Source organism: Acipenser ruthenus, chromosome 47 (genome assembly GCF_902713425.1).
Source record: "Acipenser ruthenus chromosome 47, fAciRut3.2 maternal haplotype, whole genome shotgun sequence".
In the NCBI taxonomy this organism is placed as follows: Eukaryota; Metazoa; Chordata; class Actinopteri; order Acipenseriformes; family Acipenseridae; genus Acipenser; species Acipenser ruthenus.
Genome location: NC_081235.1, coordinates 1,640,670 through 1,712,758, shown reverse-complemented (window position 1 = coordinate 1,712,758; position 72,089 = coordinate 1,640,670). Strand labels below are relative to the sequence as shown.

At 40.5% G+C, this 72,089-nt stretch overlaps 2 protein-coding genes across 5 annotated transcripts in view; both read right to left on the bottom strand.

Moving 5' to 3' along the window:
• Nucleotides 1-19,314, bottom strand: part of LOC117966371 (ELAV-like protein 1) — a 22,776-nt gene extending 3,462 nt beyond the window's left edge. Inside the window, exons 1-5 of one of the 3 annotated variants that reach the window (XM_034912323.2) lie at nucleotides 19,143-19,314; nucleotides 16,436-16,495; nucleotides 2,637-2,856; nucleotides 902-1,005; nucleotides 547-700 (exon numbers count right to left, since the gene is read on the bottom strand). In XM_034912323.2, coding sequence (XP_034768214.1) covers nucleotides 547-700; nucleotides 902-1,005; nucleotides 2,637-2,856; nucleotides 16,436-16,471 — 514 coding nt within the window. In that variant the 5' untranslated portion in view covers nucleotides 16,472-16,495; nucleotides 19,143-19,314. The remainder of the gene's footprint in view (nucleotides 1-546; nucleotides 701-901; nucleotides 1,006-2,636; nucleotides 2,857-16,435; nucleotides 16,496-19,142) is intronic. The other 2 variants (XM_034912324.2, XM_034912325.2) reach the window with 2 other exon arrangements.
• Nucleotides 19,315-39,181: 19,867 nt separating this feature from the next.
• LOC117966323 (tetraspanin-3-like) lies at nucleotides 39,182-60,042 on the bottom strand. Of its 2 annotated transcripts, XR_009319834.1 has the most exons (8): nucleotides 59,443-60,042; nucleotides 57,084-57,275; nucleotides 52,748-52,822; nucleotides 50,060-50,158; nucleotides 46,358-46,510; nucleotides 45,466-45,549; nucleotides 43,334-43,447; nucleotides 39,182-42,425 (listed from the first exon to the last, which is right to left on the bottom strand). XR_009319834.1 is itself a non-coding variant. In XM_059014161.1 (7 exons), exons 1-7 carry the CDS (start codon nucleotides 59,503-59,505, stop codon nucleotides 42,339-42,341), a joined length of 753 nt encoding a protein of 250 aa, XP_058870144.1. In that variant the 5' UTR covers nucleotides 59,506-60,034; the 3' UTR covers nucleotides 39,182-42,338. The 2 variants fall into 2 exon arrangements, 1 of the variants encoding a protein (XP_058870144.1); XM_059014161.1 differs by lacking the exon at nucleotides 43,334-43,447 and having other exon boundaries at nucleotides 59,443-60,034.
• Between the last annotated feature and the right edge of the window lie 12,047 nt (nucleotides 60,043-72,089).

Genomic DNA, 72,089 nt, shown 5'->3' with positions numbered 1-72,089 from the left:
TAATGACTTGGATCGCATTATTGAGGCGTTTGATGATAAAACGAGTGATCAGGAGATGATTGATCGGTATGTGCGACTATTATTATTATTATTTATTTCTTAGCATATGTGAAAGCTATAGCGAACGAAAGGGTGGGGCGGGGCTGGAGATGCCTAGTGAGTGCTTTGTTGATATGTAGGGCCTTTTAAACCCATTTGACTGTGGAGAAAAATACTTTTAAACAGCGCGTCTAAAATTAACTGCGCGTGTGAAAATAAATTGGACCTGACGCGCCTGACACGCACTTAAATGGACTGCAAAGGGTTAACTAAGAAACTGCATGGATTAATTGGAAATCAGAGTTATGGTGCACTTTAAATATACTGTTATGTGTAAGTAAAGGACAGGGTCTGGCATTTAAATATCTACGTGTTTTCAAATAAACACTTTGTCTAGCTGTAACAGTATGTTTATAACCAGTTTATACTTAACAATAAAATAAACAAATGTCCACAAAAATCATGTAGTAAAATTGTATTTTAGCCAATTCTTGTTGAAGAGCATACCTGAGGCCTGATCGACAAGGACACGAGAGTTGATTATGCGTCCATATCTCGTGAACATATCTTCCACATCTTTCTGCGTCATTGTCTTCGGCAGCCCGCTAATATAGAGATTTGCATCCTTAATGGTATCGGAGCTTGGCCGAGCATAAGAAACCTACATTTAAAAAAAAAAGGAATAAAATAGTGGGTTTCAAGTTTGTGAATATCGCACTACCTATGGGACTGCCCTGTGTTACTGACTTCAAAAGAAGTACATTCATAAAAATAAAAAAGGTGACCAGTTCCCACTGCTGTAAATTTACACACACACAGATGTGACCAGTGCGCAGTATCAACTTATATTAGATCTACTTACCTTGATAGTTTTAGACTGTAGTCTCAGCCCATTGAGTGTACTGATTGCCCTTTCTGCATCACTAGGGTTTACATAGTTTACAAAACCATACCCTAAACTGTGGCCTACAAAAAGAAAAGAATGCTGGTTACTGGTTCATATTTCTGGAAATGTGCAGTTAGTAAACTTCATAAAGCATGCTTCTATTTAAGCAGACAAAGTAAATGCATACAAGGTTTTGCTCACAACATGGGACTAACTCCACAGCAGTAAACAATGAAGTCACTCCAAGAATAGAACACAACAATACTGTACAGACACAGAAGTTCAGTACCCATTACAATAACCTCATTTATAATTGCATCCTTCAAGGACTTGGATTTACAAAAAAAACCACAACTTTCAAACCCATATCTAATGACTTTCTGATTCTGGATTAGAAACATTTGCAAGTAACTGGTTTAGTGATTTCTCTGAAATTATTTCAGAAGTACATGGCATTCAATCCAATACCCACCTATCTCAATATTTACTAAAACCTGCTTATAATGACCGACTATACATGGCGCTTAGACAAAGTACTGAACATATGGAAATACACACATAGGGGATTTAGAGAGGTCACTATAAACAGGCTTTCAAAATAATGAAATCACCACTGAGTGCTTCATGGTTTTATCACCTCCCCCCCAAAAAAACAAAACACAGCACAATTCAAAAACACTCTTGTGAAGTCACTGCCTGTACTGAAGGAAATGCACAATAGATTAAGTCATGCTTTTGATTGAAAGCGATCAGATCACAAGCAACATTTCTGTATTCACACATCATAATAAATAAACTAGGGAGTTATTTTTTTAACTCGGGAACGTGTGCCAGGAGAACAATTTTTTCTTCTAAACATCAGTGTATCCCGCTCCTGCTCCTTGCTGCAATACTGGTGCGCTGACTGAAATGAGTGGCGTGTTGTGGGAACAGAAAACCAGCATCACTGCAGGAGGGAGCGTGATCTGGATACACTGCAATCTCTACAAAACAAACATTCTCCTGGAGAAAACTCCAGAGTAAATGTGCACAAATGTACTGCCTAGTTTTATTTATGATCTATGATGTGTGATTGAAAATGTAAAAAGTCAGCAACATGTTTAAAAATATAGCATATAAAACATAAGAGCAAAGAAAGCAATGCATTTCTTGTAAAATCTTGATCATAACTCATGCTACTACCCATCCCACTAAATAGTCCACCATCACCAACTCAAGTATCATGGACTTCTTTATTGCCAATTAACATGCATTAAGGCTATAAAGATTTAAATGGTTAAATGAAAATCTAAATCTTAACATCACAGCACTTCAATAGTGTTTAACTGAAAATGTCTGGTACATGGCATTTTCCATGGATTCACTTTTTTCAAAAAGTTTCAAAAAATCATTGTAATTCAACACACCTTGTCAAATCAATGTAACGTTTTAAATATACGATTAACTATCAAGAGGATTATAAATACCAAATCATTGATTCAAAACGTAGATTGATCATTGGAAAGGATAGAGTACAAAACATAGCAATTATACAGGATTTAGCCTCAGATTTACATAATAGCCTCATAATTAAACTCAGAGTACAATTTATCCAAGATACATTGGTTAGTTCCAGTGTTACTACAAGTTCAGATGAAAAAGTACATTCATTACATTCCTCACTACAATGTTTTCATAATAATAAGAAGTCTTAAAAATGTTTTGGACTCACTGTTGTCTCCCTGATAAGGGCCTTGTGTAGAAAGCGCTTTACCTGCCACTTTGTCGCGGATGAGTTTGGCAGACTCCACCTCCCCAATGCTGCTAAAGAGGCTGCGCAGCTCATCCTGGGTCATGTTCTGGGGGAGGTAGTTCACGATCAGGTTTGTTTTGGCATCCTTTGCCTCATCAGCCATGTGGTCTTCGTAACCGTTAGACATGTCATAAACTTCCTGAAAACATATGGAAGAGAGAGGGTACGGTCAGTGATTTAACGTCACTATAACCAGCAGACCACCAGTGTCTATTCTCCCACTCTCTCAATATCGTGTGCTAAAGTATGTCAAACTACTTCCACAATGTAGATGTAAACTGAATTAAGATTGATATTTTGATATCCTAACTGCATTTGCAGTGCTCTAGTTATATGTAACGAGAAAAACAGCCTCAATATTGACTGTTGAAGTCCTGATTTTTATTTATGTATTTTTTTTAATCAAGCTTTTTCATTTGAATGCAAGTTGCGCCTTGCTGTTTCACTACTATGCACAGCAGTTTTAGTTATTGGGGGATCTTCTGATAAGTCCTAATGTTTGTTTTTGATTTTGAAAAATAAAATGTTAATGCATTGACTGTTGTTGATAAATGCACATGTAATAAATCAATTAACCAGCCAGCTGCTTATCCCGCGATTTCCACTTGGAGCGCAATCGATTCCAATTGTGTCACTCCCGTGAGAGTAGCGTTACATGGGGTTACGTGCGCATCTGAAAAGCTTCACGTCGTTTCAACGTGCTGCACTAAATCAAGAGGCATAATATATTCTACTATCGTCTGCAGTTTTGTTTCTTGCTGGCAGCAGTCCCTAAGAAATTCATGGACAGACCGGCCCATCCATAGAAAAGCAGATAAAAATGGATGGCCACATTGGCAGAGTAATAAATGGATGCCTGCTTGTTGATGTTACAAGGGGTTGTAAGGAAACCTTGTCAGGATTGGTACTGGTCAAAACAGATTTATTCTGCTGAGGAAGTACACTTCACAGATAATACAGCGATACACACCCATATCCAAAACTGTGGAAGACAGAAAGTAAGTTTACCACATCAATGATATGGCGTGTGATATGGTAAACCTACCTTTCCAATTACCCTGTATATGACGCGATTGAAAAGTTTTCTGATGTACGTTTGTGATATGACTGCACAATGACTTTTTGCCACACTTAAGAATACTGCAAAGTAAAAAATGTTGTTACTTATACCTATATAATGCTGCCATTGGGAAAAAAATGGTTATGTTGCGATTTATATTGTTATAATATTACAATGGTAAACAAATTTTTTATACAAGTTCTATTGAAATAACATTTCTGTTTTTCACAATGACAATAAGTGTTTTTTTACACAAAACTGTGGGAGTCTGGAACCAGTAATGTTGAAGCCGACACCCTGGGATCCTTCAAGAAGCTGCTTGTTGAGATTCTGGGATAAATAAGCTCCTTACATTCAAATGAATTTCTTGAGATTTATGCAGAAACAAATGTTGGCAGAATTTATATATTACTATATCAAAAACATGAAACACTAAAAACTAATGATGCAATGGTTATTTTCCCCAAACAAACAAAATTCTATACCGAACGAGACCGACAACAGGGTTCGAAATTAACACCTGCCAAACGCGGGTTAAATTTTGTCTGTGGTGGGTAAATTTCACACTTATATGCTACAGTGGCGGGTATGTTTTTGTACACTTAACATCACTCGACTGTCGCTGAAGAGCACGGTGACTGGCGATCATCGCTGTCGTGTCGATCTGCAGTTTATACTTTCTACTGGCAATCGCCCGGCTCAAACTGCAGTCGCGGACAGTTCAAATCAGTGTTTATCCCTGCGCATATGCAGTCAAGAGCGGATTATAAAGATCAGATGTAAAAGGAGAATGCATGGGATCAATTGCTCACAATGTATAACTGGTGAAGTTTTAATTTTAATACAGTGACTGCGGTTATAAACACATTGGATATTACGAAGTGCCCCTGGTCCAACGCGTTAATTAACCCTTTGCGGTCCATTGGTCGGACTGGGTCCGACATTGCAATTATTCCTCACAGGTCCTTTGTCGGACTGGGTCCGACATCATTATAGCAACGCAATAAACGGGTGTTTAGTCGTTTTTTCTCCGGAAAAAGCCGAGAAAACCATTCAATTGCCGAGTGGGAGCGACAGGAGCCGAGACAAGTCGGGAAAAAAAAAAAAAAAAGGCGTATTTCATGAATAGTCATACATGGTATCAGGTATCAGATAATGGGCGTGCATAGTAAACAAGCTGGCTAAGTGCGTCAGCGCACTGAGACTATCATGGACATTTGCAGAGCTTTTTTCAGATGTTATAGTAATAAAATAATGACTTGGATCGCATTATTGAGGAGTTTGGTGATAAAACGAGTGATCTGGAGATGATCGATCGGTATGTACGACTATTATTATTATTATTATTTATTTCTTACATAGCTGAACGCTATAGCAAACGAAAGGGTGGGGCGGGGCTGGAGATGCCTAGTGTGTGCTTTGTTGATATGCAGGGCCATTTAAACCTGTTTGACTGTGAAAAAAAATACTTTTAAACAGCGCGTATAAAATTAACTGCGCGTGTGAAAATTAATTAGACCTGGCGTGCCTGACGCGCGATTAATAAATGGACCGCAAAGGGTTAATATTACTGTGTGTTCAAGTTTTTGTTATTTTTTTCAATATTAGTATAGTACATCGAATATTTTCTGTTATTTTGCATGCTACAAACTCTGAAAAAGGGATTCAAATGATTACTAGTAAACTAATCCAACCATGTTAAAGTAAACTCTTACTTGGTATTTAAGATTAATTTGAACAAAAGTGTGAAATCTTGGAAATGGATGGTAAACACACATTCGGTTAGGCACTGCCTTTACTTCCTTCAAAATGCAGTATGTCATGCACTGAAAATACAAATGTGCGAGTATCTGTAAATTGTTTGGTTGTGTATGCACACAGCATTTACATGTGGCTATGTAGGTCAGCGAATGAGATTTGTATTTTGTAGTTCAGTGAGCATGTCAATTAACAGATCGCATGTTACTGTTAACTCTTGTGATCTTCACACATACAGCGCTTGTTAATTTATTTTTTGAAAACAAAAAAGTGGGCTTGCATCTTCAAAAACTAATGAAATGTCTTGAAACTTTTTTCATACAATGTAGCTAGTGTACCCAAGTAGTCTGTTGAAAATAAACACTCACTTTTCTCTAAAACTAAACTGCTAAATACTTTAGATAGCTGTTGAACATATATTTATTTCCTGCAAATTGTAGACAAAATGAGGGGTTTATCTGTTTCTGGTCTTTTTTCTGATCTTTGTGATGCCCCGTTTCATGGACATGGTGCTGCTTATATGATTTGACCTTAAGGTTTTTTTTTTTTATATAAAATGTTTAAAAGGGACAGCGAGTGCTCGTTAGGCTACTCAGAAACCAATTTAAACGTTGTCTTGTTATTGAAGAAAAATATATACCGTTTAATTTTGAACACTAATAAAATGTCGTCCCAGGGGACTTTGACATGAAAAATAGAAACAAGGACCAGGGGTCACAAATGGAGATTAGATAAAGGGGCATTCAGAACAAAAAAATAGGAGGCACTTTTTTACACAGGGAATTGTGAGGGTCTGGAACCAACTCCTCAGTAATGTTGTTGAAGCTGACACCCTGGGATCCTTCAAGAAGCTGCTTGATGAGATTCTGGGATCAATAAGCTACTAACAACCAAACAAACGAGCAAGATGGGCTGAATGGCCTCCTCTCGTTTGTAAACGTTATGTTCTAAATGTAATACTAGATGCGCAAAACAATTACATCCCAAAAGTAGACAAATCTAAATCTAAAACAAAATGGCCAAAATGGTTTAATAGATCAATTAAAAAAAATATTCAGCGAAAAAAGGCACTTTACAGAGCATTTAAAAGGGACCAAAAACAAAGTACACAGAAAGAGTACTTAGAACTGCAAACACAAGTCAAAAACGAAGTTAGAAAGGCCAAGAGAGAGATAGATAGAAATCTAGTGGTTAGGGCTCTGGACTCCTGACCGGAGGGTCGTGAGTTCAATCCCCGGTGAGGGACACTGCTGTTGTACCCTTGAGCAAGGTACTTTACCTAGATTGCTCCAGTAAAAACCCAACTGTTTAAATGGGTAATTGTATATAAAAATAATGTGATATCTTGTAACAATTGTAAGTCCCCCTGGATAAGGGTGTCTGCTAAGAAATAAATAATAATATTGCTAAGGGGGCTAAAACCAATTCCAAAATGTTTTTCCAATACTATAACAGCAAGAGAACATTCAAAAAGAGGAGGTTAAATGTCTAAGAGACACAAATGGCAAAATCATAGGTGAAGAAAAAAAAAAAAGCAAATATATTAAATGATTACTTTTCACAGGTTTTTACAAAGGAAGACACGGACAACATGCCCCACATGTCGACCTGTTCCTATCCAATTTTAAATAACTTTAGCATAACAGAGGCAGAAGTGTTAAAGGGACTAGGAGCTCTTAAAATAAACAAATCCCCTGGGCCAGATGAGATCCTCCCAATAGTACTCAAAGAAATGAAAGAAGTTATTTACAAACCGCTAACCAAGATCATGCAACAGTCTCTTGACACAAGGGCTGTACCGACAGACTGGAAAACAGCAAACGTAATACCGATCCACAAAAAAGGGAGGCAAAACAGAACCAGGTAACTACAGACCAATAAGCCTGACTTCTATTATATGTAAACTTATGGAACCTATAATAAGATCCAAAATGGAAAATTACCTATATGGTAACAATATCCTGTGAGACAGTCAGCATGGTTTTAGGAAAGGGAGATCGTGTCTAACTAACCTACTTGACTTTTTTGAGGATGCAACATTGAAAATGGATAATTGCAAAGCATACAACATGGTTTATTTAGATTTCCAGAAAGCTTTTGACAAAGTCCCGCATAAAAGATTAATTCTCAAACTGAACGCAGTAGGGATTCAAGGAAATGCATGCACATGGATTAGGGAGTGGTTAACATGTAGAAAACAGAAAGTACCGATTAGAGGAGAAACCTCAAAATGGAGCGAGGTAACCAGTGGTGTACCACAGGGATCAGTATTAGGTCTTCTGTTATTCCTAATCTACATTAATGATTTAGATTATGGTATAGAAGCAAACGTGTTAAATTTGCAGACGACACAAAAATAGGAGGAGTGGCAAACACTGTTGCAGCAGCAAAGGTCATTCAAAATGATCTAGACAGCATTCAGAACTGGGCAGACACATGGCAAATGACATTTAATAGAGAAAAGTGTAAAGTATTGCATGCAGGCAATAAAAATGTGCATTATAAATATCATATGGGAGATACTGAAATTGAAGAAGGGAACTATGAAAAAGACCTAGGAGTTTATGTTGACTCAAAAATGTCTTCATCTGGACAATGTGGGGAAGCTATAAAAAAGGCCAACAAGATGCTCGGATATATTGTGAAGTGTTGAATTTAAATCAAGGGAAGTAATGTTAAAACAATGCATTAGTAAGACCTCACCTAGAATACTGTGTTCAGTTCTGGTCACCTCGTTACAAAAAGGATATTGCTGCTCTAGAAAGAGTGCAAAGAAGACCAACCAGAATTATCCCGGGTTTAAAAGGGATGTCGTATGCAGACAGGCTAAAAGAATTGAATCTATTCAGTCTTGAACAAAGAAGACTACGCGGTGATCTGATTCAAACATTCAAAATCCTAAAAGGTATAGACAATGTCGACCCAGGGGACTTTTTTGACCTGAAAAAAGAAACAAGGACCAGGGGTCACAAATGGAGATTAGATAAAGGGGCATTCAGAACAGAAAATAGGAGGAACTTTTTTTTACACAGAGAATTGTGAGGGTCTGGAACCAACTCCCCAGTAATGTTGTTGAAGCTGACACCCTGGGATCCTTCAAGAAGCTGCTTGATGAGATTCTGGGATCAATAAGCTACTAACAACCAAACGAGCAAGGTGGGCTGAATGGCCTCCTCTCGTTTGTAAACTGTTCTAAAAACATTTTCACATGCTGATTTTGTATATATATGTACATTTTACACCGGATGCGCACAGAGAAATAGGAACACAGTTTATTTCAGTCTGTTTCACTACATGGTGTGAAAGGACCTTCAAATGTTGTACTCTAAAGTAACGGTTAACTTGCCAGCAGTAAAAAGCAAGAATCTTTATATTATTGGTTTGTGTACTTTTTAAAAGCTATTGTGTATGTTGATGTTGCTAAACCTACATTTGGTGAAATGTACTAAAAATCACCGTGACAAAATCGTATCCTTAACGATGAATTTTGGTTTATTTACTGGAATCAATTGTATCTTGAACTGAAATGTTTAAAGCTTGAAAAAAAACCATAGTAAGTTAATGCTTAGCAGATCCCCAGTCAGAAAGTGTGACAATAGAAAATAACTTATAAATAAAGGATTGATTAACAGAACGGGCTAAATCTAGGCAGTACTTACAGGAATGACAAACAATGTTATATATGCACTACACTGAGGTAGAAAGAAGGCATCTGCAAGAAAAAAATAAAAGGTGCAGAGTTCCTGTCAGTGATGTCAGATGGTTCAACCAATAGCACTGTCATAGAGGAGCTAGTAGTTGTTTATTTAGCAGACACCTTTATCCAAGGCGACTTACAGAGACTAGGGTGTGTGAACTATGAATCAGCTGCAGAGTCACTTACAATTACGTCTCACCTGAAAGACGAAGCACAAGGAGGTTAAGTGACTTGCTCAGGGTCACACAATGAAGGGGACCTTCTGGTTACAAGCCCTTTTCTTTAACCACTGGACCACACAGCCTCCTCCATAGTATATGTATGATTCTGCCAGAAAGGGCTGGTGACTGTGCAGTTTGTGGGCATGCAGTCTGTGGAGAGGGCAGATGCCCAACACATCTCAGAAGCTATATCTGCACTCATAAGGCAGATTGTTTCAGACTCTGTTGAGACTGCTCATAAATGTTGCTTGTTTTTGCATTTTCTTTTGTCGTCGCCCACCGGAACAATGTTGGCCAGTAAAATGCCTGTGCAGCCGGTGGATTTTTCCATCCACTAGCCATGGTGGCTAGTGCATGGAAAAGTTCATTTCAAGCCCTGCGACAAGAGACAGCCGAACTGACATGCTGCTACAATGAAATCGCATTGGCAGTCTCAGCACAAAGCTGGCAGCCGCTCATCGCGCACTTCATATTAAACATCCCTTCATTTTAACATTACAGTAACATTAAAAAAAAAAAAAAAGTTACAAGACTTACCCGATTGCCTCCGACTGCTCTCCGTAGGGATAACTGCGGCTTCATGCTTAGTGTGGTGTTCAGAAAGGGGTCAATTTTAAGGGTCATCCATTTGTCCAGGACAGTCAAATTTAGATGGACAAGTACTTCATGATAAATATATTTTAACGTCTTGTATAATGAAAGCTGACGCTTCCTGTAGGTGTGTGCCGGCATCTATGAAGTGGTACAGCAGGTAAAGATCATAGTGATGCTGGAAACCAGCAAAACCCACTTCTGCAATGTTACATACTGTAGCAACATACAGTGCCGTGAAAAAGTATTTGCCCCCGGTCTGATTTTCTGCATATTTGACACTGAATGTTATCAGATCGTCAACCAAAACCTAATATTAGATAAAAGGGACCGAGTGAACAAATAACACAAATTTGATACATATTTCATTTATTTATTGAAGAAAGTTATGCAACACCCAATGCCCCCGTGTGAAAGTAAATCGCCCCCTTAGACGCAATAACTGGTTACGCCACCTTTAGCAGCAATAACTGCAACCAAACGCTTCCTGTAGTTATTGATTAGTCTCTCACAGCACCGTGGAGGAATTTTGGCCCACTCCTCCATGCAGAACTGCTTCAACTCAAGGTGACATTTGTGGGTTTTCAAGCACGAACTGCTTGTTTCAGGTCATGCCACAACATCTCAATGGGGTTTAGGTCTGGACTTTGACTAGGCCATTCCAAAACTTTAAATTTCTTGTTCAACCATTCTGATGTAGACTTGCTTGTGTGTTTCAGATCATTGTCTTGCTGCATGACCCAGCTGCGCTTCAGCTTCAGCTCACAGACGAATGGCCTGACATTCTCCAGGAGAATTCTCTGATAGAGCAGAATTCATGGTTCCTTCAATGATGGCAAGGCGTCCAGGTCCTGATGCAGCAAAGTATCCCCAAACCATGACACTACAACCACCATGCTTGACTGTTGGTATCGGGTTCTTACTGTGGAATGCAGTGTTTGGTTTTCGCCAGACATAACAGGGCCCATGTCGGCCAAAAAGTTCCACTTTTGACTTATCTGTCCATAGAACATTGTTCCAGAACTCTTGAGGATCATCCAGGTGCTTTATGGCAAACTTGAGACGACCATTCATGTTCTTCTTAGTGAGCAATGGTTTTCGCCTTGCTACTCTGCCATGAATCCCATTTTTGCCCAGTGTCTTTCTGATGGTGGAGTCATGAACACTGACCTTAGCCAAGGCAAGAGAGGCCTGCAGATCCCTGGATGTTGTTCTAGGGTCCTTTGTGACTTCCTGGACGATTTTACGCCTTGCTCTTGGAGAGATTTTGGCAGGACGACCACTCCTGGGAAGATTCACTACTGTCCCAAACTTTCTCCATTTGGACAATATTGCTCTGACTGTGGTTCGGTGGAGCCCCAGAGCCTTAGAAATGGCTTTGTAACCCTTTCCAGACCGATAGGCATCAACAACTTTTTTCCAGAGGTCTTCAGGAATTTCTTTTGTTCGTGGCATGATGTGCCTCTAGAACCTGTGTGCTGACAACTTCACTCTGATAGTAAGGGCCAAAGTTAGTCAAGATTTATATTGGGCAGGGCTGGCCCAAATCAGGCCTGGTTGTTAACCAAAGTACTCAAACAGCTGACCCTAATTATCCTTTTAATTGGGTTGAGTTAACTAGGGGAGGCAATAACTTTCACACCTGAATATTGCATGATAACCTTGCACACCAAAAAAAAATTAAAGCAGCACCAAATATTGGTGTTATTTTTTCTCTCAGACTCCCTCTATATACTACTACAATCCACAAAAAAAATCAGACCAAATTCAATGTGAAAAATGTGCAAAAACGCAGAAAATCAGACAGGGGGCAAACACTTTCACGGCACTGTACCTCGAGTCTTACCAAATCAACTTGCAGTTTGTCAGCCGACAAAAATACAGGTTATCACTCAACCTCAAAACGTCATTATGAAACATATCACAATTTTTCATCGGAATATCATCCTGGATCAGAGCTAGCCTCTTTAGAAACACGCCTCAGCAGTCAGCAGATGCTCCTTTCTGTGTTCAGTAAGAAGCTGATGGAACGATTCGAATGAGTTTTGGATGGCATGGAATATTGCCAAACGTCCTTCACATGAATGAATTTTTATAAAATTGGAGTGTTGGCGCCAACTAGAGAATGCATGTTTAACCCTTTGCGGTCCATTTATTACTTGCGCGTCAGGCACGCCAGGTCTAATTAATTTTCACACGTGCAGTTAATTTTAGACGCGCTGTTTAAAAGTATTTTTTTTCACAGTCAAACGGGTTTAAATGGCCCTGCATTTCAACAAAGCACTCACTAGGCATCTCCAGCCCCGCCCCACCCTTTCGTTTGCTATAGTGGTCACCTATGTAAGAAATAAATATTAATAATAATAATAATAATAATAATAATAATAATAATAATAATAATTAGTCGTACATACCGATCGATCATCTCCTGATCACTCGTTTTATCACCAAACTCCTCAATAATGCAATCCAAGTCATTATTTTATTACTATAACATCTCAAAAAAGCTCTGCAAATGTCCGTGTTTTCTGTGCGCTGATTCAGTCAGCCAACTTGTTTACTTCCGACCGCCCCGTTATCTGATACCTGATACCATGTATGACTATTCATGAGATACGCCTTTCTTTTTTTTCCCCCCCCCGACTTGTCTCGGCTCCTGTCGCTACCACTCGGCAACTGAATGGTTTTCTCGGCTTTTTCCGGAGAAAAAACGACTAGACACCCGTTTATTGCGTTGCTATAATGTCGGACCCAGTCCGACAAAGGACTGGTGAGGAATAATTGCAATGTCGGAACCAGTCCGACAATGGACCGCAAAGGGTTAAATGTTATATTGCAGGTCTAAAATGTATATTTACATATATTACATTTTGTCATGAGCAGGTACTGTAATACCTTTCAAAATATAAAGTGGATTTGTCATCCACAAAGCTCTCAAATATTTAATAAAAATACAGCAGTCTTTTTTTTTTTTTTTAAACCAAGCATTCGGGGACCGGAGCAAGTACCTTGCAAATAAATTGGGTTTCATAAAACTTTTGCAGGGCTGCGGCATTGCCGATTATCACCAGAAACCTGCGACTGCCAGACAGCAACCACAAGTAGCAACTTTCATCGCAGATCCTATTTTAGGACGTACCATGGCGCTCCTACTACTAGCTCCCTGTGGAACTGTACACTTTATTAAATAGATTTCTCAGGTTAAACATTCTGATGACAATATGAACTTGTCTCTGTATCTTAACCACCCCCCACATTTTTTTTATATAATATATATATATATATATATATATATATATATATATATATATATATATATATATAGGTACAACCAGTATACAAAAATGCTTTATACAAAATGCTTAAATAACTACAAAACAATTTATTTAAATGATGTGTAAACCAAAGTTCTGCGGGTGATAAACTGTAACTGAGTCAAGGTCAAGTTGTAAAAACAAACATGTTTTATTTATGATTTAAACAATCATATACAAAAAGTACCGCTGTATTCAGTATAATAGCATTATCGGGCAGATTGCTTTGCTTGAAACTGGACAATGCCGTGCAGCAACTGTGGATAATATTTATTATTAATTCCAAACAATGAAATGTGTAAAATACATTAAATAACACACAAATGTGATACAAATAAATAAAATGGACCACTCAAGTGACAAAAATAATGACACGCGCCTCTGTCACTTCTAGATAAAAACTGAAAGAAACCTGCCAGACCCCCAAATCATGGAAACAAAAAACACTTTCCCCAATTCGTCTCAGCTACAGTTCAGCACAGCAATAACAAAGCTGTGTGCAGCAGCCACCGCCATGTTATTACCTGCCCCACAAGTTTAAATAATGACACTAAACACAGCTTGATCATCAGGCATGCCCCCTAATAAAGACCAATAGAAGTGCCAAGGTAGCGAGTGTCTTAACTTTTTCAGCTGTGTAGAAAGAAAAGTAAACACAGATCAGTAAACATTTCTTTAAATACGTTTACTGCACAGCATTGACCTTCTTTCTGCACAGCTGAAGGGCTTTCCTTATGTATGTATATGTCTAGAACTTCAAGGTACAGCCTGTCAAGTCTATGCAACTCAATCTCCATCGACAGGGAGGTATTTTGGTTTTCCTCAATAAACTTTTTCATCTCCCTTTTTCCTTTTAATTTCATTCTGCTCACTAGATCTATCCTTTCAGCTACTATTCTTTGCTCCTTCACAACATTGTTTACTGCATCAGTAATTATCTGCAACTTTTTTCTTCATGATTAAAACTTCAATAATTGTATCATTTCAAAAAAAAAAAAAAAAAAGCTTTCCTTTGCAACACTGCTACTGTGTACTTACCTAATCGGTCGCTGTGCCTTAAAATTGATTACGATTGTGATTTCACTCACCGCAGATCGCAAAAAAGAGTGAGCACAAGCGACGGCTTTATGAAACGCACGCAGCGCTGAACTCTGCGTCCTCGCAACCTCATCGCAAACAGCAGAACTTGTGAAACGGGCCCCAGAGCTCAAGGGAAGAGCGTGTCAAAGACTCCTTACAAAAACGTGTCAATGTGCTGTTTTTGGTGAAATCAGGGCACTTATCGTATTTTGCTTCCTAATAACTGAATATTTTATTTAAAGTGCATAATACATACAGTATAAACAAACTGCAGAAAAAGTGTAATACACTGTAGATCTACAGTACAATAAAAATTGCACAGAAACTGTAGACTCTACAATTAAATGCTAGCACTTAAAATGCTATGCTCACAAACATTTCATGTTTTATTGTGTGTCTTGAGGCTCTCGGCCATATGAAAATGTCAGTATGAGGCTCGTAGGGTCAGGAAGTTTGGCAACCCCTGGTATAATACATTGATAGGAACCTATTTTTTTCTTTTTAAATTACATGTGCATAATAACTATGTCCCGTTCCATTGGATGCACAAATTCAGTTTTCAGTATATATATATATATATATATATATATATATATATATATATATATATATATATATATATATATATATAAATAAATAAACGCTCATAACCAACTTGCATCCCTACTATAAACCCAATGTTGATACTTTAGAATAGCAAGTATGTGGTTTCAACAGATGTTATTTGATTAGTGTGGATAGGGTTCAGAGCGTCACTAAGAATAAATATATTACAGTGAAAATCGAATTTACGGCTTCTCAATGGCAAGCTGTACATGTACATATAAATAGTTTTAGAACAGCTTTGTTCTTATTTTACATACTCAATCAACGCTGCAAACAGATTGAAAATATTGTGCCCTAGCAAGTGTAATGTTGGATGGATGACAGTTGGTTGCTAGTAGCAATCCAAAAACAGGTTTATTTATCTCTCATTTTTTAAATATATATTTCTTTGAATTCGATGGGAGTCAGTTTATTGCACATGAATTACAGTTTAAACAGTAAATAACTCTGCTAAATGTTCCATCACTATGATGAACAACTGTTGTGTTAATTAATGGAAACAGGAAATGAAAATTATTCAGCTGTGTTGGTAGCACCCCAAACTTGACTATTTTAATAGGTTTTACCTTCAACCAGAGATACAACTACAACGCTAGCCCGTTCTAACGCGACCCGTTACAGTGCGGAACCGGTTACAACACAGCAAGGTCATGGCTCCCATTTCCCCCATAATGCAATTTGACTCACAAACGTTGGGTGAACGTTCCAGATACTTTAAGTGATGAATTATGCTTGGATAAATTGTAATAGAAACAAAAAAGAAAACCAACACTGATTTGGTTTTATTGTTTTTACATTATCATATTTAAACGCATTGCTTACGCAGTTTGTTTTTTTCTAAAAGTAAAAACAAACTGTCAGTTAATGTTACAAAACAATACAGCTGTGTAGAAACATCATTGGATTCTGTGTTACAGTTTACAACATTTACTATAAAAAATATCAAATTTAAATAAGAGTGGTGTAAACTTTAAACTCATGAGGTGAAACACAAATAACACTGTCTCCTAATTATGGACCCCGACAACTGCATTATAACAGGGTAGCACTGTACATTCATTATTACCACAGGCACGCAAAAATACTGTAGTAACTTCGACCTTGAGATTGAACAACAAAATCAAAACTATACATGAGAATAAATTAAATTACTTCTGGCAAATGTTTTACTTTTTGTTCCATTCATTATTTAATATTTTGGTATTGTTAGATGACTAAATATCAATTACTCTCAAGTCCCCAACTTCTTAAACACAAACAAATCTACCTTGAGTTGACAAATCTTGCATCTTTCTAGTAAATCAATCTCATCTTGAGACGCGTTTGGACAAACTGGAAGGACAATTTGTCCTGAAAAACAATGATATTAAACATACAAATCTGCTACTCACTTTCAAGTATCTAATGTGGCCCCTTCTGACTGCCATGTAGACACTTCACAGTTCCCGAATCTGAAGGTATTAAAAACAAAATAAGGTAATAAAAATACACGCTGAAAAAAAAAAGGGGGTAGGGAGAGAAGGTAAAAATAATTTGAAAAAAATAAATAAAATAAATAAAATTAAAAAAAAAAAAAAAAAAAAAAAAAAAAAAAAAAAAGGATGCTCTGCTTCTTCGGGAAATACCTGTGGAGAGAACATAAGAAACCATCAGCCTCAAGGACTGTTCCCTTTTCAGCGTGTATTTTTAACACCTCACTTTGGTTCTGCTTGCATTCAAATCTACTATACAGAATGCTCTGCCTGAGTCTATGAACCTTGCTAAGGTGTCAGAAAATCTTTCGCAGTCCCCTCACAGCCAGACTGACTTTACATTTCATCAGCGTATTCAAAGCAGTCTAGGAATGAGGGGAGTAATATTAAATTTCTCTGGTTTGCGACATCAAAATACAGCAGTTTATTGGAAACGCAACACATTACAAATACATATTTTTAACAAACTGCTTTATTGAGTATCAAAGTAATCCTAAATAAAGCAACTATTGTAAGTGCTAGAGACTACAGTGCTCCCTCCATTTCACTGTGACTTTCACATCAAAAACCTGAATGAAAACAGTGAATTAGTAGATTACACTGGACTGTAACCAAACTGAATGAACAGTATTTATGAGTTATTGAAAGGAGGGAGCACTGTTCTACAATTACGTACAAAGTGTCACATAGGAGATTAGTTATATTTACTACAATGTACCTGAAGCCAGTCTACAACCTTCGTGACTAGTTGTAACACATTAAGTGAAAACTCAATAGTGAAAGTTTTCCTTTTTAATTGAGGACCACAAAACTCTAGCTTAGGGATAGCCTCTACAGTTAAGTATCCATGTTAAAATTCTATTGTCTCTTTGACAAAAGTCGGTAGCAGACCCCATGCTGTCTTGTCATTGTTAAGGTTTGAAATACACCTTCCTTTTAATTTGACTACTTAATGACAAGCGCTGGGTCACAAAACGCATCTGATAAGACTCAATAAATACAAAATAAATGTACATATTGAAAAGGGAGGGACACAACTTGAAGTCGCATGTAGATCTGTTAAGGTATAAAGACATAGTTCAGTTACACAAGTCTTAAGCTTTAAAAAAAAAAAAAAAAAAAATAATAATAATAATAATAATAATAATAATAATTAAGGACAGTTTTAATGGAACATGAAAAATTAGAATTAAACACTGTAGGGAAAGTTTTAACCGGCAATTCACTGGAGAACTCATCGTCGTGTAAAGGGTTAACAAGGATACTGATTTAAACAAAAAACACTTCAATATAGAACATGGTCTGAGTAACAAAGACCAGGAAGAATCAATGATTAACACTTGTGTAGATAGCAGAATAGCTTCACAAGCCCACTAAAGCAGTAAATGCATGAGCCTTAAACAAATGTATATTTTTGTAAGGCTGGAAAGTTTAAAAAAGATAGCTTTAAAAAAAAAACCCTTAAGGCCTCTTGCAGCAATGTCCGAAAGCAAAGTACACTACAAGCCATGTTGCCTGACTTTGAGGACAGTTTCTGTAGTAGAGCTGCTACAACAATGCCGTCGTCCCGCTCCACAGTCACCGAAGTGCTCTGTGAAATAGCCAGATAGCTTCCTTTGGCAGTTACAACTTTAGTAATAAGAGTTGTAAACACGATTCTCTAGAAACGCACGCCATTGGACACCGAATGATCGTTAATCGATAGTCCCAGCGAGTTCGGGCAGTAAACATCCACACAAACTTTCCATCACTTCTTCCAAGAGATCACTATTATATTTTCCACGCATAATATCGAGTATATTAAGCACTGCACTGAGGATTCAGGCTCAATTTAATCAATCTAAAAACAAAACAAAAAAAACAACACTTATTCCCGGTAAAAGCCACAATGCTTTAATGCCAGTGACTGCGTTTAAAAAACCCGCCCATCTGGGCCGCCTAACAAAATAAAGCGAAACCCCTCAATATGTTAAGCATTTAAATAACAAAGGTTAGTAAAATTATAGGCATACCCCAAGAAACTCACACCTTCTTATTAAAACTGTGCAAGTATCTTATTAAGTAAATAATGTTTTTATTCTTCAGTCACCCAATGTGACACAGTTGATCACATGCAAATTAGATTTTTAACCAGAAAATATTATACGATGCAAGGGGTTTTGCTTTCTTAACACTGTTCTCGTAATAAATAAATAAATAAAAACACTGCATACTGAAACGCATTCACTAACAAAAACAACAAGATAATCGTCACACGGGGATATTCTCTATTAATAGATATTATGTTGCATAGCACTTGTTAACGATTTTTTATTTTACCCTCCACAATGGAATAAGGTAAAATAAATAAATACATAATTACAACATGTAAACTATACAACAATTACAAATTACAATAGAAAACAGTTTTCGCCCCCAACGGGCCATAAAGCCCCGTTGTATATTTTGCTCCGAGTCGGACCTGTGTTGTTCTCCTTCTCGGCCTGCCCACCCCGCGAACTCGGCGGCCCACTTACCGAGGCCTACTGAGGCCTCTCCTCTCGTTTCCACCGCATGGCGGTCGCCACGTCGCTTTCCTGGAATCTGTCTAAGAAAAGTCCGTTCTGTGGGACCGATTGCTCCATACCTGTATCTCCGTAATTCCGGTGCTCTTTTGGGTCGAATGGTGTAACCCTTTCCCCACACTCGAGTATCGATGTTGTTATTTCTGACCTGCGGCTCTACAGACACAATGAACAGGACCAAGATCCACTGATACTGCCGGCGCGATAGAGGACTGGCAAAAGGCCCGCCTGCGCCGATCGCTTATTAGATAGTTTCGCTGTCAGGTAGGCAGTTTGATACATGTAATTGGTTCTTGTTTTTTCTACCGCCCACATGGAATCATTACACTCCCGCCTCCTCTACAAGACGATTGGACAAGTTATGTGTTTGTCAAAAATTCTAACATCTCATTGCATGGCAGGCAATCAATCACTTTAGAGAGAGTTCTTTTTTTTTCTTGACACGTTCTTTATTTTCAACCATAGCAGTTCCACAGCAACGCGGCCATGCTAGGTGGGTGTGCGTGAGCAAGTGCATATTTAATACTACATTTTTATTTATCGTCGGTAAGAAAAAACGAAAAATGTCGATACAACCATACGAGCGTTTAATACACCGTAGACCCAATAATATCACCAATGAAACAAGAAAATACTGAGTGAGATATCTCTGTAAGAATAATGTAATACTTTCCAGTATTTTAATTAATAATATAAATTACTCGGCGTGCACGTTTTCACAGTAATGTCAACACTTCAGTCAAATGGCTGCTTTAAGACAGTGTCTAAAAATAAATATTAGTTATTCTACTTCATGTATTCATTAGAGTGTTTTTTTCAATTGAATAAAACATCAATTAAACTCTAAAATGAATTTATTAAAAGACATTTAAATGACTAAAAATAAAGCGCAAATACAGTTATATAAAACAATGGCAACGTGTTTGGATTTATTGGAACAACTGGCAGAGTAACTGTACTTGTGTACTATGGCATGTTTTTATGCTACTGATAGTTACTTAGGGGCTGTATTTTTTTCATAGTAAAAAATAGCTTATTTCGCGGGTATTTCAAAATATTTCACAATCAAAACATAGTATTTATTAAAGTAGAAAAAATGTCACATTCAATTTTTTTTATTTTCTCTAGTTATTATATAACACATGTTCCTAAATATTTAAATGCTTACCTGAAAAGCAGTAAATACTACATTGTAGAATATTTCGTTTTTATGTCCACCTTTTAAAGACATTCTGTTCATAACGTGTAAAAATAACACCTGGTGTCCCTTTCTTGTACTGGACCAAGCAATCTTTAGCAGAAATATTTCTGATCTGTGCAGCAGTGTGGAGTAGTGGTTAGGGCTCTGGACTAATCACACTACTCAGCACACTAACCACACTCCTAATAGGGCAGCAGTGTGGAGTAGTCGTGGGTTTAATCCCAGGTGGGGGACACTGCTGCTGTACCCTTGAGCAAGGTACTTTATCTAGATTGCTCCAGTAAAAACCCAACTCTATAAAGAGTAATTGTATGTAAAAAAATAATGTGATATAATTGTAAGTTGTCCTGGATAAGGGTGTCTAAGAAATTATTAATAATAATGCAACTGGTATCTTTTTTGTTAAAGACATTTTAAACAAATCGTGGAAGCAAACTAAACTAAACTGGCTGCCAGGTTCATGATGCAGTGTTACAAGTAGTCCGTCAATAAAGCAAACCTTCATTTACCTTTAAGTGATAAAAATAGAGCCTTACTGATAGTTAGCCTTGCAAGTAAACATGTTAAACAAATAAGAAACAACATCATCACAAACCCCTTAATTAAAAACAAGTTGTTTATGTCAGTTTGGTCACTGATTGGCTGTGTTTTTCCTATAGAAATGTGGAAGAGCTTTGAGAATGCAGGCTAGCTGTTTGTTGATGGGTAATAATGAAACTCAAAGCCCAGTGTCAGATGGCAACATGCCACAGCAATGGGATTATCCCTTAATTACATGGGAAGTCTTTCACTTTCACTTTCATTGAGAGTCCATGGCTAATTATTCATTTTAAAGTGTTGTCTTAGAAGTGCCACCAGCCAAGTTAGTCCCTATTGTGTTTTGATTAACAACCCTTTATAACCGATTTAATAAGAATACAATAATATACCTGGCTTTTTGTACATTTAACGTGTTTTGGATTGATGACAATAGAAAGCAAACAATGAATTGTTGTGATGTGCAATAAATACATCTACTATACAGTTATTTGAACTACTTTAGAGTTGCTACAACATCAATGAATTGAAGAAAACAAAGTCCAGTTTTTTTTACTCTGGAAATCTGGTAACCCTAATCAGGAGTAGTCCTAACCTTTCCCAAGCATTTCCCTTATCGACGATGTCTCGTTAAATTTCCTTACAGCAGCAACAGATGAACATTTCCACCCAAACAACTTATCTATGTTCTGTTACTTCGTTTCTTAATACGTGAAGTTCATCAAAGGAAAATGTTGGTTTACATTGTTTCTCCGTTCTGACATTATTCTGGTTTGATGTCAGTTCTACTTTTTTTTTGAACATGCTGTTACACAACAGATTTGTGCTACGGCTCTTGAGAGGTGTGACCTCTGGATGGCTAGTTGATTTGCTCTTGAGAGATGTGACCTCTGGATGGCTAGTTGATTTGCTCTTGAGAGATGTGACCTCTGGATGACTAGTTGCTTTGCTCTTGAGAGGTGTGACCTCTGGATGGCTAGTTGATTTGCTCTTGAGAGATGTGACCTCTGGATGGCTAGTTGATTTGCTCTTGAGAGATGTGACCTCTGGATGACTAGTTGCTTTGCTCTTGAGAGGTGTGACCTCTGGATGGCTAGTTGCTTTGCTCTTGAGAGGTGTGACCTCTGGATGGCTAGTTGCTTTGCTCTTGAGAGGTGTGACCTCTGGATGGCTAGTTGCTTTGCTCTTGAGAGATGTGACCTCTGGATGGCTAGTTGCTTTGCTCTTGAGAGGTGTGACCTCTGGATGACTAGTTGCTTTGCTCTTGAGAGGTGTGACCTCTGGATGACTAGTTGATTTGCTCTTGAGAGATGTGACCTCTGGATGGCTAGTTGCTTTGCTTTTGAGAGGTGTGACCTCTGGATGGCTAGTTGATTTGCTCTTGAGAGATGTGGCCTGTGGATGGCTAGTTGCTTTGCTCTTGAGAGGTGTGACCTCTGGATGGCTAGTTGATTTGCTCTTGAGAGATGTGGCCTGTGGATGGCTAGTTGCTTTGCTCTTGAGAGGTGTGACCTCTGGATGACTAGTTGCTTTGCTCTTGAGAGGTGTGACCTCTGGATGGCTAGTTGCTTTGCTCTTGAGAGGTGTGACCTCTGGATGACTAGTTGCTTTGCTCTTGAGAGGTGTGACCTCTGGATGACTAGTTGATTTGCTCTTGAGAGATGTAACCTCTGGATGACTAGTTGCTTTGCTCTTGAGAGATGTGACCTCTGGATGGCTAGTTGCTTTGCTTTTGAGAGGTGTGACCTCTGGATGGCTAGTTGATTTGCTCTTGAGAGATGTGGCCTGTGGATGGCTAGTTGCTTTGCTCTTGAGAGGTGTGACCTCTGGATGGCTAGTTGATTTGCTCTTGAGAGATGTGGCCTGTGGATGGCTAGTTGCTTTGCTCTTGAGAGGTGTGACCTCTGGATGGCTAGTTGCTTTGCTCTTGAGAGGTGTGACCTCTGGATGGCTAGTTGATTTGCTCTTGAGAGATGTGACCTCTGGATGGCTAGTTGCTTTGCTCTTGAGAGATGTGACCTCTGGATGGCTAGTTGCTTTGCTCTTGAGAGATGTGGCCTCTGGATGGCTAGTTGATTTGCTCTTGAGAGATGTAACCTCTGGATGGCTAGTTGCTTTGCTCTTGAGAGGTGTGACCTCTGGATGGCTAGTTGATTTGCTCTTGAGAGGTGTGACCTCTGGATGACTAGTTGATTTGCTCTTGAGAGATGTGGCCTCTGGATGGCTAGTTGCTTTGCTCTTGAGAGATGTGGCCTGTGGATGGCTAGTTGCTTTGCTCTTGAGAGATGTGGCCTGTGGATGGCTAGTTGCTTTGCTCTTGAGAGGTGTGACCTCTGGATGGCTAGTTGCTTTGCTCTTGAGAGGTGTGACCTCTGGATGGCTAGTTGATTTGCTCTTGAGAGGTGTGACCTCTGGATGGCTAATTGCTTTGCTCTTGAGAGATGTGACCTCTGGATGGCTAGTTGCTTTGCTCTTGAGAGATGTGACCTCTGGATGGCTAGTTGCTTTGCTCTTGAGAGGTGTGACCTCTGGATGGCTAGTTGATTTGCTCTTGAGAGATGTGACCTCTGGATGGCTAGTTGATTTGCTCTTGAGAGATGTGGCCTGTGGATGGCTAGTTGCTTTGCTCTTGAGAGATGTGACCTCTGGATGGCTAGTTGCTTTGCTTTTGAGAGATGTGACCTCTGGATGGCTAGTTGCTTTGCTCTTGAGAGATGTGACCTCTGGATGGCTAGTTGCTTTGCTCTTGAGAGATGTGACCTCTGGATAGCTAATTGCTTTGCTCTTGAGAGATGTGACCTCTGGATGACTAGTTGATTTGCTCTTGAGAGGTGTAACCTCTGGATGGCTAGTTGCTTTGCTCTTGAGAGATGTGACCTCTGGATGGCTAGTTGCTTTGCTCTTGAGAGGTGTGACCTCTGGATGGCTAGTTGCTTTGCTCTTGAGAGATGTGGCCTGTGGATGGCTAGTTGCTTTGCTCTTGAGAGGTGTAACCTCTGGATGGCTAGTTGCTTTGCTCTTGAGAGATGTGACCTCTGGATGGCTAGTTGATTTGCTCTTGAGAGGTGTAACCTCTGGATGGCTAGTTGCTTTGCTCTTGAGAGATGTGACCTCTGGATGGCTAGTTGCTTTGCTCTTGAGAGATGTGACCTCTGGATGGCTAGTTGCTTTGCTCTTGAGAGATGTGGCCTGTGGATGGCTAGTTGCTTTGCTCTTGAGAGGTGTAACCTCTGGATGGCTAGTTGCTTTGCTCTTGAGAGATGTGACCTCTGGATGACTAGTTGATTTGCTCTTGAGAGGTGTAACCTCTGGATGGCTAGTTGCTTTGCTCTTGAGAGATGTGACCTCTGGATGGCTAGTTGCTTTGCTCTTGAGAGATGTGACCTCTGGATGGCTAGTTGCTTTGCTCTTGAGAGATGTGACCTCTGGATGACTAGTTGCTTTGCTCTTGAGAGATGTGACCTCTGGATGGCTAGTTGCTTCATAACATCATAAAAAGTGGATGGGGAGTACCATATGCCTGCTGGTTCAAATATGGTATTCATTTGGGAGGGGCCAAATAACTGCTAAATAAGTTGCAGCTGCATAGCTGATGCATAAGCACCTTGATGATCTCTAGGAACACCAACTGTGCTAAATCAGCCACGCTAAATAAATAGCCTTACTCAAAAAAAATCTTTATGACTATGTCCCATAGTGTCTAAACTGGACAGTAAATTACTCAATGATCCAAAACCTTATCTGGAGCGCTGGTTAAGAACCTAAGAACATTTACAAACACGAGGGGGCCATTCGGTTCCTATTAGCTGATTGATCTGAAAACTTTGTCAAGTTGGGTCTAGCAGATCTGTGATTCTGCCTCAACATGACTAGGTAACTGTCAGGATGTGTGTGGTAAAGTGCAGAAAGGGAATGTCCACACCAAGTTCAGACAAAAAAAAGTGCTTTATTATTTTAAAAAGCCGTCGGTCAAAATAATAGTCACCCCTGCTACCAACAATGATATCAAGGGGAAAGAAAGTCAAACAAAAATACAACAATTAATCTGGCACAGTGGTGCCACCTGGATCCCTCAGTGCATGAAAAGCTGTGCTCTCAGCACCAGCTTATGGTGTGGTGCTGTGCTGTGCAGTGGATAGTCCTGGGTCATTTTGCTGGCTGTATAGCTGCAGCTCCCCTGTCAATCCTCTGCAATGACATCAGTCAGCAACGTAAGGGTCATGCTCACGCAGCTGCACCACTTTTGTGCTGTCAAACTCCACCCCGTAATCAACCCAGTGCCCCGCCTTATCCAATCGCTGCGCGGCCCCCAGCTGATCAGAATGGATTTGTTTAAACTTCCGGTTTCGCCGCAACACAGTGTTCAGCCATCTCGGAGACGGCGTAACACTAACCTTCCCAAACGTCCTTCTTGGTCGGGAGACATACTTACAGCTCGGATTCCTTCTCTCTCCATCACAGTAACCCAGTAACTTACTACTGTGTGAATACTGTCTCCTTCCCTCAGTTGGACAAATGCCTGTGATAAAGTATGTCCAGATCATATTTCATCATAATTGAACAGGCACTTCTATAGATATTATATAAAAACTTAGTGTTTCCATGTAGCCACAGATTAGTTTAAACTCAGTAGCTTGTGCTACAGAATGTCCTTAGATAGTTTTATTAGAATTTGATTCTCTATAATGAAAAATGTAAGTGCGACATTCATTTCACAGACAGACAACCTCAATAATTTAAACTAAAGAAGTTTCCTAGGAAGTTTCATCAAAATTGGTAAAGAGGTTCTCTATATTCAGATTTCTAATGTGATTTACAAAAAGATGGACAGAGAGTCAAACAGCCTTCACATACCCACTTTGATGCATTATACAACTTGTGCTATAGAAAATCCTTAGCAAGTTTTGTGACAATAGCTAAAACTGTCTGACATACATACTGTGACAGACACCCCCCCCCCCTTGTGCAAAGCACACCTGGCCCCAATGGCCACCTCCGCCCTAAAGTTCCAAAAGTCTCGATGGTCCTCTGGGACCAGAGGCAGAGGCAGAGGCAACTGTGTCAGCGACAATGCGGCCAGTGGAAGTGGTCTGCAGCCAGCAGCTCCCTCTTCCTGGGCTCTGGCCACAATTTCCAGCAGCGAAACTGCTGCTGGTGAACACCACAAACACCTCTGCTAATGAAGTCTTCATTCCTCTCAAGCCGTGCTTTTAGTGCTGCTTGTTATAAATTAAACGTATATTTACAGCCCTAATTATAGTTATAATGTTAATGGTATGATCTACATTGCAATAACATATTGAACTGTTTAAAAAATAAACCACCCGCAGCAAAGCTGGAATTGCTTTGCTTCGGTTAGCTGATGGAGATAGATCGGTATGTAAAATATTTGTTAGGGTTTCAATTGACTGTCTATTAAAACGGTATCTGCTTCTCCATTCAGTCTTAGGGTAGAATTGCTTAGGGCAATTATCTGGATGATCATCAAATAAATCATATACTATCACCCGTCAAGCCATGGCAGAAAAAAAAAAGTTGTTTCAATGGCAGATCTGGACTTAAGCCTCCTTCAGGGAAGTCTTAAAGTTAAGACCTTACTTAAGACTCGTTTGTGAATAAGACAAGTCCAAATTGACGACTTATGACCAGTCTTAGACTTAAGTGGCCCCTGGCCTGAGTATTCCAGAGGCATTGTGATCCATCTTCTGACACTCAGTGTGACAGGATAGTGGCAGGAAAGAGGCACAGAAGCTGCAGTTTAAGCACTAACACGCACTTTAATAAACAAAAATAACATCAAACAAAAGGGCACAAGGGCCAAAACAAAAGGATTAAACAGAATACACAAATCTACACAAAAACTGCTGTCAGGCTGGGCATTGTCAGCGTGCAGGAGTGCCTTCTCCTGGTCACCACACTGGGCTTGTCAGCGTGCTGAGTGCCTTCTCCTGGTCACCACACTGGGCTTGTCAGCGTGCGGGAGAGCCTTCTCCTGGTCACCACACTGGGCTTCTCAGCGTGCGGGAGAGCCTTCTCCTGGTCACCACACTGGGCTTGTCAGCGTGCGGGAGAGCCTTCTCCTGGTCACCACACTGGGCTTGTCAGCGTGCGGGAGAGCCTTCTCCTGGTCACCACACTGGGCTTGTCAGCGTGCTGAGTGCCTTCTCCTGGTCACCACACTGGGCTTGTCAGCGTGCAGGAGTGCCTTCTCCTGGTCACCACACTGGGCTTGTCAGCGTGCTGAGTGCCTTCTCCTGGTCACCACACTGGGCTTGTCAGCGTGCGGGAGAGCCTTCTCCTGGTCACCACACTGGGCTTGTCAGCATGCAGGAGAGCCTTCTCCTGGTCACCACACTGGGCTTGTCAGCATGCAGGAGAGCCTTCTCCTGGTCACCACACTGGGCTTGTCAGCGTGCAGGAGAGCCTTCTCCTGGTCACCACACTGGGCTTGTCAGCGTGCTGAGTGCCTTCTCCTGGTCACCACACTGGGCTTGTCAGCGTGCTGAGTGCCTTCTCCTGGTCACCACACTGGGCTTGTCAGCGTGCGGGAGAGCCTTCTCCTGGTCACCACACTGGGCTTGTCAGCATGCAGGAGAGCCTTCTCCTGGTCACCACACTGGGCTTGTCAGCATGCAGGAGAGCCTTCTCCTGGTCACCACACTGGGCTTGTCAGCGTGCAGGAGAGCCTTCTCCTGGTCACCACACTGGGCTTGTCAGCGTGCTGAGTGCCTTCTCCTGGTCACCACACTGGGCTTGTCAGCGTGCGGGAGAGCCTTCTCCTGGTCACCACACTGGGCTTGTCAGCATGCAGGAGAGCCTTCTCCTGGTCACCACACTGGGCTTCTCAGCGTGCGGGAGAGCCTTCTCCTGGTCACCACACTGGGCTTGTCAGCGTGCGGGAGAGCCTTCTCCTGGTCACCACACTGGGCTTGTCAGCGTGCAGGAGAGCCTTCTCCTGGTCACCACACTGGGCTTGTCAGCATGCAGGAGAGCCTTCTCCTGGTCACCACACTGGGCTTCTCAGCGTGCGGGAGAGCCTTCTCCTGGTCACCACACTGGGCTTGTCAGCGTGCGGGAGAGCCTTCTCCTGGTCACCACACTGGGCTTGTCAGCGTGCAGGAGAGCCTTCTCCTGGTCACCACACTGGGCTTGTCAGCGTGCTGAGTGCCTTCTCCTGGTCACCACACTGGGCTTGTCAGCGTGCAGGAGTGCCTTCTCCTTGTCACCACACTGGGCTTGTCAGCGTGCTGAGTGCCTTCTCCTGGTCACCACACTGGGCTTGTCAGCGTGCTGAGTGCCTTCTCCTGGTCACCACACTGGGCTTGTCAGCGTGCTGAGTGCCTTCTCCTGGTCACCACACTGGGCTTGTCAGCGTGCTGAGTGCCTTCTCCTGGTCACCACACTGGGCTTGTCAGCGTGCTGAGTGCCTTCTCCTGGTCACCACACTGGGCTTGTCAGCGTGCAGGAGAGCCTTCTCCTGGTCATCACACTGGGCTTGTCAGTGTGCGGGAGTGCCTTCTCCTGGTCACCACACTGGGCTTGTCAGCGTGCGGGAGAGCCTTCTCCTGGTCACCACACTGGGCTTGTCAGCGTGCTGAGTGCCGTCTCCTGGTCACCACACTGGGCTTGTCAGCGTGCTGAGTGTCTTCTCCTGGTCACCACACTGGGCTTGTCAGCGTGCAGGAGTGCCTTGTCCTGGTCACCACACTGGGCTTGTCAGCGTGCGGGAGTGCCTTCTCCTGGTCACCACACTGGGCTTGTCAGCGTGCTGAGTGTCTTCTCCTGGTCACCACACTGGGCTTGTCAGAGTGCGGGAGAGCCTTCTCCTGGTCACCACACTGGGCTTGTCAGCGTGCGGGAGAGTCTTCTCCTGGTCACCACACTGGGCTTGTCAGCGTGCGGGAGTGCCTTCTCCTGGTCACCACACTGGGCTTGTCAGCGTGCGGGAGAGCCTTCTCCTGGTCACCACACTGGGCTTGTCAGCGTGCTGAGTGCCTTCTCCTGGTCACCACACTGGGCTTGTCAGCGTGCGGGAGTGCCTTCTCCTGGTCACCACACTGGGCTTGTCAGCGTGCGGGAGTGCCTTCTCCTGGTCACCACACTGGGCTTGTCAGCGTGCTGAGTGCCTTCTCCTGGTCACCACACTGGGCATTGTCAGCATGCAGGAGAGCCTTCTCCTGGTCATCACACTGGGCTTGTCAGCGTGCGGGAGAGCCTTCTCCTGGTCACCACACTGGGCTTGTCAGCGTGCAGGAGAGCCTTCTCCTGGTCACCACACTGGGCTTGTCAGCGTGCTGAGTGCCTTCTCCTGGTCACCACACTGGGCTTGTCAGCGTGCAGGAGTGCCTTCTCCTTGTCACCACACTGGGCTTGTCAGCGTGCTGAGTGCCTTCTCCTGGTCACCACACTGGGCTTGTCAGCGTGCTGAGTGCCTTCTCCTGGTCACCACACTGGGCTTGTCAGTGTGCTGAGTGCCTTCTCCTGGTCACCACACTGGGCTTGTCAGCGTGCTGAGTGCCTTCTCCTGGTCACCACACTGGGCTTGTCAGCGTGCTGAGTGCCTTCTCCTGGTCACCACACTGGGCTTGTCAGCGTGCAGGAGAGCCTTCTCCTGGTCATCACACTGGGCTTGTCAGTGTGCGGGAGTGCCTTCTCCTGGTCACCACACTGGGCTTGTCAGCGTGCGGGAGAGCCTTCTCCTGGTCACCACACTGGGCTTGTCAGCGTGCTGAGTGCCGTCTCCTGGTCACCACACTGGGCTTGTCAGCGTGCTGAGTGTCTTCTCCTGGTCACCACACTGGGCTTGTCAGCGTGCAGGAGTGCCTTGTCCTGGTCACCACACTGGGCTTGTCAGCGTGCGGGAGTGCCTTCTCCTGGTCACCACACTGGGCTTGTCAGCGTGCTGAGTGTCTTCTCCTGGTCACCACACTGGGCTTGTCAGAGTGCGGGAGAGCCTTCTCCTGGTCACCACACTGGGCTTGTCAGCGTGCGGGAGAGTCTTCTCCTGGTCACCACACTGGGCTTGTCAGCGTGCGGGAGTGCCTTCTCCTGGTCACCACACTGGGCTTGTCAGCGTGCGGGAGAGCCTTCTCCTGGTCACCACACTGGGCTTGTCAGCGTGCTGAGTGCCTTCTCCTGGTCACCACACTGGGCTTGTCAGCGTGCGGGAGTGCCTTCTCCTGGTCACCACACTGGGCTTGTCAGCGTGCGGGAGTGCCTTCTCCTGGTCACCACACTGGGCTTGTCAGCGTGCTGAGTGCCTTCTCCTGGTCACCACACTGGGCATTGTCAGCATGCAGGAGAGCCTTCTCCTGGTCATCACACTGGGCTTGTCAGCGTGCGGGAGAGCCTTCTCCTGGTCACCACACTGGGCTTGTCAGCGTGCGGGAGTGATCACGGCCACTGATTGGCTAAAGGTATTTCACATTCTTGCAATATTAAGGAAATGTGGGTTATAAAAGAGGCAGCCTGCGCGATGGGGGGATTCCAGTGAGTGGTGAATCATGTTGCAGATCTTTATGAGTACCTGCTGCCCAATAAAGGAACCTGCTGGCTTCAGCTGCAAATCCTTCTTAGCTAAACCGTTTTTTTCAAGTTTCACTCAAGTCAGTTCTGCTGGGAATGTTTCCTACCTGTGCTATTCAAAGTGAACACTAGGGGTGCCCTATTTGAATCTATGGTTTTGTATACACAGTGTATATATATATATATATACACACACACACACACACAGTTGTAGTCAAAAGTTTACATACCCCAATGAAAATGTATAATTTATAAAACTCCTTGAAAACAAAGAATTTTAAGAAAAATCTTTTCCAGCAAACATTTTGCTTTTGTGGATGAGGAAAAAAAAAAAGTTACAAGAAATAGATGTCTACAATTATTTATTTCAGCATTTTTTTTTGTAAAACTACAAAAATGCTAATTTTGCAGGTATAACCCATAAAGAAAATAAGACACAAAGGCGTGCCGTCAGTACATTTTTAACAGGAAAGCATTTTTCATAAAGGCAGTGAGGGTGCTCACGCTAGCAAAGTGAGCCATACTTGCTAACTCAGGGTCTCAGGGCTCTGTTAATGCTCTCCAGGAGGGTTCCAATCAGTGTTGCCAACTATTTAGATCAGAAAGTTGCTATTTTAAAGCAAAAGTTGCCAAACAATCATAGTACATAGACACACCAACAACTACACACAGTAAGCAATGGTGTGGTCCTGAATCTGGAAGTACCGGAACGCGAGGGGGGGGGGGGGGGGGGGTGAAGAGAGCGATCGTGCCGGTGTCACGTGAAATTTGTTCCCCCTGGAAAATGCCTCCCTCCCGGACTAAATTTCATAGATCAGTCTATAAAAAGCGCATAAGCGATATTGTATTGATTTTCACAAATGAGTTAAAGGAAAGGTTAACCACTCAGCTTCAAATTTAAAGTTGGTTTGAAACATCTAGGTGATATGGTTGCGAATATCAAATGAATATCGAACTTCAAACCTACTTTACCACTGGCGACGCCATGTTGCTGGTTTATTTAGAACCAGGTTTGTGGTTGTTAAGCCCGTTGCTAAGCAAATTACGCATTGATTTTCCTTTTATATTCAAATGAGGCAGGGCATTAGTGCATCTAAGTTTAATTACCCTGACAATGATACTAAAAGGTTGTTTCTAATACAGAATAATCAAAACGTTTTGCCGAGTTTATATCTCTGAAATTCTCCGATGACTGTCCTGAAAATCGCTAGATTTGTTGCTGGTTCCAATTTAACTACAGTCCCTCCCTGCTAGCCCTGTCATTGGCTGCTGGTTTTTAATTTAACTACAGACCCTCCCTGCTAGCCCTGTCATTGGCTGCTGGTTTTTAATTTAACTACAGTCCCTCCCTGCTAGCCCTGTCATTGGCTGCTGGTTTTTAATTTAACTACAGTCCCTCCCTGCTAGCCCTGTCATTGGCTGCTGGTTTTTAATTTAACTACAGTCCCTCCCTGCTAGCCCTGTCATTGGCTGCTGGTTTTTAATTTAACTACAGTCCCTCCCTGCTACCGCTGGCTGCTTCAAGGTTTTATTACAAAATGGACAGTGATGTGCAGGGCTTTTCCTCTGCCATGCCACAGGGGCGAACTACCACTTTTTACTAAACAAACTTTGCAGACCCAGATCAGCACCAGACAGTGCCGCGCCTGTGGAATAAAGATGGAGACAACAAAAAAAACTTTTAATGTTTTTAATTTAGATGATGACAACTTGGTAAATGAACATTTTCCAAATAAACCATATTGAGAGCTCCACTGGTCTACTGAGCCTCCCTTTAAAACACTGTTTTGATTGTCTAGATAATAAGTCAGGTGAAATGAAAGTAGCTCAATGAAATTAGATACATATAAAGAAGCCATAATGAGATCTCATTTAGATTTAGAGATATACAAAATCCCTGTATTTGTATTTATTTTTGCAAGGCTTGCTGCTGTGGCATTTTGAATTGCACTGAACTCCCTCACGCACACACAAGCACTGCTTTGTTTGACAAACTTGTTGCACTTGCAGGAAAGCCGTGCAGAGCCCCAGAATCAGCTGCTGCTGCTGTGCAAAGAGAAAGATTGTTTTCTTTGGGTACTTCATCAAAAGTTAGGAATGAACTACCGGTCAACTGAAATTCATTCCAACTGTTTATATCGATTTACTCAAAGACCGAAGAAGCTGTCTCTTCTTTTGTGTTTCATTCTCTGATTCTATTTCTGTATAATTTGCTCAAACACCAAAATAACCTTTAATTTCGTTCTTTGATTGTCAAAGCTCAATCGCAAAATTGTTATTTATGTTGGTCACTGACCAAATCCTGACTATGAGTGTAATATATATATATATATATATATATATATATATATACTGTATATAAATATACAGCCGCAACCACTACAGTGTTATTTTGGGCAGCCGTTTATATCGGACAAATTATTGCTTATTCTACAAAGATATTCTAAAATGGCCTGGACACATTTGTTGGTACCCCTTAGAAAAGATAATAAATAATTGGATTATAGTGATATTTCAAACTAATTAGTTTCTTTAATTAGTATCACACATGTCTCCAATCTTGTAATCAGTCATTCAGCCTATTTAAATGGAGAAAAGTAGTCACTGTGCTGTTTGGTATCATTGTGTGCACCACACTGAACATGGACCAGAGAAAGCAAAGGAGAGTTGTCTGAGGAGATCAGAAAGAAAATAATAGACAAGCATGGTAAAGGTAAAGGCTACAAGACCATCTCCAAGCAGCTTGATGTTCCTGTGACAACAGTTGCAAATATTATTAAGAAGTTTAAGGTCCATGGAACTGTAGCCAACCTCCCTGGGCGCGGCCGCAAGAGGAAAATCGACCCCAGACTGAACAGAAGGATAGTGCGAATGGTAGAAAAAGAACCAAGGATAACTGCCAAAGAGATACAAGCTGAACTCCAAGGTGAAGGTACGGCAGTTTCTGATCGCACCATCCGTTGCTTTTTGAGCGAAAGTGGGCTCCATGGAAGAAGACCCAGGAGGACTCCACTTTTGAAAGAAAAACATAAAAAAGCCAGACTGGAATTTGCTAAAATGCATATTGACAAGCCACAATCCTTCTAGGAGAATGTCCTTTGGACAGATGAGTCAAAACTGGAGCTTTTTGGCAAGTCACATCAGCTCTATGTTCACAGACGAAAAAATGAAGCTTTCAAAGAAAAGAACACCATACCTACAGTGAAACATGGAGGAGGCTTGGTTATGTTTTGGGGCTGCTTTGCTGCACCTGGCACAGGGTGCCTTGAATCTGTGCAGGGCACAATGAAATCGAAGACTATCAAGGCATTCTGGAGCGAAACGTACTGCCCAGTGTCAGAAAGCTCTGTCTCAGTCGCAGGTCATGGGTCCTCCAACAGGATAATGACCTAAAACACACAGCTAAAAGCACCCAAGAATGGATAAGAACAAAACATTGGACTATTCTGAAGTGGCCTTCTATGAGTCCTGATCTGAATCCTATCGAACATCTATGGAAAGAGCTGAAACTTGCAGTCTAGAGAAGGCACCCATCAAACCTGAGACAGCTGGAGCAGTTTGCTCAGGAAGAGTGGGCCAAACTACCTGTTAACAGGTGCAGAAGTCTCACTGAGAGCTACAGAAAACGTTTGATTGCAGTGATTGCCTCTAAAGGTTGTGCAACAAAATATTAGGTTAGCGGTCCCATCATTTTTGTCCATGCCATTTTCATTTGTTTTATTATTTACAATATTATGTTGAATAAAAATCAAAAGCAAAGTCTGATTTCTATTAAATATGGAATAAACAATGGTGGATGCCAATTACTTTAGTCAGTTTCAAGTTATTTCAGAGAAAATTGTGCATTCTTCGTTTTTTGTGGAGGGGTACCAACAAATTTGAGCACGTCTGTATACCGTATTAAACACGTAGTATATTTCAGGCAAACTCAGCTGTTTGGATTTGGATAAACAGGTTTTAATGGACAGACAAGGTTAATTTCACAAGGTCTCAAAATGCCTCTTATGTTTTGTCCATAAAAACCTATTTAATTATCATCTGTTAATGAAACATGTATAATGCAATATTCATTAACATTAAAAAAAAATACACACACAATAAACCAATTTTAATCTGGAATTGTTATAAATTCACTGGATGTCACAGAGCGCTAGCATTCAAGCAGGCTATAAATTCAGTTAAAAACTGTCACATCACATCAAATACATTTTATCTGTGAACATAATGAAATTGGAAATACCAACCCCATATTATCAGTAAGAGCTTCTCGATGAGCAATCCCAAGCGAAATAACGGCAATCCAGTATTCATTTAATATATATATATATTTTAATTAGGACATACCTGGTATGTTAGGCAGCACTGAGCGAGTGTTTTTGAGAACGTACCAGGTACGTCCAATAGCAAGGGGTTAAATGTTTCACTAAGTAATTTATTGCTGCCCTAACATTAAGTGGCACTCCGCCACTTAATGTATTAAACAATTGGCCCCCATCAGTTTTACAGTATGAAACAAAAACACATTGGAAATAAATGTGAAAAAATGCCAAGTTTCAAGAAACCATTGGGACAACCTTGCCCAGCATAAAGCAAATAGGAACAACTGTAAAACCGGTGGGGGTCAAGGTTGCCCCAATTGTTTCTACTAACTTGGCTTGTGTTTTTCAGGCGTTTGATCCACGTTTATTGTGCCTGAATAACACAAGCCAAGTTGGTAGAAACAATTGGGGCAACCTTGTCCCCCATCGGTTTTACAGTTGTGCCTATTTGCTTTGTGTTGGGCAAGGTTGCCCCAATGGTTTCTTGAAACTTGTCTTGTGTTTTTGATATCTCTACTTTAAATGGCTGGGCACTTTTGATTACTTGGTGTTTTTTCACATTTCCAGTGTGTTTTTGTTTCAGATTGTAGCAGGGCGATTGCCCTGCACATGTGGAAATTAGTGTTGGTGTAATTTATATGGGGAAATTGGTTTATTGTGTGTGTATTTTGGAGTTTACTTGTTTGATTAATTGATTGTTTACAGACGGGAGCTCGTTTGAGACTTTGCTGCCTGCTGGGTTTGGTTGAGAGGAGGGGCAGTGGATGATTGGCTGTGCCAGTCCTCAATCAGCAGATGGACGGGTCTTGACCGAGTGTCCGTCGGTTTAAAAACATCGGGTGGAGATGGTTCTGGGCGACTGCAACGCCATGCTACAGAAGGGAAGCTGCATATACTGAGGAGAGAGTCAGCGCTGCAGGAACGACAGCTACGCAACACTGAAACTTCAAGCAGTGCTTGTGAAGGCAATGCCCAGCCAAGGCTGTCTCATAAGTAGGTTAGTTTCGGGGATAGTTATCCCAAGTAATGTATAGCAAGGGTTACGTAGTGTAGCCAGCTCCCAGAGCGTCACGCCTTATTTATAACAGGCTAGCGCTAGCCCTGTGTGGCTCCTTTTATTTGTAGTTTTTGTACTGTGTTTTATTTTGCCTTTTTGTACAGCTTGCTGTATGTGTCCTCTGTGCATTACCATGGCTGGTAACGTCACATGACCCCTTTATTTATTTACTTTGTTTTGTATTAATAAATCCTGTCTGTGCCGGAGTTTCAACTCCACCTGCATGTCTCTCTGTATTGCCCAAGGAGCGGTTACCCACACATGTGACACAAGCACCCTGTCACACAGATATATATGCTGTTGTATCATTTCTAGAAATTTCTCTAAAACAAATAATTATTGGAAAAATCTTTTTATCAAAAGTTTTGCTTTTGTGGATGAGGAAAATAAGTTACAAGAAATAGAGATGCAGAACCAAGGCTGCAAGACAAGCATCCCAGCGTAACTCAAGGTCGATATGGTAATGGGAGGTACAGATGTGTGCTGACTTCCAGGTAGCAGCCCTGCAGATTTCTGGATAGGAATGTCCCTGGAAGCAGCCATTGAGGGAACAGTATATGTGGTAGAATGAGCCTTATGGTTGGTTGGTTTATTTATTTATTTATATATAATTAATTTAGTAGTTGGCAATTGATTTTTACTCTGTTTTTCTCCCAATTTGAAATGTCGAGTTGTATTTTAAATTATTTCAGCATTTTTTTTTTTTAAATTCAAAAGTATTCATTCCGACTCAATTTTTGTTTTATCACTCCTCAAAACCTTTGACCACAACTCGTATCCATCATTTAAATGCTGTTTTGCAAACTTTAAACGATTCTCTTTGTGACGTTTTCCGAAGAGTGGCTTTGCCCTTGGCCTGCAACCATTGAGACCTTCACCATGCAATACTCGACCTATGGTTGAAATGGAAACCCCAGTCCCACTTGCAGCCAATTCACTTTGAATATCTTTGGCAGTCTCAGATTAATTATTAACCTTCTTCACAATTCTTCTACTTGTTCTTGGTGAAAGAACCTTTCTTCCAGACCGAGGGAGTGTTGTGACAGTACCATGAGTCTTGTACTTCTTGATAATAGAAACAATAGTTGAAATTGGGATACTGAAATGCTTGGACATCTTGTATCCTTCTCCAGCTTTATGACAATAAATCATTTCTTCATATAGCTATTTATTTTTTCCAATATATGACAGCAATCATCCTATGCCTAACCCTTTTATACTCTCTAAGAATGTTCACCTACCATCCAGCATTTACTAGACTTTTCTAGAATTAGCTTCTGCATTATCATATTGAAATTTTAGCACCTTGTAGACAATACTATCATAGCACCAAAGGGTATGAACACTTCTGAATTAGCATTTTTGGAGTTTTGCAAAGAAAATTGCTGAAATAATTAATTGTAGACATCTATTTCTTGTAACTTTTTTTCCTTATCCACAAAAGCAAAACTTTTGCTGCAAAAGATTTTTCCTAAAATTCTTTGTTTTCGAGAAATTTCTAAAACTTATAAATTTCCAATGGGTTATGGAAACTTTTGACTACAACTGTATATATCTAGAGAGAGAGAGAGAGAGAGAGAGAGAGAGAGAGAGAGAGATTGAGAGATTGCTGGAGGTGTAAAAATGATGGATGGAGAACTTTTTTTTGTTTTGCTTATAAAGCCTTCTAAGAGGATAGACAGCTAGATAGAAAGAAAGAAAACAGTAATTTGTGACAGAATATCCAATTCATATTTAATACAGATTACATGCAAAGTACATATATATATATAGTACTGTGCAAAAGTTTTAGGCAGGTGTGAAAAAATGCTGTAAAGTAAGAATGCTTTCAAAAATAGACATGTTAATAGATTATATTCATCAATTAACTAAATGCAAAGTGAGTGAACAGAAGAAAAATCTAAATCAAATCCATATTTGGTGTGACCACCCTTTGCCTTCAAAACAGCATCAATTCTAGGTACACTTGCACAAAGTCAGGGATTTTGTAGGCATATAGTCAGGTGTATGATTAAACAATTATACCAAACAGGTGCTAATGATCATCAATTCAATATGTAGGTTGAAACACAATCATTAACTGAAACAGAAACAGCTGTGTAGGAGGACTAAAACTGGGTGAGGAACAGCCAAACTCAGCTAACAAGGTGAGGTTGCTGAAGACAGTTTATTGTCAAAAGTCATACACCATGGCAAGACTGAGCACAGCAACAAGACACAAGGTAGTTATACTGCATCAGTAAGGTCTCTCCCAGGCAGAAATTTCAAGGCAGACAGGGGTTTCCAGATGTGCTGTCCAAGCTCTTTTGAAGAAGCACAAAGAAGCGGGCAACGTTGAGGACCGTAGACGCAGTGGTTGGCCAAGGAAACTTACTGCAGCAGATGAAAGACACATCATGCTTACTTCCCTTCAGAATCGGAAGATGTCCAGCAGTGCCATCAGCTCAGAATTGGCAGAAAACAGTGGGACCCTGGTACACTCATCTACTGTCCGGAGAAGTCTGGTCAGAAGTGGCCTTCATGGAAGACTTGCGGCCAAAAAGCCATACCTCCGACGTGGAAACAAGGCCAAGCGACTCAACTATGAAAAACTACGAAAACACAGGAACTAGGGTGCAGAAAAATGGACTGATGAGTCAAAATTTGAAATATTTGGCTGTAGCAGAAGGTAGTTTGTTTGCCGAAGGGCTGGAGAGCGGTACACGAACGAGTGTCTGCAGGCAACAGTGAAGCATGGTGGAGGTTCCTTGCAAGTTGGGGCTGCATTTCTGCAAATGGAGTTGGGGATTTGGTCAGAATTAATGGTCTCCTCAATGCTGAGAAGTACAGGCAGATACTTATCCATCATGCAATACCATCAGGGAGGCATCTGATTGGCCCCAAATTTATTCAGCATGACAACGACCCCAAACATACAGCGAAAGTCATTAAGAACTATCTTCAGCGTAAAGAAGAACAAGGAGTCCTGGAAGTGATGGTATGGCCCCCACAGAGCCCTGATCTCAACATCATCGAGTCTGTCTGGGATTACATGAAGAGAGAGAAGCAACTGAGGCTGCCTAAATCCACAGAAGAACTGTGGTTAGTTCTCCAAGATGTTTGGGCCAACCTACCTGCCGAGTTCCTTCAAAAACTGTGTGCAAGTGTACCTAGAAGAATTGATGCTGTTTTGAAAGCAAAGGGTGGTCACACCAAATATTGATTTGATGTAGATTTTTCTTCTGTTCACTCACTTTGCATTTTGTTAATTGATAAATATAAACTATTAACATGTCTATTTTTGAAAGCATTCTTACTTTACAGCATTTTTTCACACCTGCCTAAAACGTTTGCACAGTACTATATATATATATATATATATATATATATATATATATATATATATATATATATATATATGTTGCATTATCAGTAGGAGATGTTACATAACTTGTCTGAAACATAATTAGAAGTACCATAACAGAATATTCAGATGATTTATTAAGATCAATGAGGTAGAGAAAATATTTGTAAAAAAACAAAACACACACAAAAAAAAAAAACACATTAATAAAGGAAATTTGGATGCAGCATCTAAAAGTAAAGACAAAAAGTAAAGAGAAAATATCTAGTAAAGCTTAAACCAGAGTTGTGGAGTGTGGAAGTACATATTTAAAAAAAAAAAAAAAAAAACTTACATTCTAGACAAACTTTTAAATTAGTTGCCTTTTTCACAAAAAATCATTATTTTAGTATTTATACATTTATCACTATTGAGTGATTTACAGTTATGGATATATTCTTGTCACAATACCATGGGTATGTGTGAAAGTTTCTATTGCTCTAATTATAATTTTGGTATCTTATTGCAGATTGTAAAAAATAATCCCAGAGTGTCACCGTTTGTGAATTTTGTACACAGTGAAACAAATATCATAACTGCAGACAAGTTCCACTTACAAACTTGATACATTTACGCAGGAGTTCCCATAAGACAGGCATCACAGACATACTTGTTAATATTGGTTGTGTGTCTGTTTGTTTCAGGTGTGAATTTAGATTGATGGGGTGTGGCAGCCCGATTTAACAGAGAACATCCAAATCAGCATAAATTACCTGCGGTGTCTGATTTATGGAACAAAAAAAATATATATTATGGAATAAAAACCTAGGCCTTGCGATCTGAGGCGGCCTAGGGCCTCATATGTGAACGCTCCAAAAAAGAAAAGGTAAGGTAAACAGAATGCTGTGCTAGGCAAGACGGCAGAGGATCAGTATTGAAGGGTAATTATTTCTACATCATACAACTTTAATTATATAAATATTAAATCAATACAAATCTAGCAGGTTAACGTTCAGGTTGTTTCTTTCACAATATACGAGCTGCAGTGCATTCATAATTATGCTTAATTTGTCACAATTACATTTCCTGTTATTTAGTAAATAAGCGATAAATATAAAAACTGCAGGATTGTGGATCTCAATAATGATCAATAATGCTGGTGACTTGGCATATTCAGCCACCATTGTTTATTTTGCATGCAACAATATACACAGCAGAAGAGTGCATCTTTACATTCAAATGCAGATCATTTATTTTAGCTGCTTGCATTTACACACACAAAATACTGTTCTCATCCACAAATATTAAGATTGTTGATGCACTATTACTATGTATTGTGCATGTTGTTGAGCAATGTGTATTCAATATGTGACGGCGTATTGCTGTATTTAGATTAGGGCGATTCCCTTAATGAAGTTGTCATTTGTGGGACAAGGGTTTTGTTAAGCCATATGTTTGACAGTCTTCCAAGAGAAGGGGTAATGCTAATGATCAGTCTTTACTGGTAATGGTTAGGGACTAGAGAATAATAATAACGAGTAAACAACAGAATAGTTTAACAATCGCGTTTGGAAACAGAGACGGTATTCATGCAGATTAAACAAATACGTATACATGAGAAGAAACACGTGTAATGTATTTAACATTATTTAATGCCGTGTCTTTCCTAAGGAGGGAGCAGTAGTACTATTAGGTGGTCAGTGAGTTTGTCTTGTGAATGTCAGTCACTGTGTACAACCTTTGCAATCTCAGTGAAGTATCCGTTATGAAAATAAATATTTATATCTGTCAACACTATCAAGTTGCCGTTTCCCGTATTCTAAATACCTCTGTGTTCTTAAGAGAATAATGTGATTGTGGATGGGGGTAAGCTCGGACCGTCACCGTCAAAATAGTCAATAGTTTTTTTTTTTAATATATACCATAAAATTGTTACTGTGATGCACTGAAAAAAATATTAATAAGAAACATCTGCTACAAAAGGATTACTGTATATCAGGTAACTTCCATTCTGTGCAGTCTAGCCTTCCATAAAAATAAAACAAAAAATCAGTTTGCCACATTTTAGGCTTGCTTTTCAGTTACATATGTGAACGTGCAAAGGCACCTTAAAAATGCAAATGTGAACGGGGTTGCAGGTCTAACTGGGCCGGCCCAGTGATGTGAACAGGGTCCTAGTGGGTTTAGTCTTTTTGTCCCCAAAAGATAAGAAAAATATTTTCCTCACCCCACTCTGCCACAATCAGAAGCTGGAACAATTAGTATGCATGGCAACAAACGACAACATGTGAAAGAAATTTACACGGAAGAACTGTTCAAGCATTACAAACTATAAAAGGGTTCTTGAAAAAAGGAAAAACAGCAATAAATATAGATACTAATAACAAACATTAGGTTCCTGTTATATCCTCGCCTTTTTTTTTTTTTTTTTTTTTTTTTTAAGCGTTGCAGAACACCCTGCAAGTTTACAAGACGTTACGTGCTGTCCGTATCGCAGGGTTATATTTTTTAAACATATTGCCCACTCTTAATCACACATAAATCAAATGGCCAATACACTTCAACATTCACGTGGGAGCATTCGCCAGGAGAAAAACAAATGTCTTCTAAGGATCGCAGTGTACCCAGATTACGCTCCCTCCTGCAACAATGCTGGTTTTCTGTTCCCACAATACACACTCATTTCAATCAGCTCATTGTTGCAGGAGGGAGCATGAACTGGATACACTGCGCTTTCTCCTGGCGACCGAGTAAAAGTTGAAAAACTAACTCCCTAGTTTATTCACCTGTGACGTGTGAATGATTATATATCGGAACAATCATTATTATGATGACAACACGAGATACAGCAGTGGTAAAGTACTGTGTTTCTTGTAAACACTGCAGGGGGTCCTGAACACTTTAAATTCCTGGTTATCACAAGAATAAAGTCTTAGAAGCTTTGAGTATTGTCTTTTATGAGTAGTACTGGAAGGACATACACATTTAAAATCAACAGTTATATTTGAGAATTTGAGAACCAAGTCTTTAAGGAATGAACTTAACCTCACAGGTAGGTCAGCAGCATGTCCCTGCTTAAAATATACGAGCAGCAGACCCTAATTCCTGTTTTATATCCTGCATAAAGACAAACCACACAAGCCAGCAGGAATCAGTGGGTTGTAGCATGATGAAAGCCCAATAATATACAGTAATTTGAAACTTATTTTAAACACATTTACATCACTTCCTCATGATACACATCGCCATTGTGTTTGAAGGGATGAAGGACGATGCTGTCTCTGCGTTCACCATGATTTAGGAAAAGGGATCTCTGTCTAAGATTCGATATTCTTGCAGCGGGGATTCTTTCATTAGTAAAGACACACTGACGAGCCCCACAACCTGCCAGAAAAAGAAAAGGAGTGTGAACAATTATCTTTAGAAGACACGTTACAGTTCCTTGTAGCTGATTGATCTCAAAACTCAAGCTCAGTCTTAAAGGATCCCAGTGATTGAGAATCAACAACATGGCTAGACAGCCCATCCCCTCACCCAGTGTGTTCTCTGGTCCTGGTTAGGGTCTGATTTCTGTGCTGGTTAGTGTTAACTTTGACAACTCTTGAAGATTTTAAAGACGTCAATCGAGTCTCCTCTAATTCTTCTTTGTCCTAGGCTTAATCCGTTTCTTAACCTATCTGCAGAGCTCATTCCTTTAAGACCTGGGATTAGTCTGGTTACTCCTCAGTCTGGACTCTCTCCAGGGCCACAGTCTCCTTTTTGTAATGTGGAGACTAGAACCGAGTCATCTCTCCAGTGCATTCTGCAATTAGCCACCAATATAGATAAGAAACAACTGGGGTCCAAGCAAGGATCCCTGCGGCACCCCACTAAGTACAGGGCCTCAACTAGAAGTTTCTCCTCTTACAAGTGCTTGCTGCTTTCTATGTTTTGACCAGTTATGTATGCAATTGCCAGACTTTGTAGTCGAGTCCTCAAACCTCGAGTACGAGTCTGAATCATTTGAGTCCAAGTCCGAGTCATGAGTCCTAGACTTCGAGTCTCGAGTCCGAGTCCTTGAAACAAACTCATATCAATTTTAATTAAACTAGAGGTAGTAGAGAGGCAGTGAGAGAACTGTTTACCTAACGGACGTTGTCTGATATCCCTCAGGAAAAATGAAAATAAAAAAAATACAAAAGAAAATGAATTTGATTTATTTTTTCTAGCTAGATTATTCTATGTGCATGTCTTTACAACTTGTCTGTCACTATCTTCTTTTCTTTACTAATTGGAATACTGTTTGAATGTACCTGAAGTTTATAGATAAGTTTCAAGTTCAAGTTTGTGGATGTTGTTTTTCACTTTGATAGAAGCTGTCAGATTTCGGTACAGGTGCAATCAATTGCGATCTGATGGGTATTTTCCTATTGTCAACAAGAGGTACATTTTCCATTAATTACATATTATTTTTTTGCAAACTTAAACTGTAAACAGACAATCAATTTCTCTAAAAGAAAAAAACAATTCACGAGAAGTCCACCGCAAAGTTGTACAAGTAAAAAAAATGTACACGACCCAACGTATTGCATATGATAAATATTCACATACTATTTTCATAATGGTGGAAAAATTACATTAAATTCCATTAAAAACAATGTAAAAAACTGGAAAATATGATAAATTCAATTTAAAAAAAGCATAACATACCAGATTTGAATGGGCACTTCCCTGCTTTCATAGAGGAAGTTGTTTAGTAATGTGTGAGCAAGCGCAGTGTGCTGAGTACCACTTTTTAACACTTACCTGAAAATGACACTACACTGGTAAGAAATTAAAATTACTTTCACCTCTAACTACAGCATCTATTTTGACTTCAATTTGGGTAAAATCTGCCAATCTAATTTAGACATTGCCGGAACTGTATATATACTGTGTTCTTAAATAGTACATTTAGTATTACAGTGAGCACTCGGATATCCGTTACTCTGATACAGTCGCGTTTTACCGCCCTTATATTAAGAATAAAATCAATCCCCATTATATATATATATATATATATATATATATATATATATATATATATATATATATACACACACACATATATATATGTATATATATATAACAAATGAATGCACATACTCGTCACACGTGATTTCCCACCAGTTTTGTGATACAAAGCCCATCTCTTCAATGTTACAATTTATTTGAAAATCTGCCAAATCAGTCTGATTAATTAATAGATACAGACAATAAAACTACCCACTACCAAACCACGCCCCAGTCTTGGCTGCTCATGAATATGCGCAACAGTGGCGATTTCTTTATATGTTATCTTTATCTTTAATTATATCTTTGTTGTATTTTACTTAATATTTTACAGTTTGTGTTTTTTTGTGTGGTTTTTTTTGCAGTAAATAGTGAGACCCAGTACAGTTACACAGCGCTCCCTCCAGTCTCACCTGACGAAAATGCAGCCAAAACAAAGCGAAGCGACAAGCTACGGTAATGTAACAGTTAATCATTAAACAGTTTTAGATACTGTAATGTATTTTTTTTAAAATCTGTGATCTTTAGTTGTTTTTGTGCATTTTCATTTGCAAGTGAACTGTGACACTAGGGCCTTATCGAGCACTATATTCTGCAACTTTGGATACTGTTTTAATTCTGCATTTTTTTTTTCTTTTTAATCTTTTGCTAAATTGCATGATCTTTTAGGTTGTATGCAGTTCTGTGCACGGGTAACATTTTGATTTAATGTTGTTGGGTCGTTAACAGGGAATTTTACGTACTGCTACAATACGTATCAGATTTAAAAGTATGTACTGTATTACAATCCATGTGTCGTCTCTTTTGGCAGGTGATATTTTCATTATCATATCGTTCTGAATTACTTACTTCTGTTGAAAATATAGTATTGTACCAACAATACAGTACATCTAAATGGAAGCCTGCTTATTTTAAAACACAGTATTTTTGATATTGTATCATTTTTTTGTTCCCTGAAAAAAGGACAAGGGTTGGAACGGGCCAAAATGAAATAATCAGATATGCGTCACATGCGTTTAACCGTCACTAAAGTCAAAATTGTATAGGGTGGGATATGTGAGTGCTGACTGTATTTGTATTATTTGTTTTGAAAAACAGAAACGTGATGTTTCACTTTCATTGCATTCACACTTTTATTAAGTTTGTAATACAATGATTCACTTACGAGATTGTTCTTCAGTTCATTTGATTTCAGAAAAGTTTACAAACGAGAGGAGGCCATTCAGCCCATCTTGCTCGTTTGGTTGTTAGTAGCTTATTGATCCCAGAATCTCATCAAGCAGCTTCTTGAAGGATCCCAGGGTGTCAGCTTCAACTCGAGTCCTAAGTCTGCCTATTGCATAGGGTTATCAGGGAAACCTGATGTTTAAAAGGAAATTCTAATAGCACTGACCTGAATCCCAGCTGCACCCACCGAAGACCAGAGTATTAAATGCAGAATGAACGACAGAACATCTTCCAGCTTCCCCTGGCAGCCCTGGTAGAACAACACAAACCAAATCATTGAAATCCATTGTATTATATTAGCACAAGCAATATTACCCCCTTTAAACTGTGCAAGACAAAAACCTGAAAATGAATGTCTAACATCTTATTAGAACTGGCAACCTGATCACTGGTCCTTGTTGTTGTGTTAAAGATCCCTTTGCTTACTATAATGCAGCTATTTTTGAAATACTACACAAGAGTTGCTGTTGCTTCCTAATACTGAATCACCTTCAAAGTCCCGAAGAAAGCAGGACCATCCAACAGATGTTCAACACAAGAGAAGATGGGGAACCACTGATCATGTTGCTAATGCTAAGAAGGGATTCTCAAATGTGCAGTTTTGAAATTAACACGTTTTAGCAAACATACATTTTCATTTTATATCATGTTATTACACCACTGCGAAAGAAATCTGTTTGCCTTCAGATGTCTTGCACTTCCTAGGTCATTTAACCTTTAGAGTGAAATGGTCCCCACCCCTTCAGTGCCGCCTTTCCAGTCAGTAACCAGAAATGACATTCTTTGCAGCCACAGACTCAAAGACACTGCTGGGGTGAAATGACCTAGGAAGTAAAGCAGAAGCAGACTTCCTGAAAGACAAGGCAAGCAAACTGAGAACTGTCTTTATCCTAGTGTGTTACAAGTTGCTTCAAATGAAATTGCAATGCATGTTTCTTTCAAAACTGCACATTTGAGACATATATAATGAAAGCAAGGTCAGAGTCATCAAATTGTTTTGTTAGCTACTATCCCTTTAGTTGACAGGACTCAATCCCCAGCATGGTAATCCTGGGTACCTTTGTAAAGAGAAGTTCCGGCTGGTCAACACTTCCGGTGCAGTTGGTGAAGGTCGAGTTGCAGCAGCTGAGTGGTACCCTGGTGTGCCCGCTCTCATTAAACCATGGGCTTGTCTGCCAGTCCTGGAAGCCATGCACTCCGCAGCAATGGAGCTATGAACAAAAACAACAGCTTGATAACTAAAAATGCACACAATGGATCAATTAAAGGAACCGAAACAAGCGCTCTGCCTCGGGGTTGCATGTGCTTAATTTGTGTTCATTATCGTTGCACACAGTGCATTATATAATTGAGGCTGTGAGGTTATAATTGAGGCTGTGAGGCAAAACTTATCATATATCTGTCTCTAGTAACCCTGGGGTTGGTGTCGCCAGACTGAAGTAAGCATGATAAAGTATTTTTACTTAAAAATGATATTTGCCATCACAGTTGCACCCTGGGCATAAACCTTCTGAAAATACTTTAGAAGAGGTCAGAGGCAGGGTCAACTCTGACTGTAAAAATGGTCCTTATTTACTCCTGAAACATGTATTGAATCACCCTAACCCTACTCCTAAAACATGTATTGAATTCTTGCAGTCTCCGATTGTTGTAGTCAAATTATGCAAATTGATCTGGCGGAAGAGGATGCATTACATAAAACTTCATTTAAAAGTTTAAAATGTTATTGTTTTTTGTTTTAATAAACAGAGCCTTTTCTAAGTGAAATAACCCACTCCAAGGTGTGCGGTAATCCTGTCGTGGGTTACTGCTTACTTAACTAACTGCGACTTACTTTTCTTATTTATTAATAAGCATTTGATGATAGTTTAATATTACCACGGTCATTTTAATAAGGGCTGCAAGGTTGTATTAAAAGTTTAACGATCCAATAACTAAAACCACTGTTGTGCATAATAGTTAAACAAAAAGGCACCATTTATATTCAAATTAGAACACTTCCGATTACAAAATCAAAGGACTTGAGTTTTTAACAGCTGAAAAGAATATGCGTGCGTCCGCATCAGATGTCCCTTTAACATAGTAATAATAATAATAAAAAAAATACTATATTTTAACAGAAGTCATTTCTGTCTGAACTATGGTTGTTCATTACTGTTAACATTTTATGTCCAAAAGCAAAGCAAAACATTTGAATTAATCTCACAAATCCTGACTAATTTAACTATCGTACTAAATTCAGCTTCTTTTTTATAGAATATTGCCATATAATCCAAACACAACATGCTTTGAAACATAATAAGGTAAAATCGGTAGATTCAATAGATTGAAAACAAACAAACAAACAAAAAAAAACCGTACTGCCTTAATTTTTAAATCAAGAAAACGTGAATACAACAGGCCTTACTTCTGATTTGGCTTGTCCAACGCGAATACAGAGGCCTAAAGTGTGTATCCTAGCAACGCGCTAATCTACCGTACTAGCACTAAAAGAAGCACACTCTCACACACTCACGGTTTTAATGCAAACCGGCAAACAGGAGACTTCAAACTAGGTTCTAATTTGATGCATCGATTCACCAATATGTAATCGAAGTTCGGGAAATTTAAGGGCAGATGATCAATAGGTGATGCATCGATTAGTTGCTGCACCTGTAGTTCACAACATTACACAGTGGAACAATCACAGTACTACCATGCTGTAATAGTACTAGGCCAGTATTGCCACGTGTAAAATCTTTAACAATAAAGCCAAAATGAAAATACCTTTATTTGCTTCGAAATCATTTCAAACTGGTTAATAGACGAGCAAGCACTGGCAAAATCAGCTCAGTTTTATACAGTGCAAAACTTAATTTATTTTCACGTTTTGCTTATGGACTTTGCGATGACTGCACTAACAGTCGTATCTACAACGTTTCGACAATAACAATCAACCATTTTGTTACAGACTTTCAACAAGTCTGACACAAACAATTCTGGCTGATACTTAATTAAACCCTTGTAAAAAAAAAAAAAAAAACACACACACAAAAATGCTTAACAAAAAAGAACAGTCCTACTCCAGCTGCAGGCAGTTTACACTGCCTCTGGGTTACTTTCTAATCACATCATCAATTCCACATTTTCCACATTACTTTCAATGTTTTCAAGCACTTGGCTTCATCACTTTGATATCCGACACGTTATTCCCCTCATCCAGCGCTTCTTTAACATGTTCTGTATACCAGTCTGACGGGGGTGGGGGGGTTGCTCAGAGTACTGTATGCAACCCTCTGATTGGCGGAAGTATTAACAAAACAGCCAATAAAGCCCAGTATAGTAAATACAAATCCTGAACCTTTTAACACCCCCTCAGGATACAGTCCACTCCCCCAAGTCTGAGAACCACTGCTCTATCAGACCAATGATCTCGGGTTTCTGTGCCATCATTAACTACTCGAGCTTCGCTCTCGCGGTTTATGATGTCACAGAAACCCTTGATGAAATATCTTCTCGTAATGCCGGCAGCCCATATATTATTCTATATGTTTTTTTGTGTTTTATTTTGTTTTTTACTGATCAGAACGATAACGCATTAAGCTAAAGTATAATGAACATATCCTGTTTGCCACAAACAGTCGGAAATATTTGGTTATTTGTATGTTTTTGATTAAGATCAGGATTTGGAAAGTTTAACGTTGAACTTTCTGTGCATTGGTCCACATTTAGTGTTCTGTACTTCATTGGATTTAGTTTAATTTCCTGTATGTTCAAATTATTTTATATGATTTCGCTTTAGAAGATGGCCTTCTATAGTGACCTGATCTTCAGCGTGTGACACCTGCTGGTGAAACATTGATTTCAGTAGTAATCCGTGGCAAACCAGTTTCAAGTCAAATATCACCCTATAGTAGTGGTTCTCAAAAACTTACTGGGGGCCACACTGCAAACTTTTCCTAAAAATACAAACTACATCATATGAAAAATAAAGGAAATACAGGCATATGCACTTCAAGTTATTTTCATTTATTTCTATGATATAGCTTAAAGAGTAACTAGCGGGTTCTGAAAATATAGCGTTACACGTCCCCAGGTGTTGCTACAACTGTTTAAATAACGTGCCTGGAATTTTTTATCCTAACAACTTTTTACACTTAAAAACTTTAAAGTCTGTTTCAAAGCTCTTTTCAAAATGACTGCTCTAGTGCACTGACAGTGTAAGGATTATTGCTCACATTGTCAAACTGGTAACACAGCATTATCGATCCATGATGTGATACGGAACAGAAAAGCCAGAGCACTTGTTATTTATTTATTAAATCGCTCTTCCTACAGTGATTTAGAGGACAATTCTCAAACCCCAGTGCACTAGAGCAGACATTTTGAAAAGAGCTTTGTGTAAGTTGTCAGGATTTTAACAATGAAAAGAAAAATTACAGGCATGTTATTTAAACAGTTGTAGCAACACATGGGGATGTATCACACTATAACTTTCAGAACCCTGCTACTTTTTCATTCAAAAAATACACCAGCCCCACTCAACTCTCTACTGGATCATCCTAGATGTTATAAAAGCAGGCATCAGTCTCTGAGCACCCAGCAGTGAAAGAGAACTTCTTAGTTTAACACTTCAGTTGCATTCCTAATGTTCGAATAAAAGATCTGGATCAAAAATGACACCCACATTTCTCATTTCAACCTTACAAAGTACTTGTACGAAAATCCAAGCACCACATTTTAAATGTGCATATTAAAAGTCAGTATTTAAAATGGCATACCTCTTTTTGTAAGAAATCCACAGCCTGTGTGTCAGGGTCCTTGCTGCTGTCGTTGTACTGGTGAAAGACCCTCTCAAACGGAGCCAGCTCTGATCCCATCTAGAACAGAGACAGGCATTTAACACAATACAGGCATTGCTTTTACACCAATCAGCCATGTCACATCGCCCCTGACTGATCCAATACATGACTCAAATTGAACTTCTTATTTTTATATGACAGGTTGAATGGATTATCGAATAATTGGATGTATTTTTTTACTTCTGGTGGAATTGCTATATATGTAGATGTTTATGTTTTGTGGATGCCAATTGGAGGTTTTCTTTCTGTAGTCTGAGCAGAGTCTCCACCAGATCACCATTGTAAATGATTATTTGTTCTGTTAACTGATTAGGAATTGATTGATTATTATTAAAGGGATGCAAAATACAATATCAGCAGCGTACAATTAAATATCGTGAGGAGTATTTTACAATTACTCTTGGCAAACATTGTTCCAGAGAGAGCAAACAGCATTTAAGAAAGTGGGCACCTCCAAAGAAAAGAGGAAACCAGTCCATCTATCTAACCAGAAACCCTGTCTGTCCCGATGCTGCAAGGACACCTCAACAAAAACATGATTCACATTCTCAATACAGGCTTCCAGCGGCCATTCACATGGTTAGGGCCAATGATTAAAACCAGGTTAGGGGCAGCTAACAGATTACCACTTTGTTAACAGTGGCAAAATGTAAGAGGAATTGCCTATGTTCCCATATGATTTCTAAAGATCTGCACCATTGATATGGCCAGAGGTTAAAATATATGACACAGAAATAGTTCATATTTACTTGACACCTTATAATGGAAAAGTATTGAGAGAATCACAGAATATACACTGTGCCACCTGAGATGTATTAAGGTGATTGCAGCTAACAAAATAATTTCATAAATATCAACTGCTGTGCATGTTAGAGACCTTTAAACATGTTACAGCAAAACCACTCATAATACAATGACATCTAGGTTAAAGGAAATATGTTGCACTTCCTAGGTCAGTGTCTTTGGGGTCAAAGCATTTTACTCTCTGCATGTCAGTCATTAAGGGAAGCAGCAGGTTGGTTAATGACAGTAAATACAGCCCTGAAGGGCTGGGGACAGTTTCACCTACCGGCTGAACTGACAAACAAACTGCAAGGCTCTCTGAAAGCAAGAGCAGCGAACAGAGATTTCTTTACCCTAGTGTAGTGCCAGATATCACGCTGAAATCAAATACAGGCTTTCTAAAATAGCCACTTATTTCCAAACTGCACATTTGACACCTATAGCATTTCTTTGAACAACACATAAAACTTCAGGAAATAGGTTTCTGATTGATCAGCCACTGTTTAGATAAACTGGATAGACTCAAGATGTGTGGTCTATATAATTTATATGGCCAGAAGTTTAAACAGTAAAACAATTAGAATATTACTGGACAACTCCAGTAATGGAACTGACCTGGGAGAACCATATAATACAGCTGTGTACCAAACATTAAGACAACAAGGGTACTGGCTCTTTAAAAGTCACATGACCTTAATAAGGCAGTCATATTAGGTCAGAGGTCAATGTCATGGTCACCAAACATCACCATAATTCTGAGATACTGTGGCAGCTGAAACATTCTACTACAATGGGGTAACAGCATGAAGTACAGTGCACCCCATTAACTATGTACAGTATGTTCAGTCAACCCTGTCAGCTGCACATATTATCTGATATAAGAGACTGGGTCAGCTGTATATATTATCTGATATAAGAGACTGGGTCAGCTGTATATATTATCTGATATAAGAGACTGGGTCAGGTGTATATATTATCTGATATAAGAGACTGGGTCAGGTGTATATATTATCTGATATAAGAGACTGGGTCAGCTGTATATATTAACTGATATAAGAGACTGGGTCAGGTGTATATATTATCTGATATAAGAGACTGGGTCAGCTGTATATATTATCTGATATAAGAGACTGGGTCAGCTGTACATATTAACTGATATAAGAGACTGGGTCAGCTGTATATATTATCTGATATAAGAGACTGGGTCAGCTGTATATATTATCTGATATAAGAGACTGGGTCAGCTGTATATATTAACTGATATAAGAGACTGGGTCAGCTGTATATATTAACTGATATAAGAGACTGGGTCAGCTGTATATATTAACTGATATAAGAGACTGGGTCAGCTGTATATATTAACTGATATAAGAGACTGGGTCAGCTGTATATATTAACTGATATAAGAGACTGAGTCAGCTGTATATATTAACTGATATAAGAGACTGGGTCAGCTGTATATATTATCTGATATAAGAGACTGGGTCAGCTGTATATATTAACTGATATAAGAGACTGGGTCAGCTGTATATATTAACTGATATAAGAGACTGGGTCAGCTGTATATATTAACTTTTGGACATTAATCAGTTTTGCACAATACAACTTAAAGAACCGTAGAATATAGTTGTGTAGCTTCAGGTATTTATCATCCAGAAACTAAAAATGTCACGAGACCCAAATACGGCAGTTCTCTGGTGACAGATGAAAAGTCATTTCTATAACACTGATGAAATGGTTTATGAGATATTAGCAGCTGAAGTAGTTTTGGGGGAAGGTTTTCCAACCCAATCTGTTAATGGCCCCTTTTCAATTTCAATTTACCTTTTCAACGTTGATATAAGATAAAGCTGCTGCAGTGGCTTCCAAGCAAAACACGATGATGAGAAAATACACAAACTGCAATGAAAAACAGTGAGACAGTTAACAAGGAAAGAGCAAATATCAAATTACAATATCAAAACAATCTGGATTATGTTGAAAAATGTATGTGTGCGATATGGGTAACTACTGTTGATTAATTAATTTTAGTTAAAATGTACAAACAATAATGAGATAAAAATATAATTGAAATGTAAACATGTACAATTATTATTATGAACACACTTGTAAATATGCAGTCTATACATTGCTCTTCAGTTATTTTTACAAAGACTACACAGGGTAGCACACTGGGTCAGGGGAAAGAGGAAAGCTGTGAAAATCAAATGGCACCAAACTAGCTTTCCATGGCTTTTTACTCTACAGAGTAGTCTGCTGTGTGTACTGCCTGTGTATAAACAAAAAGTTTTACACCACAGTATAACTAGAATAACTTCTGAGCGCTCTCTAGTCCCAAGAGATTAGAATTACATTTGTCCCGTGATATACCTCCCCCCTTATAACGCCACCCTCGCTTATTGCCCGTTTTTGCCCATGACCCTTACCTGGTGGTATAAAGAGGGTTGACTGGACTTCTGAGTGCTTTCTAATCCCTAGAGAGACTAGAATTACTCCGGAGTGCTCTCTAGTCCTGAGAGACTAGAATTACTTCTGAGTGCTCTCTAGTCCTGAGAGACTAAAGTAAAGGTTGCATGAGAATCTAATGAGAGTTTGGTAAATGGAGGACTTGTGTTTTGTTGCTCCGTTCCTCCTTTGAGACAGTGTGCCCAACGCCTATATGTGTATAGGATTGATATTGCTACAGAAGGGAACCCAGTTATGTAGAACGCATGAGATATAATAAAAGTCTGAAGCTGAATTCCCTGAAACGCTGCATGTTTGTTTGTGGCCTCTCATCGAACATGCAGCCGCCAAGGGCCTCTGGCAGCGCATCCCCGAGCAGCGATTCTCACAGTGTAAAGTGGTCATGATGTAATGCTTGTGGACTGCTTTACTGTAGGTAAGAAAATGAATGAGCACATATACAAGTTCAGAATATTCATATAAAATCAAAAGCTTATCAGATTATAGACAAATGCAACCCAAAACAGCTACAGCAGGCTAGGGGTGTATGACAAAGGTTTGGTGAAGACTGGTGATTAAGGCCATTATCATGTTCATCCGGTACAGTGTGACTGACAGACAGACACGATCAGCTTATAAGGATCCCCATTTTTCAATAAGGACCCTAAAAAATGGAGACATTTGGAAGGTTCTACAGCATTTCAGCTGCACTGAACAAATGGGAACTGAGCTCTGCAGCTCTACGCAGACATTCACAAATAAAGCACAATGCTAGTGACAGTTTGATAGTGTCCACTCCTCTGTACTAGCTGACCCAGTGACAGTGTCCACTCCTCTGTACTAGCTGACACAGTGACAGTGTCCACTCCTCTGTACTAGCTGACACAGTGACAGTGTCCACTCCTCTGTACTAGCTGACACAGTGACAGTGTCCACTCCTCTGTACTAGCTGACACAGTGACAGTGTCCACTCCTCTGTACTAGCTGACACAGTGACAGTGTCCACTCCTCTGTACTAGCTGACACAGTGACAGTGTCCACTCCTCTGTACTAGCTGACCCAGTGACAGTGTCCACTCTTCTGTACTAGCTGACCCAGTGACAGTGTCCACTCCTCTGTACTAGCTGACCCAGTGACAGTGTCCACTCCTCTGTACTAGCTGACACAGTGACAGTGTCCACTCCTCTGTACTAGCTGACCCAGTGACAGCGTCCACTCCTCTGTACTAGCTGACCCAGTGACAGCGTCCACTCCTCTGTACTAGCTGACCCAGTGACAGTGTCCACTCCTCTGTACTAGCTGACCCAGTGACAGTGTCCACTCCTCTGTACTAGCTGACCCAGTGACAGTGTCCACTCCTCTGTACTAGCTGACCCAGTGACAGTGTCCACTCCTCTGTACTAGCTGACCCAGTGACAGTGTCCACTCCTCTATACTAGCTGACCCAGTGACAGTGTCCACTCCTCTATACTAGCTGACCCAGTGACAGTGTCCACTCCTCTGTACTAGCTGACCCAGTGACAGTGTCCACTCCTCTATACTAGCTGACACAGTGACAGTGTCCACTCCTCTGTACTAGCTGACACAGTGACAGTGTCCACTCTTCTGTACTAGCTGACCCAGTGACAGTGTCCACTCCTCTGTACTAGCTGACCCAGTGACAGTGTCCACTCCTCTGTACTAGCTGACCCAGTGACAGTGTCCACTCCTCTATACTAGCTGACACAGTGACAGTGTCCACTCCTCTGTACTAGCTGACACAGTGACAGTGTCCACTCTTCTGTACTAGCTGACCCAGTGACAGTGTCCACTCCTCTGTACTAGCTGACCCAGTGACAGTGTCCACTCCTCTGTACTAGCTGACACAGTGACAGTGTCCACTCCTCTGTACTAGCTGACACAGTGACAGTGTCCACTCCTCTGTACTAGCTGACACAGTGACAGTGTCCACTCCTCTGTACTAGCTGACCCAGTGACAGTGTCCACTCCTCTGTACTAGCTGACCCAGTGACAGTGTCCACTCCTCTGTACTAGCTGACACAGTGACAGTGTCCACTCCTCTATACTAGCTGACACAGTGACAGTGTCCACTCCTCTATACTAGCTGACACAGTGACAGTGTCCACTCCTCTGTACTAGCTGACCCAGTGACAGTGTCCACTCCTCTGTACTAGCTGACACAGTGACAGTGTCCACTCCTCTGTACTAGCTGACACAGTAACAGTGTCCACTCCTCTGTACTAGCTGACCCAGTGACAGTGTCCACTCCTCTGTACTAGCTGACCCAGTGACAGTTTAACTGTATCTCTGCCTCCCCATTTTTTTTGGCCAGCAGCCACTACTGGTGTCTACACCTTTAAATGGCAGGTTTGAATCAATGCACATTTGCATTTCGACAGTTAAGGTTCCTGTATATTGACTGGGGTTGACTTTTATGTAGGGGATACAGGAAGTGAGAATGAGAGAGAAACGTGATTGAGACTGGAAGGCCTATTCACACGGGACGCGATGCAACAAGCTAATGTATAGTACGACACACCACGCTCTGCCCCTCCTATTTGTTTCAGGTGCCAACAGCCAGGACACCTCGCCAGGTCATGTCCATCGGCAATGGAGTGTGAGGTGGCGGCATGTTATTTGGCATCAGAAGCGGGTAAGTGAAGGGGAAATGATTGGGAGGGGCCTTGTATTGTTGATGTGGTTATAGGGAAAGTGAAAACCCATGTGTTAGTGGACACAGCCCTTCATGTATCAGTTACCATGATTAATAATAACGAGATAGGCATAGAGACCTCTTGAAAATGCCAAGATCAATGCTACATAACGTTTTGTTGATTTGTTGAAAATCCTGTCCACCGTGTGGAGACTGTAAGCAAGACTAAACAGCTGCACTCTCCCTCTTGCTCTCCCCATACCATGTGCTCTCCCAATAAAGCCTTTTGAACACACTTATTGTGTATCAACAATTAACAGAATTGTGAGGGTCTGGAACCAACTCCCCAATAATGTTGTTGAAGCTGACACCCTGGGATCCTTCAAGAAGCTGCTTGATGAGATTCTGGGATCAATAAGCTACTAACAACCAAACGAGGAAGATGGGCTGAATGGCCTCCTCTCGTTTGTAAACTTTCTTATGTTCTTATGTTAATACACAAGCCTCACACACTCTTCTCAAAGCCAAATGAATTAGTTATCAGAAGCCCTTCACAAGAACAGCTACCCATGGTTTCTGTTGGGATTGAGTTTGGCAGCGGTTGTTTGGTAACGTAACATAAAATATCACAGAGCGGGTAAGTTATCAAGGAGGTTATGTGCAATTACCTGTCCTGAGCACTTTTTTAGAAAATGTATTTATTTTGTGGTTGATTAAAAGAACTCATTATTGGCTTTTAGCTATCCAGAATAATAAAGTTTTAAACAACACTAACTGCATTTGCATTTATCTAATCGCAGGTCAGTGGAGGACTGCGGAGGACAGCAGAGGACTGTAGAGGACTGCGGAGGACAGCCACATAGGACACTGTGACTTTTTAGGTGCTGCATACCTCAGCCACAGAACACAGAATGTACAACCCCTTCTCCAAAAAGGTTGGTTAGCTCCAGTGTAAACTTTACATGTTATTAGATTATTATTTGTTACTACAGGTTAAAAGTAGAGGGATTTAATGTATGCGTCCTCAAGCAATAACATCACTGGATGGATTGTTTTACTTACAATGCCCTGAAGACATGGCGATTCTTTCTGTGACGCACAGCAGCCAGCAATACCAGCAGCAAGAAGAAACAAGGCTGCCACGACAGCCAGGAGTGCTGGAAGGATGATGGATTCGTCCTTGAAGAACAGTCGGCAGTGCTTGAAATTAATCAGGAGGAAAATACCACTTAGGGCTATCACTAGAGCAGCAAGCTGGAATTATAGAAACAAGGAAACAAACCGCTTAGTAACAATCACAGAGGCACATGTCACCTCCCTGTTTTACCAGCTGCAGTGTTGGAATATTGAATTCCTTACTTTATTAAGCGTTAACTACAGGGTGCACCGAGTGAGATACAAGGACAAGTACAAGTACACTCTGTAGATGCAGCTATTGGGCAAGACATGTGGGGTTTCTTTGTTTTGAGGTTCTGTTTTTTTAACAGTGTCAAGTGTTTTATTGCAGCGTGTCACTGGGCTTTACCATGGGCTGTTGCTCTATCAATGGACTGTTTATGTTTGTTTACCAAATTGTACTGTATCATTTTAATCGCAGGATAACAGAATTTGGAATCCCCTAGTCGTTTAATATTTGGTGTGTTTTTATATACTTCTCTATTGCTGTTTCTGCTAACCAGGCCTACTGACAACCCCACTTCTGCTTTTGTCTGTCTGTCCGACTGTCTTTCTGTATGTCATTATATGGCTGGTTTCACAGACCCTGATAAGCACTAGTCTTGAACTTCCCAATGTTAACGTAGGTAAGGTAGTCCAACACTAGTGCTAATCAAGGTCTGTGAAACCGGTTGTTAGAGATTTGCATTTATCTAGAGAAACAATTGAATAATTGTGATGAAGCCGATAGTCAGATTGTCAAGTTATTGAGTGTGCCATATTGTGAGGTTATATGGAGCCTGTCTTTCTGTCCATCTACACAGGCTATTATTACATTTATCTACAGAACCGCTTATCCAACTACAGTCTGATGAAACTTGCTAAGGACTTTCAACAGCACATTATAATATATGTGGGCATATTTAGCTTAGAATTAGAAAGATTGGTGAAAGTCTTTAAAATTCAAAAGGAGTTAACCCAGCCACTACATTAAACACAGAAACCAGGACCAGAGGACAGTAAAAAAACAAGACTTAAGACAGAAAGAAGGAGACTTGTTTACACAGTGGTAAGGGCACGGAATGGGTTACCTAGCCATGCTGTTGATGCTGAATAATTGGGATCCTTTTAGAGAGTAAGTAGCGGGGTTCTGAAGAAACATCGTGTTATAACACACCTGCAATTTCTCTTTTCATTGTTAACATCCTGACAACTTTTTACACTTCTAACTTTAAAGACTGTTTTGAAGCTCTTTTCAAAACGTTTGCTGTAATGCACTGGGATTTAAGGTCTGTCCTCTAAATCACTGCATGAACCAACAAAAAAAAAAGAAAACTCTTTTTACCAAATAACCAAGGACTAACATCAGCCCGCATTCATCACAAGCCCTCTCCCTCTCCAGGTTTACATTTCCTAAAATGTATTTAAGTGATAACGTTTATCTCTTCTCGTGTAAGGATACACATTCTTTCTCATTCAGTCTACTATAATTGGCAGTTGTGGTAACTTGTTACACTCCTTAATATTTATAAAGATTTTCATTGGATGAAATGCATTATACATTTCAGTTTGCAGCTGCTTATGACTGGAATGAATTTCAAATCAAATTCAAACTGCAGAGTTTTGTTTCGGAGGATGTTTTTAATCGGAATCTGAATTCACTCTTGTCTGATGCATGTGTATGTACTTGTTCATGTGTTATTTATGTATTTATTTTTTCTGTGTTGTATTTATTTGCTTTGTGCTGCTCTGATGTTTGCCTTTTGACCAGATCGTCGTCACACTTATTGTTTTATTATTAGTTTACTTTGTTTTGCATACATGCCTACAGTCCATATATGGTCGGGCCAGTCCGATTTCTTAGCAAAGGTCCTGCGTCCCGATGCACAGGAAGAAATTTACGATATTTACCGATAGAAAAAAAATAATTTATTCTGCACAGTAGAGTTTTTGAAAACCACACGCTGTGCTCTTCGTGCGGCTGACACATCTGCTGATCACTAACTTATACAACCGTAAGAACGCTTCATTATGTCTATTTTTACTGTCAAGATGGACGTGTCGTGTCGTGTCGTGTCGTGTCGGGGGGGGGGGGACATACGTCTATTATATGATAATGAGTGTTTTTTGCGTATTACTGCTCTCGTGTGTATGATGCATATGACCTCCCCCCCACGTATCGTATTTTCGTATATAATTAAACATTAATGTTAGACAGTGAGCCATTAAAATGAAACAAAAGCAAGTGGATGCTAACTTTACTTACCCAAAACAACTGGCTAAAAATCCGAAGAACTATTTTACACATTCTACGGCTCGGTTCGCTCATGGTGAGGAGTTTATTGTCAGTAGCGAGTAATCGCTTTAAAAATATCTCGATTTCTTGTACTAATTAAGGATGACACCCTCGCGACATATCCCTGTACACCGCTTCTAGTATAGACTGGTGACTGCTCAGTAATTGATAAACTATCGCTTGTAAAAACCTCGACTTTTTAACTTCCTTGTTCCTTTGCTTGTCAATGTTGACAGCGAAAGGTCTACCGGAAATACCACAGACATTTATTTTTCCCGTTGCTAGAGTGGCACCTCGTCAGTCCTCCAAGCATGTTAAACGTTGCCTTTTTCTAGGCGTAGCAAATAATCCCAAAACTATCCGCAGAGCTACTGCCCGCATCTGAACTGTAGAAATACCCGCCCCAGGGGAGAACAGGATCCGCAGCTTGATTTTCAGAATGAACTGTTTTCAGAACGCGCATGCGGTTCTAAATTGTGTCGAGCTCTATGAAGGCTCGCAAGAAACATTGTAGCAAAGCGGTTTCTAATTTACAAACACGGTTAAAGGAATGGATAATATTACAATAGCATTTGTAGTGCTGTCCTTTAAACGACTATATCCTTAAGGTGTCAAAAAGGCACTGAAACATTTAGTCTATGATGTGGATTGTGTTTATTAAGGGTTTGCTGACCTCTAGTGGTTCATGTTGGTATTGCTTTATTTAAGGACTTGTAATTGTCACTAAAACAAAGTAACACGCACTCACTTACAAAGGCTTCCTTTTCACACTTACATTTTACATATACACAGGCTTGTTTTCAATGCTACTATCTGTGTTATTTTCCCTTTGCACATCATCCTCCACTTACCCTTCTGTTTTCAAAACGCTCTGCTCATGCTGTGTGAATTATAAAACACCCTGTTTTCAGAGAGCTGCTTGTTCAGTTGTGATGAAGCTTGCTAAGGACTTTTTGTTTGTTTTTTTTGCTAAACTCTAATCTGGGTCCGGTATATGAGAGATTATGTGAATAAGCACAGGATGCCTGTCTGATGTGATAACTATACATAACTAGAGAACCACCTTGCCAGTTTGGATGAAGCTTGAAAAAGGCATTCCTTGATACACATTGTTAAGAGTTTCCTGATGTGGGTGTATATGGACGCACCTCGTCTGTATGTGTGTCACACTTGCATTTATACATTTCTAGAGAAACATATTCAATTGTGAGGAGTAGTGAACAGATGTTTATTGAGAAAACAATTTTTAACATACCACTTATCCCATTTAAACTATTCAGTTTACAGTTTCAAATAACACCTTGATTCAACAGAATTAGAAATCAACAGAATATTGCATTAGAAATCAGTGTGCACAGTTTCAATTGATTCAGCATAGATTTGGATCTTCACATTCACTATCGTTCCTGGTAGATTCAAAGACTTCCATTCAGACTGTCCTGATGGCTCGCCACCCTCACAATCCTGATCCAACACTCCTTTCTATAGCACATTCCTAAAAGAGAAGAACCCAATTCCATTGAGTGTACAGGCATCAGCATGCTTTTATAAACACAATTCCACTGAGTGTAGACATCAGCATGCTTTTATAAACACAATTCCATTGAGTGTACAGGCGTCCGTATGCTTTTATAAACCTTGCCTGTTTCACAATTCAATTGACTGTATACGTCTCAAGTGTGCAGTTTCAAAGGATTATGGATTTAAATTTTGGTTAAAGACAGTTCTCTGCTTGCTTGCCTTCTCTCCCAGGAACTCTGTTACACTTCTTGGGTGATATCAGCACTGTTTTCAGGGTCAAGCATCTTACTGGCTGCAAAGCATGTCAATCATTAGCCGACGCAGCTGGTTGGTTACTAACAGGAAAGGGCTGGTTCACTCCTCAAGGGACCTTGAAAGTGCAAGACTGTCTGAAATACAACGCGTTTATTGAAACTGCTCCATGTCTTGTCCTAGCAAGACAACAGGACTTGGAATTGAAATGAACATTTCTACGCAAGATAAGCACACTTGCTCATGTGCAGGACTATTTTATAAAACAATTGAAAGAAAGACAAAAGTGAAAAGCTTTGTAATTGAGTACTCACACAGGCAGAGCCATTAGTAGTGCTGCTATGTAGAGAGCAGTGATGGTGTGAATGGGCACAGGTCTGTTCACCCCACTGAGTGCCGACAGCTCCTCCTTGAGGGCCTTGATCTTAGAGAGGTGCTCCTGACTGCAACACAAAGACAAACACCACAGTGAGCATTGAGACTGAATCCTGACTGCAACACAAAGACAAACACCACAGTGAGCATTGAGACTGAATCCTGACTGCAACACAAAGACACACACCACAGTGAGCATTGAGACTGAATCCTGACTGCAACACAAAGACACACACCACAGTGAGCATTGAGACTGAATCCTGACTGCAACACAAAGACTAACACCACAGTGAGCAATGAGACTGAATCCTGACTGCAACACAAAGACACACACCACAGTGAGCATTGAGACTGACTGCAACACAAAGACAAACACCACAGTGAGCATTGAGACTGAATCCTGACTGCAACACAAAGACACACACCACAGTGAGCATTGAGACTGAATCCTGACTGCAACACAAAGACACACACCACAGTGAGCATTGAGACTGAATCCTGACTGCAACACAAAGACACACACCACAGTGAGCATTGAGACTGAATCCTGACTGCAACACAAAGACACACACCACAGTGAGCATTGAGACTGAATCCTGACTGCAACACAAAGACTAACACCACAGTGAGCAATGAGACTGAATCCTGACTGCAACACAAAGACACACACCACAGTGAGCATTGAGACTGACTGCAACACAAAGACAAACACCACAGTGAGCATTGAGACTGAATCCTGACTGCAACACAAAGACAAACACCACAGTGAGCATTGAGACTGAATCCTGACTGCAACACAAAGACAAACACCACAGTAAGCATTGAGACTGACTGCAACACAAAGACAAACACCACAGTGAGCACTGAGACTGAATCCTGACTGTAACACAAAGACAAACACCACAGTGAGCACTGAGACTGAATCCTGACTGCAACACAAAGACAAACACCACAGTGAGCACTGAGACTGAATCCTGACTGCAACACAAAGACACACACCACAGTGAGCATTGAGACTGAATCCTGACTGCAACACAAAGACACACACCACAGTGAGCATTGAGACTGAATCCTGACTGCAACACAAAGACTAACACCACAGTGAGCAATGAGACTGAATCCTGACTGCAACACAAAGACACACACCACAGTGAGCATTGAGACTGACTGCAACACAAAGACAAACACCACAGTGAGCATTGAGACTGAATCCTGACTGCAACACAAAGACAAACACCACAGTGAGCATTGAGACTGACTGCAACACAAAGACAAACACCACAGTGAGCATTGAGACTGAATCCTGACTGCAACACAAAGACTAACACCACAGTGAGCAATGAGACTGAATCCTGACTGCAACACAAAGACACACACCACAGTGAGCATTGAGACTGACTGCAACACAAAGACAAACACCACAGTGAGCATTGAGACTGAATCCTGACTGCAACACAAAGACAAACACCACAGTGAGCATTGAGACTGACTGCAACACAAAGACAAACACCACAGTAAGCATTGAGACTGACTGCAACACAAAGACAAACATCACAGTGAGCATTGAGACTGAATCCTGACTGCAACACAAAGACAAACACCACAGTGAGCATTGAGACTGAATCCTGACTGCAACACAAAGACAAACACCACAGTGAGCAATGAGACTGAATCCTGACTGCAACACAAAGACACACACCACAGTGAGCATTGAGACTGAAAACATGAAGCCCTTTTAGTTAAAAGTAGATCTATCCAACTTTTTCGCAAAGGGAGTTCTTGTAGAGCCGTAGAAAAATATATTGGAGACTGCTCTCCCATTGTTTACTATGGAGGTCAACAATTCTGTTATTACTCAATAACAGAAAGACAAATAAAGCACAGCTGAGAGATGACGTCTGCTCTAAAACCACAGCTTACTGATGAAACACTTCACAGGAACGCTGGAGCCCTGCTGTCAAACACTCTCTCAGTGAACACAATGATTATTTCACACAGACAGAGCGAAATAAATAACTTTAAAAAGCTGTAGTATCTAGTGATAATGACATTGCTGTGATAATAACGTAATACTGTCTGAAATAATGAATCAAATATGACCTTATAACATTCCTGTGACAGGACAGCGTCACTGGCAAGGCTGTTTCTACTAGGAAGTGAGACAGACACAGAAGGTACAGTGAAGCGCTAATGCGCATGTTTAATACCACGACTACGACTACTACTACTAATAATAATAATACACAAAAGACAGGAACGAAACAAACAGCACAAGGGCCAAAACAAAAGGGTATCCAACACTTCCAGTACTACAGAACGAGACATGGACGTAAATACACAAACAAGACGGGACAGCACGCCACAGGAAAACCACTTCTCACCAACATCAAATCCAACACTAACCAAGCTAACACCTGTGATCACCTTATTTATACACTTGTGGCTGGAGCCTTAATTCATTATTTAATCACTTATTCAATTCACGGCTCCAGACACATTCCCACATGTTTTTGCAGGGAGGATTCTAACTCCTTACCACCCAATAATCCACACACATGCACGCACGCACGCACACACACGGACACGCACACACACACGCACGCACACACACACGCACGCACACACACACGCACGCACACGCGGACACACACACACGCGCACACACACACACACACACAGGACTTTCCCTGCCACGCTGCCACAATGCCACAGCAATGTCATTATCCCTTAAATATATAACTAATGAAAAAAGAAGCAACAACAGCTATTGTATAGCCCTGGTTCAAAGAGTAACATTTACAAACGAGAGGAGGCCATTTGGCCCATCAGTGCTCACCAGGTTCCTAGTAACTGATTGATCTCAAAACTTTGTCAAGGGTCTGAAAGGATCCTAATGATTCAGCATCTCCATGGCTCAGTTATCTATTCCATACTGCAACGGGGGGAGATCTGTGCTGACTATCTGGCACATGCGTGGTACTGCAGGAAGAAGGCAGCAGTCTCGTAAGATCCGCTTGTCAGTCATGGCGATGACACGGAGAGGTGGGGAAGAAGGTGTGTTGGCTTTCCCTCTCCGAGTGGCTGAGAGGCGGGCCTTGGGAGACTGCTTGGCCCATAAGAACTGCACTTTATTGTGCATTCGGGTGGCCGTAATTTGGAATATACAGTGACGCTGGCAGAAGATGCCAGTGTAAACAAGGACCAGGCAAGCCCGGCTGAGAGAGACAGCCTGCCTTAAAATAATTAAAAAAGTAAAAGAAATAATTACGTACCCGAGGGGACGTGTGTAGGTATACAGGGAACTCTGGCCACCCCAGTGTATAGAAATAGCTGAGCGTAGGTCAGAGGACCGTACTGACCGGCTTAGCGACATGGGGGCACTGTGTAAGCAGCACCTTTATTTTGTAGTTTTATTACTGTATTTTAGTTTCCCTTTTCATTTCGCCTTTTGTTTTCATTATTATTTTTGAGCACCTGTAAGTGCGCCAGTTTTTTTTTAAAAAAAACAACAATACTTCTGTTTATAATAGTCATTCATAATTACAACCGGAGTGTTTGTGACTCATAATAAGTTAATATGTCATGTGTATGATATCAGATTATTATTATAAGATATTACTTGGTAAAGTTTGAGAACTCCAAACTGAGATGACATCTCTTACACAATAAGAGACTTCCGAAACCCAAATACTAAATATTAGGGGGTGGCAGTCAGACAGTCACTTTCTCGTGGTGCTCACTCCAATAATAATTAAAAAGTTAATTAAAATGTTTTACTGTTTAAAATCACGGCTGTTTTGTGAACTAGCAGACAGTAATGCGCTCTCTGCAGGGTTCTGGTGTTAAAACCCCTTCAATTCCTGAGGGGTTAATATACTCACTTCAGAGAGTCGGCTGCTTGCTTGCTCTCCATGGCCTGAGTATACTGCTGGCTGGTACTCTGCAGCTCCTGCAATATACGGGTCAAGTTCTTTTGAAGTGAATTGATTTCACCTAGATACAAAAAGAGCAAATCAGCATTCCAAACTATATACCAGGATACAATACATTCCAAACTATATACCAGGATACAATACATTCCAAACTATATACCAGGATACAATACAGAGCTGGATGTGGAGGCCGGTGGTAAGTCTTCACCCCAGTGAACAATGAACAGGCTTAGGTACAAGAGCAGGGAGAGGCCGTATACAAGAGGCTATTAACAACTGCTAGCACCAATCCCCTCTGAGCACTCGTGCTGCCTTTCCTTACCAAGATGAGGGACCCTGAAGTGTGATAGAACCACAATCCTGCAGGACTTGGTAAGGGAACCCCCAGCTCATTCAAGAGGTTGAATTTCAGTCAGGAGACTCCCCGACCCGTCTCAATGGAGCACTGTATTTATTCCAGGGTTAATAATAGATTCAGCCCAATGTAAGGTAATAAAACCCAGTTGTCCCAGCTTCAAATGTAATTTTCTTATTTTTTTTTACAATCCCTTTTCTTTGAATAGAATACTGTAGCTCTTATTGTAGTGACTCAAATCCTTCTTTTTATTTTGTTCAGGTGCTTTCACCAGATTCAGGGGCTGCTCTTCAGTTTGAGTTGCCTGCCATTGATACATGCAAGCAGGGGTGTGGGAACTAGAGGGGCTGAAGTACTGGGGTGCTGTGCACCTGCTGCTGCAATGATAAATCCTGCTGGTTTGGGGAATATTATAAGAACATAAGAAAGTTTACAAACAAGAGGGGGACATTCAGCCCATCTTGCTCATTTGGTTGTTAGTAGCTTATTGATCCCAGAATCTCATCAAGCAGCTTCTTGAATGATCCCAGGGTGTCAGCTTCAACAACATTACTGGGGAGTTGGTTCCAGACCCTCACAATTCTTTGTGTAAAAAAAGTGCCTCCTATTTTCTGTTCTGAATGCCCCTTTATCTAATCTCCATTTGTGACCCCTGGTCCTTTTTTCATTTTTCAGGTCAAAATAGTCCCCTGGGTCTACATTGTCTATACCTTTTAGGATTTTGAATGCTTGAATCAGATCACCGCGTAGTCTTCTTTGTTCAAGACCTGTGTGTGCAGTGCACTGTGCCTTCTTACATTGCTTTTGATTACATCAGCATTGTCTGTCACAACAGGGGCGGGATATTTTATAAATCGCACGTTTACAATCTCACGAGAGCATTAGAAGCTTGTATACAGTAGAACGGTTTGGGAAAATGTCACGAAAAAGAATATCTAACTGGGTTGCTGCTTTATGGAGCAATACTAAAAACACAGTGACATCCTGGATGGGCTATGTGTCCTTTCCCTCATGAAAAAATGAATCAACATGACCCGGAGCCAAGTGAACCTTTGGAGCCCTCTGACTGTCCTTGTCAACAACGACTACTGGAAATAAAACACAACTGATCAACCTGCTTTTACAAGTAAACAAGACATTTCTAAATAGCAGGAGTTAAGTGGATTTAAGTGGATTAAGTGAACAGTATACGCTACTTTTCCATTTGTTTGTTCTAAACGTTTTATGTTGTAAACATTGTAGCAAGGATTGTGGTTAATTTTTTTTTAATTTTTTTTTTTTTTAACTTAAATAGATGAACATTATCTAAGGGTTCCCTTGTAAGTTTCACAAAAAACTATGGTGCAGTAAGCATAGTATAACTTTGGGAAAAGCACGAGAAAATTGTAAAATGACTGCAAATTTACTGTGGTGAACCTTTTATAAGGGTAAGCCTCATTACTGCAAACAAAATAAATACAATAAAAAAGCTTTTGAAATTGCACTGTGTTGGGTATTATTACTGAAATACAACAATGCAATGCCCCTTTACTACTAACACATCAAGTTATCCCACCTTGGGTTTCTGCTCTCACACTGGCCAGTTCACTTTTCAAGGTCAAAACCTGATTTTCCATCGCTGTGAGATTTGTATATAAAATGTTCTGCAACAGAAAAACATATGAATAATCCAATATACAGTAACAGAAAGGGTACATCATTTTTCAAATAGGCTAACAGGCTACCTAATATTTTGAAATACCCATTTTATAAAGCAACATTCATATTTCTATGCTTACCTGTGCCATAGTTTGGGCTTAAGGAAATATTTACACATTCCTTACAAAATTATTATTATTATTTGTTTATTTAGTAGACGCCTTTATCCAAGGCGACTTACAGAGACCAGGGTGTGTGAACTATGCATCAGCTGCAGAGTCACTTACAACACCATCTCACCCGAAAGACGGAGCACAAGGAGGTTAAGTGACTTGCTCAGGGTCACACAATGAGTCAGTGGCTAATGTGGGATTTGAACTGGGGACCTCCTGGTTACAAGCCCTTTTCTTTAACCGCTGGACCACACAGTCTCCTATAATATACTTCAAGTGTTACAGAACACCCTGCAGTGTTTGCTAGAAATGCATTCACAGGATACAGCAAAGGTAAAGTCATGTGGTTCTTGTACATACTGCAGGGGGTCCCGGAACACTTTAGGCTGGTTTCACAGACTCTGATTAGCCCCAATTTTGGATTACCTTACCTAAAGTTAGTGCCGATTGGGGCCATTTAAGTTTAGTGGAAATAATTCAAGTTTTTCTGCCCATGTTTTTTGACTATAGATAAAGACAAGAAATTTAAGTTGTTTTTCTAAAATTGTTTCACAAAAAAATATCTTTTATTTGGCTGGACATATATGCTAACTTGTCATTTTTGTACATTTGAAATGTTTTTGGAAAGACATTATTTTATTAATTTACAACCAAATGAGAAACTTGGAAGGCTACGGATAGGGGATCACATAACACATGGGGCCTAGCAGCGCTCCTGATAAGCTGCGTACTGGGTGTTTTACGCATTGAAAAAATATGAACTACGCATGATAGCATGATAGCATGATAGCATGATAGCATGCTATTTAAATTGAATGCGTAAAGAACATGCACAGCATTTTTGCTGCACAGCTTGAGTCAGCATGTTTTGAAGCTTCTTGTACTTCGTTGGTCAATGAGGATGAACTGCACGTGGCAGCTAGAGAATGGATAATGTTGCTACAGCTAATAGCCTGCCTGGGAACTGCCAGAAACACGTGACGAGTAAGTACGCGGTTTCGATAAAAAAAAAAAAAAATACACACACACAAAAACCATGTGCATTGAATGCACTTACATGAATGAGTGTTGGTGCTGCTGAATAAGCCTTATGATTTCTCAGTGCTGTCTTTATCAACCTCATTTCTGGAAGGTAAATCTATAATAAATTCAAAATTCTGTATTTGGAGAGAGTCTGGATGCTTTATATTGCATAGCAAGGTGATAAGTAAGGAATATAATATTGTTTCTTTATTTGCATTAGTGTAGTATTAGTACATTTAAAAAAAAAAATTGGGAGCGTGTCTGTGGAATTGGAAAGAGAGAGTGGGTGAAAACCAGACCTACAAAACTACCTGGACGAGGCATAGAACTGCTCAGATCATCTTAAATCATACATCAGATCATCTAAACTCATACATCAAATTACTACTCCCTCCCCATACGTTACATACCAACAGGAACTGTCATTCTAAGATTTTGAGGGGTTTTTTTATGAACAAAAATGTTGCCGGACGGAGGCAAAACGTATACATGGACGAGGCATTAAAACGACAGATGGATTACTCCCTTCCCATAGATTACATTCCAACAAAAATGATCATTATGGCAGTTTTCCTAAATACATTTTAATGCTTCCAGACAAAAACAATAATAATGATCACTTTCCCAAACTCTGTTTTGTGGTGCTGAAGACAGTTCCCCATCCAACAGATACAAAATTGGGAAACTCGAGTAATAAGGAAGCTTTACAGTCTCTGTGCCTCTCACATGCAATTTAAGTAATCATTGTAGTACTACAGCATAAATTAGGTAGAAAATGGGGTGTTAGGTCACTTAAACCTATAGTTATACGACTAATGAAAACGCAAATGTGATTTCCAAGACCATTCAAAATACATTCCTTGTGTTGTGTGGTTCATGTATTTTCAGACAAGGCTAGTCTACCTGTCGTATTGAAACACATGACACCAACTGCGATTCGAATATAGAAACAGGTGATAACTGATGGAGATTGTAGGTGATAACCGATCGAAAGGCCAACACACCCTCTTCCCCACCTCTCCGTGTCATTGCCATGACTGACAGGCAGATCTTACGAGGCTGCCGCCCTCTTCCTGCAGAACCACGCATGCGCCAGACAGTCAGCACAGACCTCCCCCCGGTACAATGCCCCACCCAGATAAAATCGTGAGAATTTTGACCACGCAGATGAGAAACCCTGTGCCGAATGTGGCAGAGGGATACACTAGGTAATTGATAGCCAGCTAATCCCTCTGCCACAATATAAAAACAAGCAGCTTTGGCTGAACGGGGTGAGTGTGCTCAGAGGCTGACGGGAGTCGTGAGTAGAAGAGAAATAGAAAGAGAATAACAATTGCTAGTTGTGCTGGTTTTACACCAGCACGATACTTGTTTGTGCCTTGTCTGTTTTGGCCATCGTGCCGTTTATTTTGAGTGTTTTGTTTTGTTAAAACCTTTTGTTTATTTATTATTAAATCTGCACACCAGCACAGTCATACCCCTAACCCGAACCTTAATCAACCCCAACCCTAACCTTAATCAACCCCAACCCTAACCCTAACCTTAATCAACCCCAACCCTAACCCTAACCTTAATCAACACCAACCCTAACCCTAACCTTAATCAACCCCAACCCTAACCCTAATCAACCCCAACCCTAACCCTAACCTTAATCAACCCTAACCCTAACCTTAATCAACCCTAACCCTAACCTTAATCAACCCTAACCCTAACCCTAACCTTAATCAACCCTAACCCTAACCTTAATCAACCCTAACCCTAACCTTAATCAACCCCAACCCCTACCCTAATCAACCCCAACCCCAACCCCAACCCTAATCAACCCTAACCCTAACCCTAACCTTAATCAACCCCAACCCTAACCCTAACCTTAATCAACCCCAACCCTAACCCTAACCTTAATCAACCCCAACCCTAACCCTAATCAACCCCAACCCTAACCCTAATCAACCCCAACCCTAACCCTAACCTTAACCTTAATCAACCCCAACCCTAATCAACCCCAACCCTAACCCTAACCTTAATCAACCCTAACCCTAACCTTAATCAACCCGAACCCTAACCTTAATCAACCCCAACCCTAACCTTAATCAACCCCAACCCGAACCCTAACCTTAATCAACCCCAACCCCAACCCAAACCCTAACCTTAATCAACCCAAACCCGAACCCTAACCTTAATCAACCCCAACCCTAACCTTAATCAACCCCAACCCGAACCCTAACCTTAATCAACCACCAACCCGAACCCCAACCCCAACCCTAACCCTAATCAACCCCAACCCGAACCCTAACCTTAATCAACCCCAACCCTAACCTTAACCTTAATCAACCACAACCCCAACACCAACCCTAATCATCCCCAACCCTAACCATAACCCTAACCTTAATCAACCACCAACCCTAACCTTAATCAACCCCTACCCCAACCCTAACCTTAATCAACCCCAACCCTAGCCCTAACCCTAATCAACCCCAACCCTAACCCTAACCCTAACCTTAATCAACCCCAACCCTAACCCTAACCTTAATCAACCCCAACCCTAGCCCTAACCCTAATCAACCCCAACCCTAGCCCTAACCCTAATCAACCCCAACCCTAACCTTAATCAACACCAACCCCAACCCTAACCCTAACCTTAACCAACCCCAATCCTAACCTTAATCAACCCCCAACCCTAACCCTAACCCGATCCCTAACTTGTAAAAGTGGAAACACAACCCTAACCCTATCCCTAACTCTCTAGAATCATCTGATGCCCTGCGGACAGTTTCTAGTGGATAGTCCTTTGTGCTGCACACTTACACTAGACTGCATGCGGCATCCTACACGAGTTTACATACCCATCGATCGCATTGGCATTCAGCTGCTGCGGCTGCCTAACCTTCACATACAAGTTTTTTTTTGTGAGCGTGAAATAACTGTCAAAAATAAGTTGTACTTGTATTTTTGAGTTCTACTCCTACATTTGGATACATTTTTTTCTTTTTACGAACTTACACATTTATTTTACAGGTACACATCTTTTTTATGAGTCTATGCATTTATTTTAGAGATACACTTTTTTTTTATGCACACTCCATAGATTTACAGAAAACAAAAAAAAACTAACAGCCTAAGTGGGTGGAGACTCGGTGAAGGCAGACGCAAACTACCGGTACATCCAGAGCAGCAACTTCTCAGACTAAAGTAATATTATTTTTTATTATTAATATTATTAAGGCACGACTAAATATGACAACGTTTTTATAGAGTAGTTCAAAGTAACAGTACAGTTAAAATGTAAGGCTGTAGTTAATGCATACCCTATAAGTTAGCATTAAAGTATGCACTGTATTTATTGGAAGT

What these genes read in the sequence shown, in the direction of transcription:
- LOC117966323 (XM_059014161.1), bottom strand. Translation starts at nt 59,505, where the DNA reads ATGAGCGAACCGAGCCGTAGAATGTGTAAAATAGTTCTTCGGATTTTT. An exon ending in TGGATTTCTTACAAAAAGAG is followed by an intron (nt 46,511 to 50,059) that starts GTATGCCATTTT and finishes TTTTGTTCATAG; the next exon opens with CTCCATTGCTGCGGAGTGCA. An exon ending in TGGGTGCAGCTGGGATTCAG is followed by an intron (nt 42,426 to 45,465) that starts GTCAGTGCTATT and finishes TTTTTCTGGCAG; the next exon opens with GTTGTGGGGCTCGTCAGTGT.